The 72089-nt window shown below is 39.9% G+C and overlaps 2 protein-coding genes and 1 pseudogene across 2 annotated transcripts; 2 read left to right on the top strand and 1 right to left on the bottom strand.

Annotated features, from left to right (window-relative positions):
* The first annotated feature begins 6976 nt into the window (after positions 1-6976).
* On the top strand, positions 6977-37714 carry LOC139741327 (transcription intermediary factor 1-alpha-like; annotated as a pseudogene).
* A 13609-nt stretch (positions 37715-51323) lies between these two features.
* On the bottom strand, positions 51324-55891 carry LOC139741328 (hsp70-binding protein 1-like). Its single transcript, XM_071651911.1, has 6 exons — positions 55718-55891; positions 54940-55120; positions 53903-54124; positions 53082-53237; positions 52002-52210; positions 51324-51407 (listed from the first exon to the last, which is right to left on the bottom strand). Exons 1-6 carry the CDS (start codon positions 55889-55891, stop codon positions 51324-51326), a joined length of 1026 nt encoding a protein of 341 aa, XP_071508012.1.
* Positions 55892-63602: 7711 nt separating this feature from the next.
* LOC139741337 (large ribosomal subunit protein uL15-like) lies at positions 63603-66585 on the top strand. Its single transcript, XM_071651918.1, has 4 exons — positions 63603-63611; positions 64835-64977; positions 65373-65544; positions 66267-66585. Exons 1-4 carry the CDS (start codon positions 63609-63611, stop codon positions 66393-66395), a joined length of 447 nt encoding a protein of 148 aa, XP_071508019.1. The 5' UTR covers positions 63603-63608; the 3' UTR covers positions 66396-66585.
* Positions 66586-72089: the final 5504 nt, after the last annotated feature.

Below are 72089 nucleotides of genomic sequence, written 5' to 3' on the forward strand. Positions count from 1 at the left end.
AAAAAATTTGAATAATTCACAAAAGAGTTGAATATTTTATTATCAAAGTGCATATAGGTGCATTGTTTAATCACGTTCCTTTAGTGTATAATCTATAGTTTAATCTATTTAATCTAATGTTTCTTTTACCCGCTCAAGGCAAGCGGGCGGCAGCCACTTCCTTTTCATCAGCGGCCGTTGATCATTTTTTTCCCTTTTATGTCGTATAGGATCATTGGTAAGATAATAGTACGCTATTAAGGCCAAGTTTGATGATGCAAAAAGCCACAATACAAGATAGAAACGAAGATATTGGAACAACAAAGTTGAAATGCTGTAAATAGCTGCCGCCAAGTAGGCCCTATGTTTGTTTGTTTTTTGTTAGTTTTGTTTTAATTCATAGATATATGCTGTAGGCCCTAAATTATGTGATAGCATTTGATCGATTACACGAAAAGAACAGCTCGTATTTTCAGCTTCTTTTGACAGCTATTCATTCAATAATATTGTACTATCATTTGTTTCCAAGTTGTGTATACTAACGCATTACATCCGTACATGTATCAGTGTTTAAAGTGTATATTATGCTTATACTCTCTTTACCTTTGCATATGATGATGAAAAAAAAACCCCAAAAACTTAAATTTACTTTTATATATCGTTACGGGGGGAAAAAACCCTTTATATACGACACTGGACCGACACAGAGCCTTAGTTGACCGACAGGATGAACAGCGCCACCTATAGACCAATATTGCATAGGGTGCCCACATAATGACATAAGGAAGATATAACAGATGGAAAAGGAGAGTTGCTGACAGGATATTACCCCGTCAATATTGCCCTCCCTCACCCTCTGAACAATCAAGATCTTTAATTGTGCTTGTGTATGTGATTGTTTGTGAAAAAAAAAACAGTAAAAGTGCATGAGATGCTTCAACATTTCGAAAATGCCAAAACACCCTTGTTTCCCTTTCCGCAAAGCCCATACCGGTATACACCTACTTAGAAGAAAAAAATGATGTGGACATTCAGATCAGCCAAGTAGAAAAGTATATGATACCCAGGCATGAAATTAAAATCACTATACAACTGTCAACAAGAAAATTTTTCACCAAATTGCCACTGCTGCAGTGCACATGCACCTGCTTTACAATGATGGGGGGGGGGGGCTGATTTAGCATGAATTCACAGATAACGATGAAATTGTCTATCAAAGTAGCGTTAAGAATTCGTTAAAAAGAAGTTGTAAGATGCATCCATGAAAAACTATTATTTTGTTTGATTAAAAATGTAACGTTTTGAGAAGAGTCATTTTACAAACACAAGCCACAAATCGAGTTGAATCGCTGCGATATAAAACGTTGTCATCAGTTGAATTTCATACATTATCACAGAAATTTACCATTTTAACCTCTAAAATCAGACGGATAGGATATCTCATAAGGTCTACTTAACTTGTAAAGCGAGAAAGAAAAGGGCAAAAAAATAATAAACTTAAATCCTGTCCGCCGTCTAGCTAGAAATTAGGAAAGCCTATTAGAAATAGCATTGACTTTAGTAAAATTTAACCGTATACGTCATTCTTGTCCTCTCTTATGTTTTCATACTTTTTTTTTTGGGGGGGGGTCCCATGAGGAGGACAGTTTTATCCACACAAAAAAGAAAAATTGGTAACGATCGGTCGCTCCCCGTAGCGTGGCAGAACAGTCTCCTTAAAGCCACACGTGCAGAAATATATTCTTAATGATAATATGGATATTTTGCTGTTCAATATTAGTGACAATCTCTCCCTAGACAGCGTGACAAAATTGCACCCGCCAGTATGTAATTTCCCCCTTAATGGAACATCCTGTACAGGGACATTATTTGTAATTGACAAGTATCCTAGATGGCACTGTCGGTTCATCCTGTCGGTCTCGTAAGCTTTCTATGCCTAGAGTATAGTGTCGGTCTCGTGGGCTTACTTTGCTATATAGTGCCGGTCTCGTGAGCCTCTTTTGCGTACTGTCGGTCTCGTGAGCCTTTATTGTGTAGTGTCGGTCTCGTGACTTCGCCTTTTGTGCGTAGTGTCGAACTCATGGGCTGTATACAACGACTCATGCAGTCAGTGGCGTATCTAGGGGGGGGGGGGGGGGCAAGGGGGGCACGTGCCCCGGGCGCCACTCCTTGGGGGCGCAAAAAACGGGGAAAAAAACGAAGAAGAAGAAAAAAAGAAAAGAAAAGAAGAAGAAGAAGAAGAAAAAAAAACGTCGCCCGGACGAGGGGGGGGGGGGCAGAAAACCAAATCAAACAAGATAAAAACAAAACATGATGATGACGCGGACAAAATTACTATGTTTATTGTGTTCACACAAGAGTTCCATGTTTTGTAGGCTGAAATACATAAAAATTTCGGCTCGCTCGCAGCGCTCGCTCGCCAAAATTTATATATATAGAAAAAAGAAAATAAAAACAAAACGTGATGATGACGCTGACAAAATGACAACATATATTGTGTTCACACATGCCATCGTTAGAAGGCAAAATGTTACACGGAGCAGCCGCTGCAATTTCTTTCGTTCTGAAGCAATCGCCGATTGGATCAAAGAGGGCGCCAACGGTTTCGAACATACGGAGGGGGGGGGGGGGGGCGCAAAAAACACCACATCAAACAAGATAAGAACAAAACGTAATGATGACGCGGAAATATACAAATTTCGGCTCACTCGCGCTTACTGATTTAGAGTATTTCTTCAAGTCCTCTGTTTGTTGGTTTAAATCGTTATCTATAAGGCCGTCACTATATCTTGATAAGAATATCAATTGTAAGATTTAATAAGCAAAAAATGACAAGAATTCCATGTTTTGTAAGCTGAAATGCAAAAAATTTCGTCTCGCTCTCTGCGCTCGCTCGCCAAAAATTTATCAAAAAAGAAGAAGATAAGAACAAAACGTGATGATGACGCGGAAATATACAAATTTCGGGGCACTCGCGCGTACTAATTTAGAATGTTTTTTCAAGTCCTCATTTTGTTGGTATAAAACTATAGATCTTTATCTATAAGGCCGTCACTATATCTTGACTAGAATTGTAAGACTTAATAAGCAAAAAATGACAAGAATTCCATGTTTTGTAAGCTGAAATACAAAAATTGTCGGCTCGCTCGCCGCGCTCGCTCGCCAAAATTTATCAAAATCTATTACATTTGAATCACCCTCAAAAAGACCCCTTTTAAGTGCTTGAAAAGGCATATCATGTGGACTTTTTTAAAGTCCCTACCGGAATGGGGTTGGGTTGAACACTTTTTCAGAAATTAGGGGCGCAATTTTCGCGCTTGCCCCGGGCGCCGTTTTCCCTAGATACGCCACTGGACTCATGGACCTATTTTTTATGTCGGTCTCGTGGACCGTATATGACTCGGGGGTGTCGGTCTCGTGGGATGACCCGTGAATTCGGGCTAAAAGGTCATAAACCAAGAAAACAAAACAAAAACCTTTACTATCAGGCGAATGCCCAACCTATTTTTTTTTTTTTAAGTAAAATGGCGTGCGTACTCGTCCGTCGCTCCTTATCCCCATCATCCGCACGTTATGATGATAATTATATGCACTCCCCCACACGTACAGACTATTAATAATGAATCTGCAGGCGGGGAATTCAAGCCTGTAGCTTTTCCTCCCATTACCGGCTTCTATCCATGGCACATCAGGCCACCCTGTGGCAATTCATAATCAGTCGATGAGTATGAGATCCTAATGATACTTGCTCGTAAAAGAATGCAAACCATGACAATCATCATCACTGTGCCATCCATGCTTATCATGATATCGCGACAACTTAATATAGATAAACCATGACGCCAGTCATTATAACATTGCACCCATGTTTACGCAAACCACGGCATGCATTATAGTGTTGCTCCTCCACCCATCGAAAATTGATGATGTCATAATGATATTGCGCAATGTGTCGAAATCGATGACGTCATCATAAGATAATGAACTACAAAAAGTAGTAATAATGCGACATGTTTCGAAAGACATGCATGGGTGCGCAATGTCACGGTTAATGTGAGCTATAGCCTAAACTATAGAACAGAAGATCTTTGTAAGATCTCTTCCAATGTCCTGCGAAGGTTGCTTTTATTTAATATGCTGTTTCATTTTATTGAAATATCGAGCTGAGAATAAGTGTGAAGATCAAACATCTTTGAGACTCATCATACGTTTTCTTCATGCAATGGGACCTTCAATTTGCTTTAGTATGATAAAAGTCACTAAATTTCACATTAATGATATCTTCTATGTTTTAATTGATTAAGCGTTAACTTCACCATTACAGATTTTCGAGGTGTTCGTTGACGAACATGACGTGACCATACCCGCAGGCTGATCTGTATTTCTGATTATTAACTTCAGTACTTGCAATATTTGAAGAGTTTATACGGTATTCGTCAACCTGCCAGTAACAACATTGCCACGCAAAAAAAGAGAGATGGAGAGAGAGAGAGAGAGAGAGAGAGGGGGGGGGGGGGGGGAGTGAGAGAGAGAATAATTCATTTAAACCCGACCCCGAAATGACCCTAAATTCCCTATCGAATGGTCGCCGAAGGATGAGCTAGGAAAAAAAAGTCTCTGTTCATTTCGATCTCTGGTCAGCGGGACGCGTTGAGCCCTTACGGGTAGGACAAAACAAAAACAACAACAACACCTTCACCAGGGGCATGTTGCATAAAACTTACTATTGTGGTAACTTTGCCATCCAATGGTAACTACCATGGCAACAATACTCAACAGCCAATCAAAATCAAGAATTCTATGGAAGTTACCATTGGCTGGCAAAGTTACCATAATAGTAACTTTTGTGCAACGGGCCCCAGGACTGGCTCGTGAAAGCCCAACCTATCGCTGAAAACGTGTGGGCATGGGCACTCATTGATCCGTCGCTCTAATGCCCCCATCATCCGCACATAATGCATTCTCCCACATAGACGATTTAAAGAGGAAATCCACACACAAAAAAAAAATAAAAAAATAAAAGAGAAAAATATACAATCTGACCATCCATTTATCCACGACAATTATCAGACTGCTGTTACAATTCATGATCAGTTGATGAGATCCTTTCCACCGCGCTTATGCAAATCATGGCGTGATCACAACATTGCACCATGCATAGGCCAACCATGACGTCATCGCAATATTGCACCATGCAAAGGCCAACCATGACGTCCGTCACCACAATAGGCCTATTGCACCATGCTTGGCACACCGCTTGGGCCAACCATAATGACGTTATCATAATATTGCACTATGCATAATTATGTTAACCATGACGTCATCACAATATTGCACCATGTAGTAAAGGAGAGCCATGACATCATCACAACATTGCACCATAGGCCAACCATGACATCATCAGGGTACTGCATCAATGGAACATAATCAATTGCACCACACGTCGAAACGGATTTTATTCTCAAGTGTCAAATCGATGACGTCATTACGATGGGCTCTAATTTATCATTGCGACATGTTTCGCAAGACGTGGTTGGGCAATGAGTCATGGTTGAGCGAGCTAGAAAAAAGTTGTGAGGACCTGTGATCTCCCATTGTGACTTTCGATGGTTGCTTATGTCGAGGAAAGAATTGATATAACGATCAAATTATCACTTCGGTCTTGAAGAACATATCGATACTTTGATAGACAGCAGTCATAAAGTCAACACATTCGTTTTAACAATGTAATTTTGATGAAGGAAATTGAAAAAAAAAACAATTCGGAGGCCGTGCAAGAAGGACAATCCCATACATTACAAATAAATTGTATGCAAAAATTAATGTCTTTTTGAAAGATGTTCAGTAATCCGGAAAAGAAACAGGATTCATTAAATCGAGAATGGAAAAAATGGTTGGCTTAATTCATTTTCATTCACTCGTTTATTGCATTATCAACTCACCCCCCCCCCCCATAAAAAAAAATTAAAAAACATCAGCTTCTTTTACCAGTAAAAGATTTCAATATTGACCGATTCTGTGACGCGCTATGTGTATTTTTGGCATGGGCGCAGCCATAGTGGGTGTATCAGCCGACCGCCCCCCCCCCCTCCGCACTCCCCCACCCCTCTCCCTACCAGGAGCACGCGCGCAGAATGAAAAACTGCTTTAGCCAATGGGCGTCTCGTACTGAGTGCGCGAACCTTTGTTACAAGTGCGTGATAAACATGTTGCCCCGGGGTGGGGGAGAGCAGGGGGGGGGGGGTCGGCTGATACACCCACTATGGCTGCGCCCTGTGCCGTAAAATGTCTGCTGCCCTCAACGAACCCGAATCGGTCAATACATAGGCCCTAATGACGCAATAAAAAAAAAAAAACAGTTTTGATTGCAACTGTCAACGAACCTTGGAGAAACACACAATTTTCTTAAAGAATTCGTTACGTTCGCAAACGTACTCCCCCTTCAGTGAGATACGTTCTTCATGAAGGAATTAAAACACAGTGAACATGAAATATGTTATAGCCTATATTATGATCAAAGTTGTGACAGTGTGACTTCTCTGCCTAATGTCGGGTTCAGGGGACTTGCCAGTAGTGTCGAGCTCATGGGCTTATTTCTCGTGAGAAGTATGACTTACTGCAAAGGGCAGAGTGACTCGTGGGTGTCAGGCTCGTGGGATGACTCCGGGCGGATCCAGGAATTCCGTAAAGGGAAGGCGCCTTATATAACAAAAAAGTAAAGGAGGCGCACGTGCCCCCCCCCCCCATTTTTTTCCTTTTTATTTCTTCTGTCTTCGCAAAAATAAAAAAAAAATAAACCGGGGACGTGCCCTCTGGATCCGCCACTGGACTCCCTTCAAAGTGCATTTCACGTGAACTCATCATCCTCATAGGCGCTAATAATGAGTTGTCGAGCTTGTTATCACACGAAGAGATTTCACACAATATTTTCTCACGTGTATACTACTGTAACATTGCGCCAAGATTGGTAATTGCACTCGAAATGGCGCCTCATACATACAGTAAGCACTGTAGCTGTGTCCTGAGAACGGTCTCTTGAGTTTCTATGGATTAATGAATGTCGTACTTTTCGGCTACGTTTTGTTCGTCTTTGAGGAAATCAAGTGCATTCGATCCAGGTCGTCAGGATGGAGCCTAGCACAAGTGGACAAGAACCTCAAAATAATTTCGTGGAGACAGTCTGCAGGCCTTGTAACAGACCGTATTCCGCCGAAGTTCAGCCGCGACTGCTGCCCTGTTTGCACACAGTTTGTGCACAGTGCTTGGCTAATGTAGCGACCAACACAGCGATTGCCAGCGGTCAGCAGCTGCAGCAGGGCAGTCAGCCCGGATCAGGTAGGCCTAACTAACAAATCTAACGTTAGAACCTTAACGTGTAACGTTAGACCTTGTCCTAAGCTAAGTAGCCTAGCCTAACGTTAGGTGTACTGTAGCTAGCCTGTAGCCACTTGATATTTAGACGTTAGGAAAACTGAGAGACGAAAAAAAGGTAAATTTAAATTTTACAGATTGTTTAATCTTGTATCATGTGTAACGTGATTATGAGTAAATTTATGACTAAATTAAACACAGTCACACTCGCCAATGGCAATGCTCACAGATTAGAAAACAGAATAACGTTAGAGGGTAGAGTTGTGTCCGGGAGACCCGCTCATCATTATTCAGGGGGGCATTTCATGAAGCATTTAGTCCGACAAAGTTGTCAGACAAATTTGCTCTCAGCCAATCATCAGATGCAAGGTTTTCGGTTGGCCGAAAGATCGGTCTGTATCTGTCCGTTGGGGAATGTTCCGCGGAGACTGCGTCTGGCTTCACGGATCCCCTCCGTATACAGACCGAAGTCAATGATTGCGGCTCCTGTGTGGAGCAGTCGCGCACAGATCAAACGTTACGATAAACCAAATTTCAGACAGCTTTTTTACATTCAAACAAGTTTGACATGACATGACACATTATGCAGCAATATTTGGGATAAATTTCTCAATTGTGCAATCGAAATACTCGGAATACAAACTCGGTTATAACGCAGAAATTTTATCGATATCGCAACATCGCCGTTCGCAAGCTGTAAGTCGCCATTTTGAATCTGTAAGCCAATCACATGCGAGGTACGTGTTTTAGTAAAACAAACACGTACGGGCGTAGAAACTACCTCGCATGTGATTAGCTAATGATTCATAGTGTATGTTTCTGCAGTTTGAACGTGACGACGCGACAAGCTGTGTTTTACGTTGAAAATTCTACTAAAATGTTGGATTATTCATTAATCTGGTGAGTGTACAGTGTAATGTATTCTTAAAAAGCTAATTTCACTATACAAGCTTAAATTTGCCGACCTAGGGCCGTGAATTAGACGCAATCGAGAAGGGTGAGGTACCTCACCCAATTTTCCATAGAGACAGTGGTTAAGAACATCCACACAGCAATGGGTACTGCAACCTTCCGTCTGTCTACGGAGGACAGCGTTAATGGCAAAATGTAAAAAGAGTCCTCCGGACAGACGGATCTTTCTGTCTAGGTTTTCGGTAGCTTGTAACAGTTTTGTCAGAAAAATATCCGACCAAAATGCTTCATGAAATGCCCTCCAGGAGGGGAGGTGGATGGGGTTCATCAACATTAATGTCATTATTAGAATTTAGACTAGAAATGGTCTAAACACATATATTTAAAGCAAGCTCCGTCCAAAATTTGACTGCCTGCTGAATGTAAAAGTAGAACCAATGCGTTTACGGGTGGTTGAATTTTGGCATGGGAGGTCGAACCTTGGCTTTCCCTGGGCTTTGGCACTTTTACTTTACTCTACTGTCTACTGACTAGTCTAGCGTTAGCGTTATATTTGAAGAGCAAGACCTTTGAGTTCTAGTTTAAGTCAGAGGAGAAGGTACGCTCCCCCTCATGAGCACCCCAACCCGGAGCCAAGCTGAGAGATGTGCTCATGTCATGACGCCCGTCACCCCGGGAGTCATGGAGGCCTTCTCTCTTCACTTCTCATCCATCTCACATCTGAGTGACATAAATTGTCGCAAGTTAGCTGGATGATATTTTGATACACACACACGACCACTTGAACCTTGAACCACTCCCCATGATGAAAGGAGAAAAAAAAATTGTGTGTGTACGTTATGAGAACAATCGATCAAGCTCTAACGTGAATTCACTGATGTCATGTCAACAAATACCTAACAATGGTCAAGTGACCCATCGGCATCAAAATTTGAAGCATGGGCACCAGCGACAAGTGTATTCGCTCAAAAGCAAGATGCATCGGTACCTATCGGCCTGTATCGACCCAATTTTTATTTACCGGTAATTTTTTTTTTTTTGGGGGGGGGGGGATTTTTTCTGTCGCTTTCACCTCTCCAGGCGCAAATTAGCCCCATGAGGCATGAAACTAAAGAGTGCATGTCGGACATCTTTTTTTTTTTCAAGTAGGCCCTACTGGGACTGGTAGACTTCTATTCCATTACAAGGAAAATGAAATTATATCAGTACTAAAACTATTCTGATCTTGGCCTTGGGCACCTGGATCTATTCAAAATTTAATATTCCCTAATGATAGAGTACAGGTACATGTACAAAATGATGTAGGTGCACTAGGTGGGCATGGTGGGTACAAATAGATTCTACTAGAATTTGCCAGCAAACTAATTACTTTACAGTACACGTAATGTAGGTATTAAGGGGTTCACTTTCTTCGTGAATTCCGCAGTCCACCAGCCTTTAATATGCCGCCTTTCCTGCAAAGTGCCCCACGGCATCCAGCGCAGACAGCGCACAAGCCATGCAACAGAAATCTCTTCCCGTGCATATGTGTAAGCTCGCTCTGAAAATCCCGCCAACAGCTTGTATTGCTTGCACCCTGTATGCACTGGATGGTGGTGATAAGCACAATCAGGGTATGCAATCATGACTTTCTCACTTTAAAAAATTGTAACTTCTAAAAGAATGCACCAACTGACTTAAAAATTCACATGCAGCATGCTAAGACATCAGTAATCACATGTGGTAAGACAAATTTCTTCTCATTTACTGTTAATTAGTTAAGGTTAATTACCAAAAAGTCCCCCAAAACCCACGTAATGCGTCAAAAAAAAAGCGTTTTACAACTTAAGTAAAATCAAGATTTGAGGTCCATATTTTAAGTCTACCCCTATGTGTTTGGTATCAGATTTTTTCCTGGCATTGCTTGCATGCAATAAAAAACAGTGGTTGTTTCAGCTGGAGAAAGTTATAAGGTCTGAAGTCCCATCCTGGTAGGAGTGTAATGCTAGCTTATTTTTGTGACATTGTGACCTTTTAACCCATGCTGTACAGCTATACATGGAGAAACAGCTTATTTTTCTGCTTTTCCTGAAAGTACTGAAGACACACTACAATATGGTGCGCTGTTTGCCAATAAATGTTCAGCCAGTTTTGAGTTTTGAACCATTTTCAAATGCTGAGTAAAATAAGTGCAGCCGTTTTTCAGTATTTTCAGTGAGGTATATCCTAATTTGACCACTTTAAAGACTCTTTTCCCCTTATTGAATATCCTTGTCTTTTTAACCATGAATTGTACATCTATGTAGAAATCTATTGTGTGAAAATTTGAGCAAATTTGAGCAATAGGAACTTATTTTTTTATATTTTTACAAATTGCTGAGCATAAATAAGTGCGATACACGCCCATGTTATACTGCATGAAGGTCATATGATACAATGTAAGTGTTCAGTGTTCATATTTCAATGCTTGTTCAATTTCTAAAGATATCATAAGCAAAAACATATTATTTTGGCTTAATATGTCATTGTTTGACTGTCACAGCTTGGATATCAACTCAAGTCATCATAAATCTCACATTCATTCTTCTATCTGTGTTTACAAATATGAGAACTGATCCAAAAACACTGTGCGCACATTCAAGGTCAAACTGTACAGATAATTTTTTGATGAAAAATATAATATCTTCCAAAGTACCAGCCCTAATTTCATAAAAATTTGTAATAATGGCCACTATATGTCTGTTACCTATTCCTGAAAGTTATGCCTCTTCACTCTTTGGCAAAAGTGAAATATGATAAAATATGTAAAAGTGGTTTTATTTGAATTCAAAATAATGCCTACAAAATTGATCATCCATTTCGAGAAGTGAAAATATGAAATTCATTCATATTTTGTGATATGTCATGGCTATGTGCTGGTGGTGAATGAAAGAGATATTTATCAGGAATATCTAACAGCATTATCAGATGAAAAAAACATTCTCCTTTTTTTTAATGAATTTTTCCAATATATTAGTCATTTCAATGTAATTCGACACCCCTAATTTAAATGCTAATTTATGCGCAGTTTAATGCAAAATTTTGACTCGTTCTTTACATGAAATGAAAATTTGAACACACAGCTACAACAAACAACAAAAAAAGCATTTTCACCAAGTTTTTTTCATTTTTGCCCTGTTACACAATTGCATACCCTGATTGTGCTATTGACCTGGTACATTTGTAGATGGCCTCTTGTGGGACACTAGATTGTATGTACAGTGTATGTTCTTTTCAGTCACATGAAGCATTCTGTCGTATCATGTAAAAGTCATGATTGATAGTGATAGAAGTCTACAGATGGGGGCCAGGTGTTTACACAAAATATGTTTACCAAGCTTCTTGATCATCATAAATCAATGCTAACCATTGTGGGATGGTCCAGTGGGGAGTATTAAGAATACTTCTCCACCTTCTGTCTTGTTCACACACAGTAGCCAAGTGCCCCATCTGCAAGATTGACATCAGGAATCCAGAAGATGTCTTGGAGGACACGTGGACCGTTACCACGGGGACGGCACAGAGCAGCTCCAGGGGCGAGATGCTGTGCACAAACTGTGATGACGACGTCCCAGCAACAAACTATTGTGTTGACTGTCATGGTGGATTATGCGACCAATGTGTAACTGTAAGTCTGTCTGTTTTCTTGTAACTCTTTTTTTTTTCTTCTTCTCTCTCTCTCTGTCTTAACTCTTTGAGCAAATACCATACTTAAGATTTATGTTATTCATCTTTTCTACACAATCTGAGCAAACAATGAAAACATAATGTGTCTGATCTGCACAGAAACTTATAACCCCGTTTATACTAAGGAAAAAGGGGGTTCTGAAGCCTGCTATAGCCGCCTCGAGCAGGCTTTCACCTCAGTATAAACAGACAGAATTCAGAAAAGGCGATCCAATCAGGTCGGGTTCTGAAACCACCTACAGGGGGAGGTTTCAGAGGCGGCCGAGGAGGTTCGACTGCAGTATAAACGCATAGGGGTTTCGAGAACCCGCTTTTTTGCCGACCTGGAGGTAATTGCTGAAGGTCATCGCCTGCTTACATAAACAACCCAGCCATCTCGACCAATCCCTGCTGCAGAAAGCTTTTCAACTTGCACACTGTCACTCAAAAGCCCGTGCCATATATCAGAGGGGAGGAGAAGGTTGGGCCTGCTAGGGCCTGCTAGGGTCTGCTTTTGGCGAGCAGTATAAACAAACGAGAGGCTGCTTTTTCAGAGTGGGTTTTTGAACCTCTTCGAGGAGGCTCTGAAACCCGCTAGCAGTATGAACGGGGTATGAGTCGCTTATTTATGATGTACAGTTGTAGATGTAGGAGGGAGCTGTGTCTCACAGTGAAGTGTACATGATAGAGGATATCTCTCATGAGGTAATGACCTTTCTAACATTTAGTTTAGGTCAAAGTAATATGAAAGAAGCTGATTTGCTTTAAAAAAATGATCAGTGTTTAGACATACTGTAGATAATCTATCTGAAGGCAAACAGACACTGCATGAAACAGTATGCACCAGTAGGCATCACAATGATGGGAAAGTTACACTCTGCATTTTTGTACATTGGTCGCAATGCCCAAACGTAAGTCGGTATGAAGAATGTGTAGTCTGAATTTAAGTTTTGTAGCCATTGTTCACAAATAGTGCTACTGACGGTTTAGATGTTACAATGTAGGTATGTGGTGATTTTTTTTTTTTTTTTTTTTTTGTCTCAGTTCTGTTGGGTTTAAGGCAAGATTTGACAAGTTACGTCATTTCTTTCTTGATCTCATTCACGACTAATGATAATATTGTACTGTTAATGTCAATCCTTTTCAAGTAATTTTGTCCATCTTTGCATTCATTTCTTCTTGTAACTATATTGATTTATTCAAGTATATTATCTATTCAATAATTCATGTTGTTTAGGGGATGGATACCTCTAAAGTCTGCCCATAATTCACTACCTTGAATGCAGAGTTCTTCTACTGCTAAGTATAGAACAGCCTTGTCAACTTTTAAATTTCTCACTTGTTGACAGCTTCATCGCAAGGTCAAGATCCTGAAGGACCATGTCATTCAGCCCAGAAACGAGGGGGACGGGGCAATGCCCGAGGCCCCACGGATTCAGCCACCCTTCTGCTCGTTGCACCCAAATGAGAGGCTTCAGCTGTACTGCGAGAGGTGCATGAAGCTCACGTGCAGGGACTGTCAGCTTGTTTCACACAAAGAACATCCGTGAGTCCTCTCACCATTATTCCTTATTTTTGCGTTTCTTTTCGAGAGAGTCGTTATGACCAGACATTTTTTCTTCAGTAGATTCTTGTCTTCCCTGCATAGTATGGAAGCAAGACATACAAATGTACTGAATGACCGGAAATGATCCTTTAAGTCTATGGTTATACAATTCCCATTTACTAAATTAGTTGAAGATCAAGACATGAAATTGGAGACAAACATAATACACTATGTTACATCATATTGCATTATTGTCAGTTGTACATTTTTTTTTTTTCCAAAGCACTATCATTTTTGTCATTATGAGAATTGCAAAAAGCAAATTATATTTGATCTTAAAAGCAATTCAGGACAATGTCTTTGTAGAGAAATAGTCCTAGTGAAGATGAATAAGTAACAGGTGCAATGACTACTGTACCTTATCACTTGGCATTGCAACTGGCAGTGTTTGTAACATCTTGTAACATGTTTGTTTGGGAGTGCTCAAGAGAATGTGCATGCTACAGTCTTGTTGGACTTCAAGGGGAAATCCAGTCCAAAAATAAGTTAGTCTCATTAAAAAAAAGAGTAAAATCTTACGAGTTCAGCAGTAAGAACTTGGCTGAAATCGGATGAAAAATAAGGAAGTAAGAAATTTTGAAGTTTTGCTAATTTTTGCAAAACAGTTCTTATACAATGGATATGAATATGCAAATGAGTGAGCTGACTGTGTTGTAACCTCACAATTTTCCATTGATCGTGTACAAAAAATGATGAAACTTCAATAGGACTGTCATTGAAGTCTGAAACATGATGTTATTCCTGGTTTAAAAACTACAGAAAAGTGATCAGTTAGATATACCAGGATTTGAGCCTCAGGCATTTGCATTTTAATGGAAAACTAGAAATTTCAAAATTTTGTACAAACTATATGGTATAAAGTTGTGAGGGAATGACATGCTCACTTTGCCATTTGCATATATTCACATTGATCGTTCAAGAACTGTTTCATGAAAAATTAGGAAAACTTAAAAATGTCATGATCTTCCTTATTTTTTTACCGATTTCGATCAAAATTTTACTGTTGAACTCGTAATATTTTACTCTTTTTTTTATCAGACTAATTTATATTTTGACTGGATCTCCCCTTTAATACCATGTCATCTCCCTTCCATACCTCCCCACTCCCACTCTCATTATGCCCCCTCCCCCCTCCCAGGTACCACTTCCTGTCCGAGGCTGCTGCTTCGCAGCGCGAGATCCTCCGCCAGCTGTTCCAGAAACTGCTAGTGAAGAGGCAGAGCGCTCGCGACATGCGCAAGGAGATCGATGTGCTCTACAAGCGCATGAAGGAGCAGCAGACGTTGGTTCTGTCACAAATAGTTGACCTCTTTGATCGGTAAGTTTGACCCAGCAGTGATAAAGAGGATCCTCTTCTTGCACTCTTGTGTTTCTTGAACTTATTACTGTAAAAGTGGAAATTTTCGTGATGTTGAAATTTTCATGCATTTTGCGCAACCAGAAACTAGCGTGAAAATACATGTAAAAGCATGCGAGTATTTTTACTTGCCATTTGTTCCAATACTGTCTTGATTCTGCGGAATTAAAAACATGCGAAACTCTTCTTACCGGGCCGAGCGCGAATGATTAGTCGCGCGAAAATGTCCACTTTTACAGTATTTTTTTATTTTATTTTTTGTCCTCATTAGCAGAAGACTATTCAATGCAGTGTGGGGAGAATGTATGGATAGATCATGTTGTGAATTTCTTTGCAGTACACTGTGGCATCTTTGAAGACAATATAAATAAGATATTTTGAATAGAATATCAATCTCTGTATTGCAAGATTTTGAAAAAGTGTGACTCATGCAGAGTACAATGAAAGCAAAGAGCGTTGCTACGGTGAATGGAACCGCCATTCTCATTTCATTAATCTATCATAGATAACAGTGTATTAACCGCACCCTCTTCTTTTGGCCGTCGCAGGAAAAAAACAAACAAACAGAAAACAGGCCGCTGATGGATGCTGATACTGTTGACATGTTGGCTGAATTGAGTGAAATGTTCGGGGGAAAAAAACAGGTTGCTTTTTTTTTTTGTGCCCTAAAAAAATAAGAAATGTACAGTAGAATGCTCAACATAAAAGGAAATTATTGTACCAACATTCTGTGTAGGTGTGACCGAGTAAGAGAAAATTAACAAAATAGAGAAGAAGGGTTTGTTCTCCCTTATTTGGTGGTTTTGTTGTTAGTTTGTTTTTTCATTTTCTTGGTATGACTATGGAGGATTCCAATGGCTGTTTTGTGATTTATTTGTTTGCACCTGATGGTAATGCATATAAAGCAATAAACGGTTGATATGTAGAGATTATATCTAGGCTTTACAAAAGTTGTAGTTGTACTGTAGTTTAATAGCGCAGGGAGTACGAACCAACATCGATTCCACCAGCACGATGTTTCTTCCATTAGCTCTGTGTAGGCAGAATTGCTTGCCGTGGATGTATCAAGCTGTATTGCTTCTGTCAATTCCATAATATGTCATTAAATTTTGAACGATTAATAATGTCTCCAATGTGTCTTCAGGTTGAACATTCAATCATCCTAATCATCCATGCTGTAGGCATTAAGGCAAGCTGAGAATGTACAGATTGTACACATTTGTAAACATTGTCAGCACACTACACATACCTTTGTATGTACACACAGAAGGTATTGGCTGTAATTGTGTATTTGTAAACCGCACCTTGATTTTAACCTGTTTCAGTGCAAGGAAAAATGGTGTGGTTAATACACTGTTATTTGCGGCATTTAATTTTCCTCTATTAGTAAGATTAAATTCTATGTAAATTTTCTATTAATTCATACAAGTGTACATGTAAATGTCTGATAAAAAATGTTTTCTCGTGCCTTTGGAGAAAAATTGTATGCCTTAGAAATGTTACTGTTAAATGTATTGTCCCGTAAAAGCAGTGTTCCCTGACACCAAATTCTCCACTTAACAGTGGAAATTGTATTAGCATGCATTACTGTGCATGTGCAATATACATAATTTGTGAAACCATTTTGTGAGAGGATGTATCCACAGTTCAGAACCACATTGGGTGATTTAGATTAAATTATAATTTAGATTAAATGATAGCATTTTCCTCCTTGAATATAATGCACCATACATCTGAGGTGTGTTACGGTCGGCAATATTTTGCAACTTTTCAGTTTTGCGAATAGCATTTAACTTGCATGATTTGTTTTAAAAAATGCGAAATGCTGCATTCTGTACAAATATTGATCTTGCAGTTTCTTTGTGGGTCCATTAAGCATGTTGCCTTTGCTATTTTTTTTTTCTGTGTGTGTGTGTCTTTTATTTCTTTCAGAATAAAGGCCGTTTTGGATGAGCATTGTAACAAGCTAAAAGGAAAAGTTCAAGAGAGCACCTCTGTGAAAAACCGTGCCCTGATTATGCAATCAAGAGAGGTAAGCATGGTGGAAGGATGGCTCCATCAGTGCTGCAAAGTCATCAAAATCATTCTCAATAGTGAAAACGATGTTGCAGCACTTCAGCAAAATCGACTAGTGCGGCAGCGGGCAGACGCCCTCCTCCGCGTACCCCTGACCCGGTCACCGGTGTCGGAGCTGATTCTGAACTTCAAGCAGACCAACGTCCCCTGCGTGGAAGCCCTGCAAACAATCGGAGAGATCCTTGGGTACGAGTCAAAGCTGACCAAAGATAAGACGCAGGCCATGATGGCCATGCAGGGGCAGCAGAGACAAGGGTATGTCATGCAGCCGCCACAGAACGTTGTTGTGCAACCTCAAAATGTTGTTGCCAGTGCCAGAGTGCCACTACAGAGGCCCAACCTAAATCAGGTCATCAGTCAGCAGCAGTTCATAAAGAATGCGCAGATGATGCAGCGGGCCGCAGCTAGGCCGGGGATGCACCCATCGCGCCAGGGGGCCATGCAACAACCTGGACTGCGCCAAGTGCGCCCTAACATGCAGGCCAACATCTTACCAGTGCTGAGCAAGCAGCAGGCCTCAATGGTCCTGCTGCAGGGCAGCCCCCAGCAGAGCCGAGTCATGCAGCCTGCCGCCATGCAACAGCCTCTCTCACAGGCAACTACCACGGCTCCACCCAACGTCACCATCCCAAGCAACTTCATGACGTTTGGGGACCTCACCAACGTCCAAATGTTGCAGGAGAAGGTCGCCAAGCACCAGAATCCACAGCAGGTGGTGCAGTCGAGGCAAAGCCCCCACTCAGGCACCGCCGTCACCAACGCCAGCACCAGTGGTGAAAGTCTGGGCGGTGCGACCACCGGTAGCAGCACGAGTGCGGAAGCCTTGAGCAGGAGACCCAACTCGGCATCGCCCTCATCTGCGTCGGCCCCCTCTGAAGACTCGTCGGTGCCGCGCATCGTGAACGTGAAGAGCGAGCGGGTTCCCAGCAAGGACGAGTCGGAGCGGCCCAGCTGTCGGTTCCAGAACCAGAGCAGTGCAAACGGACTCCAGGATAACCAGCCCTCATCCTCTGGCCTTGAAATGCAACCTGGGAGTGATAAAGCAAGGTGTGAACCATACCTGTAGAATTTCCTGGCCCTTTGTGGTGTACTGTTCAAGTGGGAATTTTTGCAGTGTGGAAATTTCACATGTCATCAAACCAGCACAAAAATAAGAGAGTTTCATTGTTTTTGTTTGATATTTGTAAAAGTTTTAAGGTCTCTGATTCTGCAGCGCCGTTGAAAAGACTGGAATGGATTTACCTGATTGAGCATGAAAACTTGCTCACTCAAAAATGTCCACTTTTACAGCAGCATGCCAGTGAGGAATGTAAAGCACTTGCCATACAATTGACGGAAAGTTTCAATAATACTAAAATTTCACAGGAATATCATTATGCCTTTGGCATGTTTTGTTGGGAGGGTAATTGGATGAATGGACTTGTCAAGACAATTGGAAAAATGTTCAGTGTTATAGCAATCTATGTGAGTAGAGCTCAGTCCAAATCCTCTACAAAATTGTATCAGGTGGTTAATGGTGGTATACTCATATTCCTTTGATATTCTTTCCTTTTTTTCTTGTGGTTTTGCATGATTTGTCCCAAAGCCCGGCCCTTGAGGTGCTGTCTGAAGGCGAGATTGACAAATCAGATCAGCAGGGCCAGCAGATGACCTCTTTGCCGACGGCCGTCATCCCCAGCAGCGCCACGGAGCTCGACATCCCCGCCATTTCGGTCGACGCATCCGCGGAGAGCGACGTTTCCGTCGTCGCTGTGGTGGTGGACACGCCTCCTCTTTCGTCCGTGAGTGCTGCCGGCAGGTCAGAGGAGACTACCTTCAACCAGCGACTGGACAAGATAGGAGAGTTCCTGAGGGATATGGTAAGTGTCCCCCATTGGAGATAACCCCAATTCAGACTTAAGGTGGCAAAACAAACTATGTCGAAAATTCATGAAAATTGACTTTAATACACGTAGCCAAATATATCAATGTGTTTCAGTGTGTAAATCTAACTGTGAAACAAATTTTGAGATCAGAGCGTAGTCCATAACCGAGATATGACGCTCCTTCCCAGTGGGAAATTGTTAAACCAGCGTAATTGGCAATAAACTTGCCCCTTCTTGACACACGTCCTACATGAATCTGGCAAAACGATATATATACAGGTGATCTACGTGAAATACATATTTACACAGTAATAGGCTGCGGGCAGACCACAGAACCGCTCGCAGAATTACATTGTGTTACATGTACGTGCCCCATTGACAAGACTTACATTGTTTTGCTGTAGTAATGGCTTGGTTAAGTTGATTTATGCAAATCATTCTTAAAAAGAAGGGGTCGAGTGAAATCAATTTGTATTCAATATATTGTTAATACTGTTGGTTCCTTTAGGCTAAGATATGAAGCATTAAAAAAAAAACAGAAAAAGAGTTGTAACCTTTGCAAAAACTTTAAACTTGGTTTAATGGAAAAGAGGTTGCATGTAGATACATTGTTTTGCCATCTCACGGCCGAATTGCTGATTCACTTTCCTCTAACAGGTGACCTGCCTCCCAATGTGGCACCTTTCTTTCACTTGACTTGACTTTTAGATGCTCGGCATACTGCATACGTACGGCATAATCTTCTTAGGGTGCTACATAACTTCATTTAACCCCCACTTGCCCAGTCGGGCAAGCAGATTTTCAATTTTGCTGCCAGACACTTACGCAAACATTAATTTTACTTATGCGAGAAGAAAGTCCAAAATATAAGGAAATAATATAGAAAATCATGTGCTAGTCAAGGGCTTAAATTATTGGAATAAACAGCACACATTGATTTGCACGCTTAGATACAACATAGTAACTAACTTGGTCCGATCAAGTGGTGCCATTGCATTGTATTGCATTGCATTGGGGCTACTTCATATAAGTGTTGGAAAGTTGCTGAAATGAAATATAAAGTGTGTTGCATCACTTAACAGCCATTATATTTGGACTTCTGTATGGTTGACTTTGGGCATTTGTTGGGGGGAATAAGTGAAAAATGGTGATTTCAAAACTTTTTGCTTGCCCAATTCGGGCAAGTGTTTGTTCTCATTGTTCAAAAACACTTTCTCAAATTTGATTTTCACTTGCCCTGGGAAATCGGGCAAGTGCTTAGGTATGTAGCACCCTGCCTTCTCCAATCAGTCCTACTCTGGACTTGATATTCAGCGTCGTGAAGGGACAGGGTCCTGGGATGCCCCTGATCTTATCTTTTCATATGAGTGGGGTTGTCCACAAAGTCTTCAAGATGTGTGAATATGTGTGGTACCTACGGGTGTCGGGAGTGAGGCATATTGGCAGTATGTCCAAACTAAAGTCAATTGACTATTTGTTGGTTACCTGGTGAATGGTCCTTTGAATACAAAGTTCTTGTCTGATACTCATTTTCCTAACTCAGTCATTCAGTTTAACTCCTGCAATGCCCCTAAGACATTGCATTTCAAATGATTTCATTGCCGCAGACCTCATAGTCCAATCTTTTGTAGCATTAGAAACAGTATAAGTGACTCACTGCGTCTTTTGGATATATCAGGAAAGGGTGGCACAACTAGTTAATGTAATACATTATTCATGTGCATGTTACACCTTCATCTTTTGGTCAGATTTTAACCTGACTCAGCTGAGAAATCTCTAATGGGGCAGGTTGATAACAAAGTTGGTCACATATAACCCACATAGGACCCAGGAACCAAACTTGACCCATCAGAAATCTTCACCTTTAGAAAGTAATACACAGGAAATTTAAACATGACTTTAACAAAAAAATGATGGTTAATAGATGACTTAAAATGAAATAGACATTCAGGAACAGAACAAAGAACAATCCAGAAGGTGTATTATGAGATGAAGATTTCAGCCACTCATGTATGTTAGTTTGCCTAGTCAATAGTATACAAATAATACACAGGTGAGAGTGCGTTAGTGGATACCACTAACGTCACGAACTCAAACCTGTGTATTATTTGATTTATAAAGTGAGTCAAAAACTAACAGCATTTTTCATGTACCTTTGTGAGTCAATACCAGTCAGCTACAACATATAGCACTCGCTCAAAAGTCAAGATGTCCGAAGATGTTCGTCCCAAACATTTACGCACGTCGCACTCGGAAATCCCGCACATATAAGTACTGTACGTATAAGCGTATACGTACGCCACATGTTATGCACAAGAAAGGTCGGCTGGCAGCCCGAACTAGAAGTTGTTTACAGAATTGACAGCGCGTACAGTAGTGTGCGACGCACTTGTAACAACTGATTGAGTGTGCACTGCTAGTGTAAACATTGTAACATCAGTGACTTTACGCTTTTTTGCACGGCCACGGCCGTGCAATAGTAAGAAATCATGCACGCACACGTGACTCATTTCAGCGCTTCCAATTGGCTACATTCTTCAACCCATTTCATAATGCTAAATATCACTAATTTGTGAGTAGGTTGGAAACTTTCACGTACTCTTTGTCCATTTTTTTTACTACATGGTTGCTGTTCTCATTTGCTGGATCTCACTTGATTCTTTTTCTCCTTTTTTTTTCCCCCCAGTCAGTTTAGAAGATGGAGTAGAGTTACCCTGACAAAAAGAGTGAGTACTAACCTTTGACCTTTGAACTCTTGTTTCTCACAGGATGACATCATACAAGACATTAGCCAGGAGACCATCCTGACCTGTTGGAAGGGTAAAGTGTCTTGGCTGGAGGTGAGTAGGCCAGCTAACACTGTCCGGTCACATGAATGGAAAAGGGCGGGGGGGCTCTCAAAGGTATTGAACACTGAAGGAGGTACACTAGGATTGGTTCATACAGTGCTCCCTAATGTCAAGGATAGCTTATTTTCGATTATAAGCTCTTGATGGTATAGTTTTTGGTTGAGATGGGAATTCTGGTTATAACTTTATTTCGCAAGATAGAAACTATTTAAGCATGCTATTTTAAAAGGAATTAGAAGTTTATTTTATGAACATCGGTTTTGAAATGGTTGAGATGTCCAAAATCAAAGAGACCCTTGAAAAAGGGTGGGTCCCATCTTTTATTAAATGTTTTACTTTGTTTTTGATATCTCAGTCATTTCAAAACCAATTTTCATCAAAACAGCGTTAATTCCTCTTTAGAATTGTCTTCTTTTGAATGCTTTCAGTGAGCGGTTTCCAAATATCTCACAATAAGTTATAACCTCAATTCCCTACTGCAAATTTCATGTGTGCTTTGTTCACAAAAGTTGCCCTTGAGAACTGCAAAGCATGCCAGAGACTTGCCCTACCTAGCAACAGCAAAAAGTTAATTCCCACTTGATGAGCTTGATTGGTGGCAGCTGATGAATGAACCACTTTGTTACTAGGCTATAGGAAACGAAGCATCTACAAATTGTAATACTTCACAGAACGGTTGATTGACTCATTCCTTGTATGAATATACATGTATGAATATAAATTTATAGATATTTAACTTTCTTTCATTCATTCATTCATTTGTTCATTTTCTCTTGCATGATTTGTGTATGCTAATGATGCGTGTATTTGTTCATGGGTATGATGGATTTCTTCAGTTGTGTATTCATTCATTCATTGATGTATTTTATCGATCTTAGTTGATTATCCTCTCATATTCTTTTTCATATTCATCCATGTATCTTCCTCTGTCAGATGTCCGAGTCCAAGAGCCAAGTCTGCGTGTCCATTATCGCCAATCTCTTGCGCATAGCAAGCCAGCCTCAGCCACAAGTGGAATGGCCCACCAGTCTTACCATCAAAATCATGTCGCTAAAAGTACTGGTGAGTCACTTTTTGTTCTGTCTTGGATTGCCTCTTCATTCTCATTCACTTCTGCACTTCCCAAGTCCAACAGCATGCAACATGTTTTCTTGTTATTATAGAAAGTCCGGGGGCCCGTTTCATAAAACTTTTTATGAGTGACAAATGCCACATTTCTATGACAAATTAGCTCTCAGCCAATCAGATGCAAGGATTTCAGTAGCTTGTCACATCTATGACAACTTGTCACTGATGACAAGTTTTACGAAACAGGCTCCAGAAGGGCAAAAGTTGAGGAATTAATGTTCATGTCATACTGAAAAGGCGGAGTTTTTGCGCATTTTCTGTGACATGCAACTAGTACAAAAATATAGCACACAAGTATTTTTGCCTGCTATGAATAGTTCACACTGTAATTCTGCAGTATGCAAAGCAGGCAAAAATCACCTTACCCAGCCGAGCGCGAAAAAGTGCTCTGGGAAAAATGTCCACTTTTACAATATATAAACCCTTAAGGCAGATGCTTGTATCTTAACATTGGAGGATCTCGGTCTTTGCTGCATCCCATCTTTTCTCCCACCTTATGAATAAAATGGAAAAAGAAAATTTTAAAAATCTGCAAATCACCTTATGAATTAAATGGAAAAAGAAAATTTTTAAAAATCTGCAAATTGCATCAACTCTCAAGAGGCCCTTTGTTTTATTGCCTGTTCCACAGTCACCGCTTGTGGAGATTCTTCGTGACCACCACATGTTCCTTCTCGAGGCAGATCCAGCGTGCAAGGAATCATACAAGAAGCTGGTGTCCAGTTTCCGGAAAAATGAAGTGGCAAGTTTCCCCGGACATTCTCCTTCCTTTTCGCAAACGCCGTATGATGTATTTCGTAAGCAAAGTATGATGCGTATGGATACGTGTAAGACAAGTTTGCGAGTGGTAAAAGAAATTTGTAATTGAGAACCACATTGACAGAATAAAAGAATATTATTAAAGATTTGTTGCAAGAGAAAAGTTAGCGATTTCTTACAGTGGAGGTGATGTACCGCACACTTGCGTTACATTAGGCAACATTTTCATTAGTTCTTAATCATGCAAAGACTGATCAACTGTAGTGTGAGGCCTGCTACTATGCTTGTTACTTTCTTGTCTTTTTTTTTAAAGGTCCTGTTCACCTTTGGGAGCAGTGATATTAAAAATGTTCAAGATTTCACATTTGATGCATATGTGTAGGTCAGTTGTATCACAAAACATCCTACCATATAAAATTTTGTACCAATTCAGATTTGTACAGTGGTTGTTTCTATCCCTTACATACATTTTAGAACTATTTTAAAGCACTAATGCTTGGTTTTTGTTTCATCTGCAAATGGTAAATTATGCCTTTAACATTTTACTGACTTTCCTTTTTATATGTTCTGAAATTCCCCCTCCCAACCCAGTTTGGTGCGATTCGATTCCACCTGACACCGGACGTGACAACAGTCTTGATTTATTCTAATAAGCACCGAAAATTCTACCTGCTCTACCCGCGAAAGAGTGAGCGTTTTTTGGCAGAATTCCGGCGTACCATCATTGATTACTTCCCCAAGGATAATCGACAGCCAAAGGTAGGTGTAAAATGAAGGAAAAATAACGGGAATAAGAACAGACCGTGAAATGAAATGTAATGAAATTTTGTATACTGTAGGAGCTGAAATTTCCATGGTATTTTTATTCATGTGAATGTAACAAATCGCCTTTGAACCACGAAAATAACAACTCGCAAAAGCAACAAATGCCATTTCTAAAAATAAAAGAAAAAGAATAAAGCCAGCGCTGGATTGTGTGCAACCAGTTAAAACTACTGTATCGTAGATATATCTCGACGCTGTGTGCGCCATGATGTAGATATCTGAGGCATTGCAAGAAGCTACTAGATTATTTTGAATGCAGAACACACTACATCTTCATGTACAGGAAAGAACTGTATGTAAACATTCAGTACTAAAATTGTTGCTTGTTAATCATGCTCATGTATTTTTCCTATTTCTTGTACAATGGATACAATCTAATGTCGCCTTGGTGATCCTTGAGGCTGAGCTGAAGGCAAGGGCTAATAGACTAGACACCTCGCTCACGGATGACTTCGGCAGTGTTAGATTGTACCATTGCACTTACAGTCAATGATTATTTGCGTAACAGACATCATCGTCATTACCTGATCAGTGTCGATGTTCTCATGGTTGGAAACGCTCACCAGAAACAGCAACAAAAATATTGTCTGTCAGAATAGGGCTTCAGGTGCTGATGTCTGTTTAAACATAAGAGGCACCTGAATGTGTCATTCCGTGTGCCATATTTTCCAGGAATTTATGACTCAATAAATTCCATGAAATGATGCCTGTCATAATGGAAAGAACATTCCTGATTACCAGCTGTTTTCATATGTTCAAAAAAGGAAAAGAAAAAAAGAGAGTGACAATTGTATTATTTAGCTGCACGCTCTTATTTTGTTATGTTTTCTCCATGGTGTAACACAGCTGCAACCACTGAATTTATCTCCTGTTGTGCTTTACACTTCAAAGGCAGAAAATCGTGATCCTAAATGCCAGGCTGCAAACGAATCCGATCCAGACTTGGTGTCCAGTGACGCATCCCTCTCTGGCCGCAAGCGACCGGCCGAGGAGGCAGCCACGACCAGTGGAAGCAGCAGCAGTGGTGGCAGTACCGGTGGTAGCAGCGGCAGCTCCGATCCGCAGTCGCTCGGCTTCCGGCACGGCTACAAGCTGCGCAACCCCACCCAGTGCTCGCGCTCCGACGACCCCAACGACGACTGGTGCGCCGTCTGCAACAACGGCGGGGAGCTCATCTGCTGCGACAACTGCCCCCGCGTGTTTCACCTTGACTGCCACATCCCAGTCCTCAAAGAATTACCAGGGTGAGGCCCATCCCAAGAATTTACTCTGAAGCAAGAAATGTTCGCATGCATTTTAATTTTGCGAATTTCGCGAGAGCTAAGATTCACAAAATTAAAATGCATGCAAAAGTTCTTGCCTACACTACGTATATGCATTGAATGTTAGAGGCAACTTGCGAAAATTTCATGCCTCGAAAAAGGCCTTCGGCTCCAATTCACGAAAATTTCATGCCACAACAATTTTGTGTGTTAAGTAGCCGGGAAGGTCACCACGTAATACTGTGCACTTCTGTTACAACGAATGTGGTTATAAAGAAATCCCCTTTTGTAAACGTTGACCATTGCGATGAATCTTATGATGCTGCGATAAAGATAATCGTTTTTCTCGCGAAGAAATCGTAGGGCAGACATACAACGTTTTGCTTGCTACTGTGGAGCTTTGTGAAGTACGATAAGACATGGTGGTGACTTACGTGCAAGCGCCATTGTGTCTTATTGTACCTGACGAAGGTTAGAAGCAGTAAACAAACCGCCTTATGTCTTATCTAAGATTTCACCTCAAGACAAATGGTTATCATTTCCCAAGCTTCATGAAATGTCGTGATTATGAAAATGTTATTACAATAATGATGATAATACTCAGTAGTGTAGTAGTAGTAGTCATAAGAATAATGATGATAAAGATAATGATAATAATAATTATAATATGAAGAATATTTATGGATATGTAGTGAATGCTACTAACAATAATATTCACAGCACCTACCAAAAAAGGAGTTGACAAAATCAGTAATGTTCAGTCAGAATCATACACAAAAATGCAGCATTACAGAATATATACAAATACAATGCATAGTGATGAAAACTAGAGTACGAGAGTGTTCAGCGCTGTGCTCACAAAGATGGATGCTATTCTTTGTCTCACTCCCTCGTTCTCCTTTTGTTTGGGCAAATTTGCAGCGGAGCGTGGTCCTGCACACTGTGCTTCGACGTGAACGCGGACGAGGAGGAATATGCGCGTGACGTGGAGGCTCCACCGGGTTTCACGTCACGAGAGTACAAGGTGGGTCGCACACAGGAAGAGCCGTGATACGAATAGCCCTTTTTTATGTGCCACGTTTGCACACCCGATTCAGTCGACTGCATGTCAAGCTTGCGTATTCTACTCAAACGCAGAAACCTGCCCCATACCAATCAATGAATCGACTTATGCCGCTGTTCAAATGAAAGTGTTTCTCACGATTTCATTCCTGTCATGGGTAGCTTGCATTTTTATGTGGTTATTGACTATCAAGCTACGTTTCCCACTGGATCTGCAAGTTAGTAAATTCTGAGCTTCTGCTACTGTTTTGTATGCTAGATTCATAGCTCTATAATATGTAGCTACTGGTCTTTTGAAAGAAAAGCAACCATAGATTTGTCACACAATTTACATCTAAGCAAAGCTTTACAGTTTCTCTACAGCTTTCCTCTGTCCACAGTAACAAAAATCTATGAAAGTTAAAGGGACTGTACAGTACTGGTTGAGGTGGGGATTCATGTTTTTTACATTCCAAAGTGAGATAATGAGAAACCTCTTATGAAATATGAAAGAGCATCTAATTTTAAGAAGGATTCAACGTTTATTTGATGAAAATTGGTTTTCAAATGGCTGAGATATCCAAAAAAGTGATAATGATAAAAGACTACAGGCCACAACTTTATTAGGATCTCTTTGTTTCACCTTGGTTTTGGATATCTCGGCCACTTCAAAACAGATTTTCTTCAAATAAACTTTTTATACCCCTTAGAATTGCATGCTTTTTGACATCTCATAGAGTGGTTTCTGAATATCTCGCAAAAAGTTATAAGCTAAATCCTCACCTCAACCAGAACTGTACACACCCTTAAATGCAACGTGAAGATTTGAAAACTGAATGTTTTCCTAAAGCATGACTGCATTGCTGTCTCCAAATAATGTGGCGCATAGGAGGTTTACACCATGGCACATAAAGAGTTAAGTGTTACAATATTGTAAAAGAGGAACCTGAAGGTGATTTCTTTTTTAACGTCTGATCTGTAACAACAATTCTCCCAAGGAGGTGAAACTTTATTTGCGTCAGTGGTTGTAGCAAATATACCTATCTTGAGAGAACATGCGAACATCAAAATCTTATTCCCTTCTCTTTATTTTGTCCAATGTAAGGAAGCCTTCAGGTGCAGTTCCAGACTTTGTTCAGTTTGGCTAATTGCCGCCTGCCCGACAGATGGACCCTAGTGTGAAATTTTTGGTTTATGACATAATTCGACAGAGTTTTGAAAGCTCTTTCATGATGTTACCAGATTTTGGAGTGATTTTTCGAGTGCACAAGCATTAGGGCTCTTAGGGCGAGGCAGTGGACGATCTAATGTAAAAGAGTACAATCAAGGCAGAATCAGACAAATAGAGTGGTAGAAGTTTTATCATAAACGAAAATTAGAAATTTAGAGAATTTTAGAGTCTCTCTTTTTTTCACAAAACTTTGATTGTAAGGTGCAAAATAAGTGCATATTCTCGGTTCTCTGCTTGACTTCCTTATTACTGTAAAACAAGATATTTTTTGCGGCATGAAATTTTCGCGCGCTGCCTGTAACATTCAATGCATATAGTGTAGACAAGAACTTTCATGTGCATTTTAATTTCGCGAATCTTGGCTCTGGCTGAATTTGCAAAATTAAAATGCACACGAACATTCCTCATTTTGCAGTAAAATTTGAGTCAACTTGAAACCTTGGTAATGTGAATCTCCAGTCAAGGTATGAAGCAACCTGTCCTACTCTTAGCCTGGGGTCACACTTTGATGGTATCTTGACATGTGGTGATTTAAAGGGTGTGTACAGTTCTGGTCAAGGTGAGGATTTAGCTTTTGACATTTTGCGAGATATTCACAAACCACTCTATGAGATGTCAATGAGCATGCATTTCTAAGGGGTATCAAAAGTTTATTTGATTAAAAATTGGTTTTGAAATGGCTGAGATATCCCAAAACATGGTGAAACAAAGAGATCCTAATAAAAGGCGTGGCCTGTAGTCTTTTATAGTATTATCACTTTTTATGCCTCCGCCAACGAAGTGGCCAGAGGCATTATGTTTTCGGGTCGTCCGTCCGTCCGTCCTCCGTCTGTACGTGCGTCCGTCCCGTTTTGTTTTTGTCGATATCTCAAGAACCATGAGGTGGTTTGCATCAAACTTGGTATGAGGGTATATCCTGGGGGATAATACTTTGTTTGGATTTTAGGGTCACAGGATCAAAGGTCAAAGGTCACAGGTTATTTTGTGAAAAAAAGGTTGAAATTTTATATCGTAATTTCGTGAGAGATTACGTCGTATATGAGATCCCGCTAGTGCGCGCGCCACTCAATTCGTTAGTCGCCGCCATCTTGCTAACACGCGAATTTCTGTGCTCGGAAAATTCGCCGGAATTGCACTTGAATATTCAAGTTTTCGTTCGAGTTGGATCGACGTAATAGCGAAAGTTACCTCCACGGGAGGTTTTGCCAGGTTTTTTCTGGTTTTAACGATCATTCTTCAGCTGAACAGCAACGGAATTTATGTCTTCGACCAACGTTCCAAACGTGGGCGGCGCAGCCGCACCACCGCTGCTGACAGCAGTCGCGTCCCCGGCAGCCACCGGCGGGGGTCGCGGAGACCAGCACGCACAAGAGTGCAAGCAGAAAACTGCGACAGCCAAAGGTAAAACGCCTACTAGAGCCGGCAAGGCAGGTACTAGTAATAGTACTACTACAACAAGCAGTGCTAACCCTAGCGGTAGTACCGGTGCAAACAAAACAGTGAAACCACCTGCCAAACTGGTCTCTAAAGTTTCAACTTTGGAAGATAGACTCGGCAAGCTTGAAGGCCAATTAGCTGTGGTTGTTCAATTTGTGGAGGCACAGTCGGCAAAGCAGACACCAGCCCGTGAAGGCGGTGGCAATGGAAAGAGTATCAGGACTCGTTCTGAATACTCCCCTTCAGACTCGGCAGATACTGACTGCCATTATGATGATGAATATGCGGCACCATTTCTGGGCCGAGATATGGATGAAAACTCTGTGATTATCCAACCAGGTCAAGGGGATAGTCGTCAGGATGACAAATTTGATATTGAAGAAGGCGAAGTTCCCCCTTCTGTAGTGGAGAAAGTTCCAAACATTGCAGCCAAATTTGCTGTGGCTGAGGAAGTTGGTCCCCCCATTGACCCAGAAATTGCTAAGTCTACAGCCTACCTTCTGACCCACCAGCTCGAGCCCAAAGTGGTAGATGAAACGATCACTAAATACCCCATTCCCAGCAACTGTGAGCTGGTGGATGTGCCGAAAGTCAACCAAAGAATCTGGAATGGGCTACCTGCCTTTTCAAAGACACGAGACCTCAAATTTCAGAGACTCCAAAAGAATCTCACGAGAGGCATCAATGCCTACATACATACAGTGTCGGCACAGGATATCACTGAACAGCAACAAGATGCACTAGCACTTCTGTGCAGTGCGAATTTCGAGCTAAATTCCTTGCGCAAGGAATTCATGAAACCAGACATTGGTTATCAATTCCAGCATCTCTGCAAGCCCTCTACCCCGGTCTCCAAATTCCTTTTTGGTGACGACCTGGGAAAGCAAATGAAAGACATAAGAGATGAACAAAAAGCAACTGAGGGTGTCCTCAGGAGTGAGCATAGCAGACAATACAAAAAGCAGCGTTTCAGCCCATATGACTATGGCAGGAGTGCATATGGCAAGGGCAGGAGCAAGATTACATCAAAAAGCTCAAATTTGCCCCAACAGTACCGCGACGCGGGCTGGACTACTTCTCGTGCAAGTACAAGTGATGTCACTAGGCCTACAGGTACAAAAGGACCGTGGACTGGAGCTACCAGCCATGCTTTTTTAGGCCAGCGCCCCAAGGGGAGGGGGAAGCCGTCGGCTCCCCACACCTTCACACATCCCAGCCAGCACCAACCGCACTGCGGCAGCAAGCAGGGCTCAGGGATGAAGAGAGCACGATAACCTCCAGTTCAACTGACGAGGTAAACATGACATCTGATTCTAGTGATTATGCAAAGCTATGTCATAATAATGTAGAACCTATGGTAGGAGTTCGACTGAAGCAATTCTTCCCAAAGTGGCGCAAAATTACTTCAGACCCACATGTGCTAAATGCTGTAAGTGGTTACAGGCTTGAATTCAGTAAAGAGATGGGTGCACCATCTAGAACTAAACCCCCTTACCTTTTTCGGTGTGATAAAGCCGAAGAGGCTGATATTGATCTTGAAATTTCTAAACTCCATGACAAGGGAGTAATTGAACCGTGCCAGAGGGAAACTGGAGAATTCGTGTCTAATATTTTTACACGGCCTAAAAAAGACGGGGGTATACACGCGTTATCCTAGACCTGTCTGATCTCAACAAATATCTCCAGTACCAGCATTTTAAGATGGAAAATATCCATACTGCTATTGAACTCATTTCAGAAAATAGCTTCTTGGCTTCAGTCGACCTTTGGGACGCGTACTATACAGTACCTGTGCACCCAACACACAGGAAGTTCTTAAAGTTCTCCTGGAAAAATCAACTTTGGCAATTCAAAGTACTGCCTAATGGCCTGAGCATGGCGCCAAGGTTATTCACTAAACTACTGAAACCTGTATTCACATTACTGAGAGAGCAAGGGCATGTAGTAATTGGATACCTTGACGATGTACCGTACTCATTATTGGAGAAAGTGAGAATCAAACATTGCACACGGTTTTTGAAACCACTAGCATCCTTGCACAACTTGGGTTCTTGGTACACCCAGAAAAATCAGTACTATGCTCCACTCAAGAAATACAATTTCTTGGTTTCATTCTCAATACTCAGACCATGACAATTCGACTGCCTGATAACAAATCAGAGGAAATACAGTCCTTGTGCACTGAACTTATGCAAATAGCAAACCCCAGTATCAGGCAGGTGGCTAGAATTATCGGGAAAATGGTAGCATCATTTCCCGCAGTCCAGTATGGACAGCTCTATTACAGGGCTTTAGAAAGGGACAAAATCAAAGCACTCAAAATGAATAAGGGGCATTTTGACAGAAAAATGAGCCTATCTTTGGAAGCAAAACAAGAGCTGCAATGGTGGACAGACAATGTGCAGTCTGCTTTCTCACCATTACGACACCCTAAACCTATGCTCGAATTGTGCACGGATGCCAGTGGCAAAGGCTGGGGGGCATCTGATCATACCACCCATACAGGGGGTAGATGGAATGAAGACGAGCTGCAAAAAGCCAGGGAGAATAAGATTAATTATCTGGAGACCCTGGCTGCTGGCATGGGACTCAAGTCCTTCTGTTCTAATTCACAAAACATTCATGTTTTGTTACGGGTAGATAACAGTACTGCTGTTGCGTACATTAACAACATGGGAGGCATTAAATCCCTTGACTGTGATCGGGCAGCCCGAGAGATTTGGCAGTGGTGCGAAACTAGTAAAATTTGGGTCACAGCAGCACACTTGCCAGGAAAGCTGAATGTGGAGGCAGACCGAATGTCTAGAATTTTCAATGACAGCACAGAATGGATGCTTGACCGCACAATTTTCCAAGAAATAACTTCACGTTTTGGGACACCAGAAATAGACCTATTTGCCTCCAGACTTAACAAGCAGGTAGAGAGCTATGTCTCATGGTTGCCCGACCCACATGCCAAGGCTATTGATGCCTTTACTCTCGATTGGGGAAAGTGGTACTTCTACGCATTTCCTCCTTTCTGCTTAGTTGCTAAGTGCATTCAAAAAATCAAATCTGATAATGCAACTGGGATACTAGTAGTCCCAAAATGGCCAAGCCAGCCATGGTTTCCTCTCCTAAACAGGATAATGAATGAGGAACCACTTGTTATTCATAGGAGTGAATCCTTACTAACATTGCCAGTTTCTAACACTCCTCACCCACTTAACACTCAGATTGATCTTTTTGCTTGCAGGTTCTGTGCAAGCCCTTCAGAGATGCGGGATTGAATGCACGGATAACTGCTGTAATGGCCTCCTCTTGGAGAAAAGGGACTAAAAAACAGTATGCAGTGTACATAAACAAATGGAAAGCATTTTGTGACAAAAAATGCAGCAACTACTTGTACTCAGATGTTCAAGCTATCCTGGAATTCCTGAGTGACATTTTCTTCGATAAAGGGGCAGGTTACAGTGTCATAAACTTAGCACGGAGTGCTCTATCTTCATTTGTGATTCTTCGAGATACTATGTTTACAGTTGGAAACCATCCCTTTATCCAGAGGTTTATGAAGGGAGTCTTTCAGCTACGCCCACCCAAGCCTAGATACATGGAAATGTGGGACGTTAACCTTGTTTTCAATTTTCTTCGTTCTTGGTCCCCAGCGCACATTTTGGACCTGAAAAAATTGACGCTTAAATTGTGTGTGATTATTGCATTAATCTCAGCACAAAGGATTCAATCATTACACTATCTAAGCTTGGATGGTATGGTGTTAAGAGATAATGCAGTCACCTTTCACCTTCATGATCTCCTAAAACAGAGCAAGCCTGGAAATTACTCACACAGTGTCAAGCTCCAGGCATACCCGCCAGACAGGAGACTTTGTGTAGTCAGGTACTTGCAGGAATACATCAGCAGGACCCGCAGAATCAGAGCTAGTGAACGGTACCTTTTTGTTAGCTACAAGAAACCGTATCACAGGGTTTCATCTCAAACAATCGCTCGCTGGATTAAGGAGGTTTTGGAGGCTGCGGGTATTGATACAGGGATCTACAAGGCGCACTCTACTCGGGCAGCGTCTACCTCCGCAGCCAATAAGGAAAATTCCCAGTATCTAAGATACTTGCGCAAGCCGGTTGGGCCAACGAAAGAATCTTTCGCAAGTACTACAACAAGCCCTGTCCTGCTGAGAAAACCTTTGTAGAAACAATTTAAGATTTGGGCAGACATGTCTTGAACTGCCTGAAACTTGTGAACTCTTGGAGACACAATATCTCTGCAGCATTCAACCTGAATGAGATTTGCAATGGAACCTCTTGTAAGGTATGCTTCCTACCCCTTTTTGGGGGGGTTGCCTCGAGAATGTAACCACTGGCTTTGAAATCTCATATATGACGTAATCTCTCACGAAATTACGATATAAAAATGGAAGATTAAACGAGAACTTACCGTTTGAAGTTTAATATTAATTTTATGAGTAATTGGAGGGTGAGATTACGTCACCTCACCCTCCCCCAAATTTTCAAACGGTAACTTAATCTCTCGTTATCTTCCTACATCAGTGGTCACATTCTTGCTTCTAATATTGAGTGGCGCGCGCACTAGCGGGATCTCATATATGACGTAATCTCACCCTCCAATTACTCATAAAATTAATATTAAACTTCAAACGGTAAGTTCTCGTTTAATCTTCCCATTTCATGTTTTTTCTCCATATCTCGCAAATGGTTCAAGGTATCTTCATGGAACTTAGTATATATGCATATACCAATGGGCAGTGATTATCTAGGGAAGTTGGGGGTCATGGGTCAAAGGTCAAGGTCAAACTCCTCAAAATATCAGTACTTTCCTTTATATTTATGCAATGCCTGAAGGATTTTTTTTTAACTTGATGTATGCATGTATAACCCAATATATATTTCTGTGGGAAGTTTCTTACCAAAAGGTCAAAGGTCAAAAGGTCAAAGGTCAAGTGAAAGTGCTAAATTGCACTTCTTCCTCCATATCTCAAAAGTAACTCAAGGTGTATTATCATGAAACTTACATATTTATGTATGTTTCTACCTAACAGTGATTCTCTTTGGAATTGTGAGGTCAAAGGTCAAAGGCCAGGTTTAGATAATACTATTTTACCATTTGATACTGAAATTTTACTTTTTCTCAATACCTTGAAAATTACTCAATGCATAAACTTGTAAAAGGGTCAAAAGTCGAGTAAAAATCATCAATTCCCCCAAATACCTGCACTCTGACGTTTTAATTATTCATCCAATTGAACCTAGTTCTAGGAAAGTGAACATTCAGCACATTTGTGGCAAACCTGTCATTTTGATATTTTTGCCATTTGTGTGAAACTGCCATCGCACATTGTCAAGACATTGTACTATAGACCTATTATGAGAACCATGCATTATGACGGAGGCATACACATACATACATTTTTTATATCTCAGCCATTTGAAAACCAATTTTTCATCAAATAAATGTTGAATCCTTAAAATTACATGCTCTTTCATATTTCATAAAAGGTTTTCTCATTATCTCACTTAGGAATGTAAAAAAACATGAATCCCCCACCTCAACCAGTACTGTACAGCCCCTTTAATAGAGTGCAGTAGAAAAAATGAGACAGTGGTCCCAAAGTGCAGGTGTAGAGTTTTAACCCTTTTCTGTACCAGGGACATAGGACAGTGTACAATGCTATGGGGTTTTTCTGTGCCAATCACCACTCACAGCACGCAAGGAGTTAAAAGGGCCCGGTCTGTCTCTGTCTTGTTCTCTTTCAGCTCTGTCAGCGTCTGCTGCTGGAGATGTACTGTCTGGAGGACTCGGACCCCTTCCTGGAGCCTGTAGGACCAGACGTACGTCACCTTCCCACATTTCTCTGAAAGCTGTTACCGTAAATGTCGATATTTTCGCGTGAATAATTTTTCCGCTCTGAGCGGCCTAAAAAACAAATTCATGGGTTGTTGAAATTCGCGCTGGGCAATTGTCCAAACAGTTCGCAATGTGCTGAGAAAATTGTGAAGATATTTTCACTGGTTTTAGAAGTCGCTCTAGTCAGAAGTGGTGCAAAAATACTCGAAAATTAATGTACCGCGAAAAATTTCTGCGGTTTACAGTGTTATTTTTTTGCGAAGGTTTAAAGGGATGGCTGAGATATCCAAAGATAAAGTACAAAGCAATCCTGCTTTGGATATCTCATCCATTTCGAAAACCGATGTTTCCATAGACACATGCTTAAGTATACTCAGGACTCGTCCTCAGTGGGTTAAAGTAGATAGGGTTTTGCCCATGTACTTTTATGTATTCACACACACACACACACATCTATACATGTTTTTTAACAAATGTCTGTGCTCGTTAAAAGCTCTGACCTGTCCAGTTGATCCCACCAACTATTTTCTCCCCCTCTCTCCTGGGCAGGTGGAGGGCTACCATGAGCTGATCACCAACCCCATGGACCTCTCTACCATCAAGGTCAAGTTGAGCTACCTGCCCCCACTGTCAGTATGGCACCCCTTCCCAGGTCATGGAGGACCTGCGCGTCATGTTCACCAACTGCTACCTCTACAACGGGGTGAGTAGTCCTGTCCTCTGTGGGGTGAAGTGGGGAAGGGGGGGGGGGGGGAGTGATGGACTGTTGGGGCGATGATGATGATGATGAATGATGATGATGATGGCAGATGATAATGATGATGATGATGATGATGATGATGATGATGGATAATGATGGCATATGAGAATGATGTTGATGATGATGATGGGGATGATAATGATGATGACGATGGTGATGATGATGATGGCAGATGATAATGATGTTGATGATGATGGTGATGATGATGTTGTTTATGATGATGATGGATGATGAGGATGGATGATGATGGATGATAATGATGATGGATGATGATAGACAATGACAATGATGATGGTGATGATGATGACGACGACGATGACGATGATTGATGATGATGATGATAGATAGTTGTGGGGATTGGTTTGGGTCAGATATGGCGATGGTAGTGTTTGAAGCTAAAGACTGTTAACCGTATGTAAGTCACATTGATTTTCCTGTCCATAGGTTTTGTGTGTAAAAATTTGTGCACATTTGACTCCCTGGGATAAAAAAGAGTTAATTGTAGTGGTACATGTAGCTTGAGAGGCAAGGATAAAACATATTCATAGTAGTAATCAGAGCCATGGAGTGGGTGGGGGATGGTGCCCCCATATTACAGTTCGCCCTCGATTATCCTGCCATGTCGGGGACCGGCGCTCATCCGGATAAGCGAATTGGCCGGCTATGGGAGACACAAATGTTAATGTATATAGCTACCGTCCAAGCTGCTGTCCCAGTGCACTGGCAGCTAGGCAGGTAGCATACCCCGCAACGGTGGTGTAATCTATGGTAGCCTACGCAAAATTGTAGTCCCCTTCTTCACAAAAAGAAAAGTATATCTTTATGTGAAAAATCATACATGTTTTACCCTCATTAGATATTGAGAAATATATCATGCACATCTTATGAAAATTAGTGAAGTAGATCCATGAAAAAGATGTTAAAGTCACTGTTTTTTCTCAATTTTTGGATGGAAAAAAAAAGTCCTTCACTGCGTGAAACGCGTCCGGATAATAGAGCCTTTCCGGATAAAAGGAGGCCGGATAATCGAGGTCAAACCTGTACTGGCTCTTGAAAAAAAAAAAAAAAGAATAACAATTTTTGACAATTAACAATCATTTTGTTAGTCTGTGATTTCTAATGGAAACTTGAAATGAAATTAACAGTTGAATACCTGTCGTATGATAAAAACATATGCAGAGAGTAAGACTCTCTGCATATGTTTTTATCTTATTTCTTAATTTGCCCACTGAATTTCATCAAAGAAGTTCAAGGAATAATTACACAAAAAATCACCCTTTACACTTTCATGAATGTGCAAGTCAGCTAATGAAAAATTGATTGCAATATTAAGCAAATGTTTCTCAGACTAAAAATGTGGTTATGACATCGGGAAGCTAAATGTACGTATATCCACGCAGGAAAAAGCAAAAACCAATGAAACCCATCTTTACAGACTAACAGGTATTTGCCTATTATGAACCTTCTTCAGAATAGTCAGTTGTAAGGAAGCCATCACTGAAATTACTCTGGCCTGTTTTGTATTTCCAGGAATCATCCACCCTGGGTCAGGTGGCCCAGCACTTGCAGCGTTACGCTTCCCGCTTCACCAGGCGGTTCCTCCCAGAGTACCTCGATGCTCAGGCCCACGCCACTGCAGCAGGGTCGGGGCAGGACCGGCCCGCCAAGCGGCGAAAACAGGAGTTCCCCACCCCCATCATACACATCAAGTAGCGACCTCCCCAGCCCAGCGCCCACTCCCCACCTTCAGACTTTAAAACCAGCGATGAAGCATTCTTGCCAGCCATTGAGATTACTGTCTACGCCGAATATTTCGCGAGGTTTTTTATTTTCGCGAATTTCGCGAGTCAGGTGCTGTTCGCGAAATTAAAGACACATGAAAATATTGACTCTGATCCCGATGTGAATGTGACGTACACGTGTACTCTTCTCCATTCAGTACAGGACTTCACGATCGCGAATTTAACCACTCGCGAAATCGTCAGGAATTTCGCGATTCGCGAAAATTTAGACTCGCGATAGTGTATGGCGTATACAGTACCCCCCTTCCCCATTCGACGAGGCTGAAGTCCTGTCACAAGTGCACCTTGCTCCCAATGTATGACGTTTCTGCGTGTATATAGGATGGATGAACGTTTTTGTAGGGATACCAATAGCGGCAGAGATTTTCCTACAGTCTCGACGTCTTCGTCTCGTTCGTGAGCGGACATTTTGCCAGAAACCCTGGTGGGCCATACGTCGTGGTGTATTCATCTTTGCTCCAAAATCACAGGGTCGCAGGCTCAAATCCTCCCTGGGCATTATCATTCATGTTGGGAGAGATCGTATGTTGCCACGCCCTGACTCGAACTTCTCGTGGTTGACAAAGACCTTTGGAGAAAGTAACTGTTATGAATACAGTGGCCCATGGAGCAGCTCAGCCTGGACCAAATACAGTAATGTAAAGAGCAAGCCTGGATGTTTTTTTTCAGGTATAAATTGTCTCGTATATAATGATTGCATTCATCAACTCGAGTCTCGCTGAGTATGTCTGTGATATTGCCTTGCAATATTTTCCTTTCATGTCCTGCAAGTAGCCCAAGTTTTGCCAATCATCTCACGCAGCCGTAGTATTTTTTCACAAGCGCTCGTCAGGAATGCAAGCAACTTTGAGTGGATTGTTGAAAATCATGTTTGCCAAATTGACCAGGAGCTATCTGGACGCTGCATGTGAATGTTTTTTATGCCTCCGCCACGAAGTGGTGCCGGAGGCATTATGTTTTTCGGGTTGTCCGTCCGTCCATCCGTCCGTCCATCCGTCCTTCTGTCCGTCCTTCCGTCCGTCCGTAATGAATTTTGTGGACAAGGTAACTATCAAAACCTGTTAAGGTATCCTAATGAAACTTGGCATGTATGTGTATTAGGGGGTGAAGTTGTGCCTATCAACTTTTGGGTGCACATGCTCAAGGTCAAAGGTCAAAAGGTCAAGGTCAAATACATGAAATTTCACTATTTCCACCATATCTATGCAATGCCCAAAGATATTTTCTTGAAACTTAGTGTATACATGTATTACCCAATTAAGATTCTCTGGTGAAAGTTTGGGTCATGAGGTCAAAGGTCAAAGGTCATAAGGTCAAGTAAAAACATTAAAACTTCCTTTTTTTCTCCATTCCTTGGAAAATTGTTCAAGGTATCTTCATGGAACATAGTATATACATGTACTGACTGGCAGTGATTATCTAGAGAATGTAGGGTGCATGGGGGTCAAAGATCAAGGGTCAAAGGTCAAGTGCAACACTTCAAAATTTTACTATTTCTCTTATGTTTATGCAATGCCAGCAGGATTATTATTTTTTTTTACACTTGGTGTATGCATGTGTAACCTAATAGAAATTCTCTGGAAAGTTTTTCTTTTTCTTTTTTCTTTTTTTTGCCTCAAAGGTCAAAAGGTCAAAGATCAAGTGAAAGTGCTGAACTAACCTTTTCCTCCATATCTTGGAAGTGGCTCAAGTTATCTTGAAACTTACTACATATTTATGCATGTTCTACCTGAAAGTGATTATCTTATGAATTTTAGGGTCAAAGGCTAGATGAAAATGGTAACAATTTACTATTCAATACAGAAATTGTACTTTTTCTCCATACCGGTACCTTGAAAATTACTCAATGCATAAACTTATGAATGGGTCAAAGTCAAGTTAAAGTCCTTAAATCCCCAAATACATGCTCTCCTATTCATCCAATTAAACCTAGGTCAAGGAAGGTGAACATTCAACACATTTGTGACAAACTTGTCTTTTTAATATTTTGCCAATTTTGTGAAAATGTAATCACACATTGTCTACATGTACTATCTAGACCTATTAGGAGAATCATGCATTATGGCGGAGGCATACCAGTCGCCATAGCGACATTTCTAGTTATTTGTATATTTCTTCTATTCTATTTTTTTTTTTTTTGCCAAGGGGAATAGGATTATGAATTTCATAAGCTCGTGGGATTTTATGGACTTTTTAACCTTAGTCTCAGATGAATCTGTAGTGGGGCTAACTACTTCCCTTATTGCACCCACACTGTGTGGGGGAGGGACCTTTCCACAAACCAAGAGATGAGGTTAACCTGTTGAGGATTAACTGATTTTGCCACAACACACATTTCCCGTAGACACCTGCCCCGAGTATACTTCGGACTCATCCTCAGCGGGTTAAGGAACAAAGTCTCAAATGCACCCCAAGAATGGCAATCTAGATTAATTCTCAAAGGTACATGTATACAGGCATACTTCAGTGTACTAATGACCGTTTCCTGATTCGCCGGGTTCCTGCTGTGCACTCTACAATAACATGTAAAGTACTCCTTCCCCTTTTAGCTGAATCACATTGTGAGTGGGGGAAGTCGCATGTTTTGCAAGGGCAGTGATTGAGTGCGATTTCCTGGCGTCAGACATGAGAATCTTGAAATTGTCACATTTGGCGTATGATCCCAGAAAGGCATTTCAATTTCTCCCCAGCGGTTATCATTTCTGGCAAGTCCAGTGCCTAATTAAATCACAAACAGCACAACCTACTGTACGAGCGAACAAACCAAATCAGGATGGCATGCGTTTTTTGTGAAGGTGTAAATGCACAGTTGCTTGAAGGCAATATCATCATGCCTCAGCAGATGTATTATGAGCTACATCCTGAAAGTCCTCACTACAGATTCTTGGGTGGTTCCCACTTTTACTTTAATAACGTCATCGCTGGGGATAAATTGAAATTGAAATGCCTTTCTGGGATCATACGCCAAATGTGACAATGTGAAGTTATTCTTATTCAAATGCTTGATATGTTCGAATAAATCACTGCAAGTTTGAACCTTATAGGGCAAGGAATATTTAACCCTAAAAGGGCCAGACAATTTGGACCGACAAACTTGTCTTACAAATTTCCTCTCATCCAATCAGAAGCAATAATTTCAGTAGCATATAACAGTTTGTGAGAAAAAAAAAATATCTGACAAAAGGCTTCACGAAATGCCCTCTAGATATCAAGACCTGAGAATTTTTCAACAGTGGAGGAATTTCGGGTGCAATTTTGTTCACCGCTCGTATTAAACCAATTTTCTTGATCACTCTCTCTTATTGAAGTATTCTTCAAAAAGCTGAAACTGCCCCATCACTTTGCCTAAATATTTCGCACACTCTCACTCAGTAATGTTAACTTCCACAATGTCACCATGAGAGTAATTCAGACCGTGAATTTTCATTTTGCTTTAAGTTAGTGGGCAATGTTACTCTTTGCTTTATGCAAGATTGGAAAGCAAAGTTTAGTGCAAAACTTGTGCTAGGTAGTGAATGCAGATCAAATGCACATTAAGAGAGAGAGATAGCACTCTATGCAATATAACAATCTTGTTTGTGAATTGACTGAATTTGCTTGTACTAGCATTAACGCCAAAAAAAAGAAGAAAGAAATAGGATGAACTGAAGCAGACTGAGAGAAAAAGTTGTAGTACATGTATTAAAGTAGTAGATGCCTAAGGTTATGCTATTGCGACATGCCTGTTTCAATTTAGATTTCTCATTGCCAATATCAATGTGAATTACAGTTGTAGCAATCATTGCAAATTTCAGAAAGAGTTGTCAGAACTAAAATAAACTTTATGAAGAGGTAGAACAAAGACTTTTTTTACACAGCAGCAACCTCTCCTTGATTCTAGTGAAGGGTCCTGTGTTAAAAAAAAAAATTAAATTAAAAATAAAAAAATAGCTAGAAAAGCACTCAGAGAACTCGTACCTCCGCCAAGCAACTCATGTCCACCCATACACTCATGCTGAAAATCGCCCAATTTCCCAATGTACAAGCCTTTTATTTACATCATCAGTTTCACAATTCCTGCTGCGCAGCACGGCCTTGAGCAGAATGTGTGCTTTAGTGCATGTACGAATACCTAAAATATGCGCTGCTTGAACTCCCACATTCATTGACCCTATATGTCAAAAGATAGAAAATCAGTTAAAAATTCATAAAAATTCTCAGATAACTACCAATTTTTAATCCTCTTTTCCCTGTGACATTATTTACTTTTCCTGCAAGTTTCATCCAAATCCGACCACAACTTCTCGAGTTATTTTGCAAACAGACAAACAAACAAACCAATGTCTGATTAGGGTTAAACCAGTTGTACGTAACATTTGTAACTTAGAAATTGGTCACTTTGCAAAGTGCTTAGTAACAAACACTGATGAGATAAACAAATCCTATACCAAAGGAATTTTTTCCTGTTACATACCATTTTGATGAGCTTACTCACAAGAGTAAAAAATAGCATAGAATACATGTACATTGTACTGTAAGCATGTTATAGATTCACAAGAATACATGTAATACACTGTATTTTGTGAATGGGTATTGACTTGAAAGACAATATCTCCTGTGGTTGAAATTGCAATTGAGAACCACAATAATGGAATATAAAAAACAGCAAATACAATGTGCTATCCCCTTTAGAAACAAAACCAAATTTGGTTTGCATGGTGATGTAAATGAGGAAGAGAGGTTTGGTGAAAAAAAGATGATGTTGCCACAAACCTCTCTTCCTCAAGCAAAATAAACTTCTTCCCACCTTTGAGACTGTATGCATCAAATTTTTATGTTGGGAAGTAATAATTGATTATGAGGATAATTTTGCTAAAATGACACCAAGTCACAGAACAAAATTCATCTCAAAGAAAAAGCCATTGTGAAATGCATGGCATATACAGCAGATCATACCGATTTTATCAGATGCACCGAGGTATCATTATTAGGTCTCTTTGATGGTGGTATTAAAAGCATTATATGTCCTCATAATATATGCATCTAGGTATTTTTATTCAAGACCTATTCAGGATTTTATATAGAAGTTGGTGCAAAGATCTACTGTATTTATGACCGAACAGTTAATTCTGATTTCTTTACTTGTCCAGAGAGCAGACATTCAATCAATTTTTGACAATTTTAAAACCAGCTCAAGTGAAAAGGCTAAACTTAACTTTTTTCTCCATTCCTTCAGAAGTGGCTCAAGGTATCTTCATAAAAAGTTGGTATGCATACCACAAATACCTGGTACATGTATTTCCTAGCAATGATTCTCTCAAAAAGTTTTGGGTCACGGGTTAAATGTCTGGAGTGAGAGGTCGGGTATGAATGCTAAAATTCTACTATTTCCTGCTGAAATAACGCTACTTTATCCACATCTTGGATATAACTCAATGTACATGTATGCGCTTAATTAAACTTGATACAATGTATACTCATGCATTTAATACTGCACACTGTTTCTGTATTGCAAGATTTGAGCCATGTGGTCAAAATTTGACTTGTGCCATATCTTGAACTATTGCTGAAAGTATTGTCATGAAAATTGGTTTTTATTGTATATATATGTTTGTTTGAAAGTTGTGATCCATGGGGTCAAAATTCAAATGAAATTTGGTTCAAAGAATGTATGTCCACTGTATAACCACCCAATACATTGTGGGGTTTTGCCATCAAACTTTCAAGCATATAATTTCAATTTCTTTCTGATCCTGTGATCGATGTTTCTAGTTATAAACTTTGCTTTTGAGTGTTTCACATGGTGCTAGTAGATTGCTTCTGTTGCTAAATTTTCAAAAAGGCTCTTAAAGGGGATGGCTAGTAACCGATCAGTGAGAATCAGAGGGAATGCTGGAGGATGATTGTTCCAATCCTTGTGGGATTCATTTAAGAGTACATTATATATCTATTGCTGTGTGAAAATACTATCTGCTTCAGAATGGTCTCATATTCAGTTTAATGTTTTCAGGTTAGTGTGCCTGGTCAGTGACGGGCCATTAATCTGCACATTACTTGAATATGAGACCGTTCTGAAGCTAATAATTTTCACACAACAGTAGATATATAATGTACTCTTAAATGAATCCCAAAGGATTGGAACAATCATCCCTCAGCATTCCCACTGATTCCCACTGATCAGATACTAGCCATCCCCTTTAATGGCTCAGTTTCAATTTCAATTTCAATTTTCAATTATAAGTTATTAAGATAATCTTTCTACGTTTATAAATGTTCAAAAATGGCAAGTTTTTTTAAAGAAGATTGAAGTCCTTTCTTCCTCAATGGGATTTTTTAAATGTTATAAACATCTCCCTTATGTTTGTGCAATTCTAGTTAATTTTATCAGTTCCATCTCTTCTCTATTCAGTGTGAAGTCTGCCAAGAGTTTAGAGGTCAGCTTAACCATTTGTGCACCACATTTCATTAGCCCATAGGCATGTACTGTATAAGCTGTTGTTTTCGCAAGGGTTTTATTTTCACGTATTCACGAATCACGGTTGGACCATGAATTTAACAACACACGAAAATGTCACCATGTGCTGAGCTAATAATGTGCTTATGAAGGCCTCTGTGTCAATTCACGAAAAACATCTCGCGAATATGTCCGTGACCTCCTCATTCGCGAAAATATCTGTACGTGAAAGTAACAGCATATAGAGTATGTGAAATGTGTGCACATTTGCCTCATTAGTGCAGAGAAGGTTAATTACAGATGACAAGATGATGTCTGCTACAAAATTTCTCCAGGGCTTGAATGGGTTTAAAGCAGTAGAGTGGACTCCCATCAAAACAAAGTCCTTGTGACCAGCAGTTTTCTTTTGTATCAAAATTTCATTATAACCAAACAAATTAACAATAAGAAAACAGAGCGGATAATGTTGGGGCCTAAATTTTTACTTTGTTGTCACTAGTATTTTGTTTTATAAAATGGGTTCAAGAATGTAGCCAATTGGAAGCGCTGAAATGAGTCACGTGTGCGTGCATTAATTTCTCACTAACATGTACGGCCTGACGTCACAATGTTTACACTAGCAGTGCGCACTCAATCAGTTGTTACAAGTGCGTCACACGCTGCTATTACGCGCTGTCAATCCTGTAAAAAACTTCTAGTTCAGGCTGCCTGCCGGCCTTTCTTGTGTGCATAACGTGTGTGGCATACGTATACTCTTATACGTACAGTACTTATATGTGGGGGATTTCCGAGTGCGACGTGTGTAAATGTTTGGGACGAACATCTTCGGACATCTTGACTCTTGAGCGAGTGCTACATGTAGCTGACTGGTATTGACCCACAAAGGTACGTGAAAAATGCTGTTAGTTTTCGACCCATTTTATAAAACAAATGATGCACAGGATTATTTCGTGGCGTTAGTGGAGATGTAGCGCACTCGAGGGTATTTGCAATTGTGAAACATGCACGAGTCGAACATCATTTGTATAACAGTTATATTCGTTATAGCGGGAGTGCACTGTACATGTCTTGCAGTAGTCCAACGTTATACAATGTACAGGCGACTCCCTTTGTAACAATGTTCAGGGAACTGGCAGTTTTCTTTTGTTGTATTGAAATATCACTATAGGGAAACAGTAATGTACGTGTATAAAAAGATGTAAAACATAATTTTGGGACCTGAATTTCTACTTTGTTGTAACGAGAGTTTCGTAGTACAAACAGTGTTTGTTGTAAAGGGAGTGTATTGGAGGGGTAATGATATGCATAAGAAGTGTGCGGAAGATACTTCACGTTTTACTTAAGGTCACAAGCATTGTACCTTTAGACAGACAGTTGCCCTGATTATACAAGTCAACCTTGCCCAAGTTGAATCTATTTGGACTGAAGAAAAAGCTTCGTCTTAGAAAAATTCAAGTTGTGAGGGATTAAAATCAATAGAATATCGAGAGAAGAGAACTTCAAAACTTCAACTTAGGCGATTATTTGACTTATGCAAGGTTGTCTTAAGCAAGGTTAATTGTGTGAAAATTGTCTCTTTGTATCTGTTTGCATTCCTTGTAGGAAAAAATACAATTGTACCAAAATGTGTAAATATCTTGGAATTCTAAACTTTCCAGAGTGGGGACTGAGAGTCCTTGTCGTGTACAGTAAAAGATTTGTTGTTGACTGTGTACATAGGCATCGCAAATTGATCAATATTCTGTCTGTAAATGTGGCATTATGTAGGGCATAAGAAAGTATTCTATCTCGATAAGAACATCGTGAATTTTTCCTGTAGGCTTGTGTAGGTAGAGCAGGAATTGGCATGCATTTCCTAGACAATATGTGCTCCTGTGAATGGATAATACTTCAGTGATTCATTTTTAAAACTTCTTTTAAATTTTCACTCAACTTTGTAAAATATTGTAAAGTATCTATGTGTTATCGTCCATTCAGTAAACGAAGAATAAACCTTAAACCATACATACTGCAGATTATTGTGTGTTGTGCCTGTGTACATGTACTTGAATGGTTCATTCAGCCGATCCATGAGAGATTCTGCTGTCTTTGCTTCCATCACTATGTACAGTGTATGCAGTGTTTATGTGTTCATTATGTATCAAATCTAAAGAAAATAATACACTGGGTGATTTCAAATTCTGGTGGTAGTGCTAACTCAATACAAGCACCAGCAATAATCCCAAACTTCACAACAAGGTGACAGAAATCTATACATGTATTCTGGAGATGTTAAAATATCAAAAAAAAAATCCTTCATAAATTCCAAAAAAAATTCTCAGACCACTACCAAAATTTAATCGTTTGTTACTTGTGTCATTCTCAACCTTTCCCGAAAGTTTCATCCAAATCCGTTAACTACTTTTTGAGTTATTTTGCACACGGACAAACAAACAAACAAACAAACAAACAAACAGCAACGAAAACATAACCTCCTCCCTTGGTGGAGGTAACAAAGGTCTGGTGACCACAAGCAATCTCGGGCACACTCAAGTCCACCCCTCTTCACCGGCTCTCTGTTTTGGCACACATCACTCCCCCCTCCCTAGGTAGGAAGGATAGGATGGTAAGGGTCGCCAGTGCCATCAATGCAGACCCTGACCTTCCAATCCACGACGACTTGAACAACCTACCATCAATGCGCCTGAAATCCTGCAAGCCAGTCTGCATGTCCCTTTCATCGCTGGAACACTTTGACTCCAAAACTGAATGGCACAGATGCTGGTCTGATGTTGTCTCCAACACAACTCAAGTCACGTGGAATACCATCACTGACCCGACAGCAAAGCCAGAGGGCTTCAACCTCCCTGGGAAACACGTGACTCATCCTGAACCGCATTCAAACCCTCCATGCAAGGACAGGCCACTGTCTACACAAATCGGGGTTCTCAGCTACCCCAGCGTGTGACTGACCAAACCCTGCATCACATTGTCGAAGACTGCCACTTGCGGAGGTTCCCAGGTGGGCTTGAAGAACTTGTTCAAGCAAGTGATGCTGCCCTGAACTGGATCCGCAGCTTACATATCAACCTGTAAGTCTATAACCCCTCACCCATCCAATAGTATTGCATCATACGACAGAAGAAGAAGACCGTAACATCAACACTAAGTTACTGCATTTGGGCAAGAATATAAATCCACAAACAAAAATGAAAAGAAGTACATCACACACACTTTAAGGGGTGCGTCCAAAATGGCATTCATTTTAATTATATGTTTTGCTCGATATGACATGAATAAGATCAACATTCGCTTATTCTTCCATTCCAGTGCATGAATTAATTCAAAGGCCTTGGTAACACATAGCATAATAGATAGGCCTATTCCATATCTAGCGGAAAGCCACAACTGTTGGGGTGGGGACTTGAACCCTACACCTGCCTGGTGGTCAAACATTCAAACCACTAGACCTGGACAACAGATAGTGACTACATTACAGGTGAGGGTAACTAGGCCCTCACAGAACAATGTGCAGTTAGGGTGGGATTTCACGGAGCACGCGAACGATTTGCGAAGGACGCGAATGACAAAATCCAACATTCGGAAAAGTTTTTCTCCGAATGTGTTCCGACAATGAAGCCGAAAACTATTCTTGCGCAATTTGCGCGAAGTTTCCACGACGTATGTGCGAATGTCGTGTGTATCATTGCTAAAGTACAGCATGTTACGTACACGAAGAACACGCGACGGAAATGCAAACAACGAAAAATGTTCAATAATCATGGGAGAAAATGTACCCAAGGAGAGGTGGAAGCTGTCTTATGTTGATTTTTTTTTTCGTTCCTCTATTCTCCTTTCTTTTTCTCTCATTTCTCTATCGTGTGCTTGCCTACATTTTTTTTCCCTAGAACCTATCTCCACTAGTAAAGCATTTCATTTTTTTTTTGCAGTTCCTCCAACACATAATCTCTATATACAGTTCATATGAAATTTTGCATACTTTAGATTAATATTAAGTGTATTCTGCGATTTTTTTTTTTGTATATCAAACATGTCTTTTTCTTTGGTAGTCTTTAATTTCTTTTGTTACTGTAGTTGTTAATGATTGTTTGATGTTTAGATGTATGGTACGATTTTTATTTGTAGAAAACGTATAGGTCATACATCCCCAAACGTGCGCCAAACGTTCGCGAGAATGTCTCAAAAGGTACGCGAACAGTTTGCGATTGCGTCGTAAAATGATCGGAAAAACTTCGCAGATTTCGCGTAACATACGCGAGACATTCTCCAAAGTTTCAGAGTCTGTTTGGGGTTTCACAAACATTTTGCGAACATCGCGCGTGTCTTGCGAAGGTCTTGCGCATATGACGAGGCTTTAAAGACACTTTCGAGAACAATTCACGAGCAAATCACGACCAAGTGTGCGGAAAAGGTTCGCAAAAAATGTCAAACTTTTTTGAAATCATCGCCGAAGTAAAAACGACATTCGCGAACAATTGACGACGCTTCCGAACCCTCACGTTCGTTTGGCGATCTTTTGCCGATTAAAATACGAATGCTGAATTTTGCCATTCGCATCCTTCGCAAATCGTTCGCGTGCTCCGTGAAATCCCACCCTAATTCTCCTACAGGCTTATGAAAGAGCACCAAGTTCAGAAAATGCTTAATATCATCGCCTTTATGAAGGTCATTAACTCTTTACTTCCCAGGCACCAGACTTAAATTGCCAAACTTTTTCACTGGCATTTAGAACTCAGTCCAAACTTGACCCAGCTGCAAAGTTAACTAGCCCTCTCACGTGTCTTTATAGCAATGTGCCTTAGTCCCAACAGGAAGGCCATGGTGACTCAAGAGGGATTAGGGGGATTAGGGGGATTAGCTAATCTCTATCTGTTGACAATTTAGTTTCCACACACCTGTGCCAATGGACAAACAAAGCACAGTAAGGGTTTGGGAGCATTATTACTTTACAAATTGCATTATGTTGTGCTCTGTGGCTTTTCAATACCAGTGTGAGTATTGCCTCTTTAGCTTGTGTATGACGTACAAGTGTGGAGATAACATTGTCTAAAAGCGCTGATTTAACAACACAGTTTTTCCCAGGGACCATTACCAATTTCAGCATCCAAAACACAAGCGTACATTTTGTATCATCTTGCGTCCTCTGAGGTATGTTGTACACATGTGTGCACAGAAATACTGATGTTGTATGTTGGGATGGTCATTTCTCAGCTGCCCTTTCCAAACTGGGGGATTTTCACAAATAGTTCAGGATTTATATAAATAAAAATAGTCATAATAGAGTCAATCTTGCCTATGTCAACCTAGCACCAGTCAAAAGAATTGGCCCGAGTCGAAGAAGAATTCTTCCGGGATAGATGTGAACTTCTGTTAATTCTATTGTGTATTTCAAAATTCAAGTAAGTCGAAGGATTTGGTGCCGTTGGCACCCGACTTGGGCAAGGTCGACTATTTTTGCTAGAGGTGTATCTGTCATACAAAACAAAGTCCTTGCTTCTGGTGCATTTATAGTGCAGAATAAAGACATTTAGGTTACAGCTCTATTCTTCTAGGTTCTAGGTCTATTTTCTGTTGTTGTTGATGCTTTTTTTTTCTTTATCAGTTGTGATTTCTTTGCATGATTACGGGTACAGAGGTTGCATTCATACATCTCTCTGTAAACAAAACATTTTCATGCAAAGAGTACAGAGAAGCAAGTCAAATGATGTAAAACAGGTTTTAGTAAATACCCTGTTCACAGCATCTATGCATATGAATATAGATTACAGCTTTTCAATGACTAAATCACACATTAGACAGAATCTCATATACAACCTGCCAGACAAGTGGAAAACACCATTTCACAGAACTTGAAAATAATAAAAAATAACAATTATCATGATTTTTTTTAAGTCAAACTTGATTAGTATAAAAGCACATAATTACTTGACAACTGCCATTATTTTCTGAAAGTATTCACACTTCTGTTCTTGACATTGAATAATAATTTTGCATCATTGTCACTTGATAACTTGCATAAAAAACAAAACAAAACAAATACAGTGGACTCTTAGAATTTCGCTATCACTACTGATGGCTAAAAAGGCATACATTTGTATTTTTCATGCAAAAACACCGTTTCTGCTTTTCTTCCAATAGATAGCACCAAGCTGCCTAATCCTCTAGTGTCCAATATATTTGGAGATAATGTTGTAAATTATTACACATTTTAGCACTAGCAGTTTAACACTACAATAGCAGTTTACTCCAGCAAAGGCTTCTTTAGGTAAACATGCAAGCAAAACACATTGAGAGTCCCTGTGATTACTCAAACAAGAAGTCACTCATCAATGTAATGCAAGCTGTCAAGATCAATGAGCATACACAATGACTGAAGTGCCGACAGCAACAGAAGAGCACTCCGTCAGCAGCAAGCATACGTGAGTATGACACATTAGGGACTAAGCATAATATACTCCTATAATACTGAGTGACCCTTCATAACAAAGTCCACAGAAAATCAACAGAGAGCACTTATTTTGTTGAGTTCAAACTCTGAAAGTAAAGATCTTGTTCAGGACTTAACATGCTTTATAACACGAATTTTTATGAACTTCTGTCAGATTTTCCTGTGCATTTTCACACACCTAATAGCAGGAAAACGGAAAATCAGATACAGAAAAAAAAAGTTCTGAAAAACTACTCAAAACATAACTTACAATTAATTTTTGTGCTTCTGAAGTTAAACTTCAAATAGAAAATGGGTAACTCTGTCAGATATCACCAAAAAGTCCCAAACAGCTGTGCTACCAGAGGGCTACTTTTACATCAATTGCAAAATCAAACCAGACAACTTTTTGTGAGTTTTGTTATCCAGGGTCACACATCATGTGCATGCATGGGCTTCATGTGCGCAGTCGCGAGCTTCTTGCAGTGGCACAGGCAGATGCAGGGCGTTTCCCTCTCGCAATGGCGAGCTCCGACTGGTTCTGCCTTCGGCTTCTTGCCCATCTTCGAGAGCTCCCGAGAGAGAAACCACAAAGCAAAGCCTCGAGGGATTGGAGCCATTAAAGGGGGGTGAGGGGTAGAGGGTGGCACTGCAAGTGGGTCACCTGTCCGCCGATGTGGCACCATCCTGAGGCGCAAACTTTCTGAAGAGTGCCAGCAGCTTCTGGCTGTAATCCAGTTCCTCCTACAAACAGACATTTACATAATTAAAAAAAAAAAGACATGCTAATAGTCAGATTTGTTAAGTACCTCTAAACTGAAAACAACAACAATGACTTCCAAGCTCATTTCTACCATTCCAAAATGAGCTGTAGCTCAAAGCACCTATTCGAATTCTGTGAAAATGATATATATTTGGTGCAAAGTCTCTCATCACTTTAAATGTAAGTAATTTCAAAAAGTCAAGTACTCTTGTATTATGCTAGAAAAAAAAGACAAATTATGCAAGAAAAGCCATATCATCGCCCTTGCCTCCAAAGTAGCTGGAATACAGGCACATGCCACAACGCCCAGCCATATACAAAGTGATTTTATATACGAAAGAGTAAAGCTAGAGTCTTCTGTACTTCTCAAATATATCCCAGGCTTTAATGATGACATAGGGAAAATGAAATTGTCACATATTTCACTGTTTCATCAGATTCAGCTAATACCAGGTATCTTTCATAATATATTTGTTTTGCTCTAACTAGCCACTAGTTTATTCCAAATCACTGCTCACTTTGATGGGATGCCCTTGACAAATAAAATAATGATGCACAGCATCCGATCCACATACCATGAACTCTTCCTTGCCGGTCAGCTCTTTGACACGGTTCTCCAAGAAGGTCCGGAAGCCGAGTTGGGGATTCAGCGCGTCGTCACAGCAACCGTCGTGCCCGGAGACCAGGTGGAGAACGGCCGACATGACGTGCTCGTGGAACATACGATGCTCGCCCTGCAGGATGTGAATGAGCTGCTGCACCATCCCCATGTTGTGGAGGGTGTCTGGGGGAAAGGAAGGGAAAGGGTGGAACATTTGGGAAGGGGAGGAAGTAAGAAGAATAATCATCACATTGAAAACACCTGACCATAATTATGTCAATAGAAGTACAATCAACTTCGCCTCAGTCGAATCCACAAGGAAGCAGAGAAAGCCTTCCAATTTATGTGAATTTGATGTGCACAACAGAATTTAAACACATTTATATCCATCCAAGGTAGAATTTTTCTTGGATTTTTTAGCAAACTTTTTTCATTTGTGCACGATTACTTTGGGTGAGGCTGACTGTGTTCCATTAAGTTCCTTAATTCCTGGGGCCTGTTTCATAATACATTTACTATGGTAAGAACTGAAAACTTGGATTTGTACGATTCTGATATTGACTTCAACACAGGAAAAATCTTGTCGAAAAATCAACCTGAAGTTTCTCAGGTAGAAAGTTTATAAGCAACTGGTCCCTGGTGTGTGTCGTTCAGCAACTAAAATGCCCACCGCTTTCTTTGCCAATGGGCACAGATTGTCTGGAAACCCACTGTCAATAAACAATGATTCAAAACATAACATTTATTTCAATGTTAACACAAAAATTGTTCCAATGGTCAATTGGGACAAAAAAAAAAAAAAAACCGAGGAGAAAATGGTTTCTCCTCTTTCTTTTTCTCTACTGTAAAACGAGGAATGTTCGCATGCATTTTAATTTCACGAGCGCCAAGATTCGCGGATTTAAAATGCATGTGAAAGTTCTTGTCTACACTTTCTGCACTGAATGCCAGTGGTAATTCATGAAAACTTCATGTCACGTAAAAGGCTCTTGGCTCCAATTTGCGAAAAATTTCCTGCCACAAATATATCATGTTTTACAGTACCTCTCCTCACCATTAAACTTGGGCTGTTCCCACAAGAGGGCGCTAAGCAGAAATGCTGCCTTTATCTGGAGTTTCTCTACGTCAGACTGCATGGCCCTCATCAGGGAGGAGAATCCATCCGCCTCCACCAGCGCCTCTTGAGCGGCGTCATGCTCCCGCACAAGACCTGTCGCAGGGTCAAAGGTCACATTTCCATGTGTGGACGATGTAATGGAAAGATTGAACCGACAACACCCATTTCCCATAGACACCTGCCCGAGTATACTCGGGACTCGTCCTCAACGGGTTAATAATTCTCACATAACTGTCACATAGCATATTGATTTGAACTGATGTGGCAATGCTTTCAGCCCTTGATGTGCTCAGGGAGCCGCTTAAGTTGCCAGCCATCTACCATCCAACACTAGTAATAGCAAATGTTCACAAAAATAGCAATATGAGGTTCACCAAGGCTTCTTTCCTGCAAGACAGGAATAATTCCATGAAAAAGGAATCATTGGCAGGTATGCTGTGCCCATATCATGCAGCACTGGGCAATATTCCTTAATCAAAATCACAGAAAAACCCCAAATGGTGTATAATTATTACATCTTGAGAAAAGCAAAAAAACAAACAACAAAACAAAAATATCATGCCTCTGGCAACACTTTGTGGCAGAGGTGTAGCAATCCCAAAAGCAGGCTTGCAATTTCTTCATGCTAGAACACAAAAGGGTATTTTATCTTTCAGAGAGCCTAGTGTAGAACTGAGGAGATGTGGCGTCTCTGATCACAGGATATGGCAAAATGTACAAGAAAAGTAAAAAGCGCATACAATTTGTATGCAACTCACATGATACTGCGTAGAGCGCCTTCACCCGGACCTGGTATGACTGATCTTCATCGAGCACTTGCAGACACATCTTCAGGCCTCCACGGTCCAGCATGGCCCCCTGATTCGTGGGGTTGTTCTGGACCGTCGTGGCAAGTAGGTCGAGGGCACGCCACCGGACCTCTGCGCTGGGGTCCTTGCACAGCGACATGGCGACGTCGGTTCCACCGAGTTTCAGAAAATCTTTGGTTTAGAAAGGAATTTAAAAGAGTTATCATAAAGCAAGAAGTCTTGATTGGGTCACTTTACATTCTATTCAATTTTAAAGAAGAATCATTACTCACAAAGAATGTGACAAATGATACATATGTACCTGCCATCCCTGAAAATACACAAACCGGAAAAAATGGGAAGAACAGCGGCAGAATTGGCACTTTTACCAATCTTGCCTCCTCAACTATTTGATAAGTAAATGCTCATAAGAATACGAATACATTGTTACATGCAATTTCTTTCCTGAAAAAGCAGGAATATTCTGACTAACTAGGACCAGCTGTCATGTATGCTAACATGATGATATCTTGTAGCTGCAATACTATTCTGTAAGAATTTGGCATCCCCTTCATGCTAAACCAAGTATCGTCTTTTCCTTATTTCATCAGGACTATAATACCTACCAATCCCAAGTTTCAATGAATAGCAGTAAATGGGTAAATCACTGGCAGAATTTCCTATGTCAAAATGTTTATCTATATTCCATACAGCACCGTGAGTAGGTATTTACAATAGCAACAAAAAGCTGAATAAAGCTTTTTCTTTCCGAAGTATGAATCTAAAAAAAGTAGCAATGTTCCTATTAACCCGTTCAGGATGGACTGATTTTGCAACAACACGCATTTCCCATAGACACTTGCCCAAGTATACTTGGGACTCGTCCTCAACATGTTAAACTGGGGCAATTTTCAGAAACTCAATACATATAGAAACAGCATTGAAAAATAGGCACAGGGAACATAAAACAAGGCACAGAAACTGAAATGTGGGAGGACCGGCCCTACCTTGGGCATTGTCGATTGATTCGCAGAGATCGAGCAGCAACTCAAGGCGTTCTTCCTTCATCTCTTGGTCTTCCTCCGTCTCCGAATTGAGGATTCCCTTGAGTGTGTCGATGTGCTCTTTCATTTCCTTCACCTCATCACGCAGCATTTCTGCAAAGACCTTCTCCATGAATTCCTTTTTCTGCCACATAGAATACATGCCACAACAAAGAGGAGATGAAACAGAAAATCACCCACATTTTCGTCTATCTGATTGATGATTGCTGTTGAATTAGGATCTTTGTGAGATGACAGTAACATTTTTTAGAAGTCCACGCACCACAATTCAAAGTCTTTGTATTATTTTCATCAGACATAGATGATAAACTTGTATGAAACTGCATCTACATCTTGCCAAAAGAAATCATGGTGAATATAACTTTTTTTCTCTCAGTTTACAATCTGCATGATATTCTACATAATTGCATGTGTGTGAGTGTAGTTATACATAAAAGATGTAATGTCTCATTTTGCATTTTTCTCATCTCTAACACTAACCCATTAAGGACAAGCTAGTTTTGCTATAGCGCGCATTTCCCATAAACACCTGCTCGAGTATACTTGGGACTAGTCTGCAACTGGTTAAATGAAAGCTATATCTATCCCATACATTTTTTTTTTCACAATCAAACCCTAATGCCATGGTACTACACAAACTGTGTTTGATTGTGGTCCCTGTCATAGAAGAAGAAACAGAAGAATAGGAGTGACAAAAACCTGAAACTTTCTTGAAACTAACCTCTGCTGTGAGTGCCTCTCTCTGCTCCTGTTCACGTGGCTGTGACGGCGAGTCTGTCGACGTATTCGCGATGGCGTACTGCAAGACTTGATTGAGACTTCCCTGGATACTGTCTCCCGCCCCTCCTCCGCCCCTTCTCCGCCCCGATCCATCTCCCTCTCTTCCTGTAGCCATGGTTACCACTTCAGTGCATGAAACAGAAGAACAATTACATGATGTACTAGGAAATAATGCTCTCATAAAGTCTCATGTAGGAGAAAAGAAAAGTGTGAAGGCAGGTAATCATGTAAGAGCACAAACAACAAGAGGACAAATCTAGATTGAATTTGTCCGCAAGTAGCCTTCGAGTTGTTAAAGATAATAAAAAGTTTTGGTACCTCAAAAGTTTCCCTGAATTTCCTTGTCTTAGTTTGTGTTTCAGGTTAAAGTACCTTTCATATTATTAACACTGTGAGACTTACTCGCCCCAAAGTGCTCTCATGTCTTAGTAATCATGCAATTAACTGCGACCAGCAGCCCCATACGCATAGCGTAATCAGGCTTCGCATTGTAGCATTCAGGATCATGACAGATTAAGTATCGGGGGTAAATGTCAACTTAAAATCCAAAAATTTCTTCAATTTGAAGACTTACCAATTAAGTTGAAGTATTGAAAACAGGCTTTGGGCAACGTTTGGTTCTGCCAATAGTCCCCTTCTGTTCGAATTGATGACTGAATGTGACTCGGTCGAGAGGACCTTGGGAGAGCTACATACACTGAATACTACAGCCAGTGCATGCGAACACATCACATGCGCACAAATTTAAAATCCATGAACGGATAAGATGTTTGTGTGCGCATGCGCTGGCCGTAGTATTCAGCGTATGTAGCTCTCCCAAGGTCCTCTCGACCGAGTCACATTCAGTCATCAATTCGAACAGAAAGGGATTATTGGCAGAACCAGACGTTGTCCGAAGCCTGTTTTCAATACTTCAACTTAATTGGTAAGTCTTCAAATTGAAGAAATTTTTGGATTTCAAGTTGACATTTTCCCGCGATACTAATTCTGTCATGATCCTGAATGCTACAATGCGAAGCCCCATTACGCTATGCGTATGGGGCTGCTGGTCGCAGTTAGCTATGCGTATGGGGCTGCATGCTGCTGGTCGCAGTCATTGGTTTCGTACAATACTATACCTCGCTGCCGTATGGCGGTGGCTATGGTACGATACCATTATTGCATGATTACTAAGACATGAGAGCACTTTGGGGCGAGTAATTCTCACAGACAACGTACTTTAACCTGAAACACAAACTAAGACAAGGAAATTCAGGGAAACTTTTGAGGTACCAAAACTTTTTATTATCTTTAATGTTAGTTGAATTAATTCTAATTTATATGAAATAAACAAATCCATAATAATCAGAGACAAATTTGGCTCATTGTGGTTGTGAGTGTTGGGACAAAAGGGGCCAAAACAAGACTGATAGTGACACGTTTCTATCCAAACTCATCTGACTGGTAGGCACTTGGTACTTGGTGCTTTGGTAGATCTACATGTCCTGTAAAAGTGGAAATTTTCGCGGTGTCAATTTTTTTTTTATATTTTTGCCTGCCATATGTTCCAGTATGGTAGTTGATGTCTTGATTCCGCGGAATTAAAAACATGCCAAACTCTTCTTACCCAGCTGACCGCGAAAAATTAGTCGCGCAAAAATATCCACTTTTACAGTAGTTTCCCCTCTAAAACACAATGTATTCCTCATGGAGTTTTAACTGGAGGTGCATCACCAAGAGCGGTCTACATTCTCAGCATACTTGAAGGAAATCAAAACCAAAATATCAATTTGGATTGAGTGAAAGTAGCATTATTAGTAGAATGTATCATTTGAAGCTTGGGGGAAATCGGACAGTTGATTCAAAAGTTATGAATTTTAAGGGTTCAAGTACAGTCACTGCTGGATAAGGAGATTACTGCAGTCCATGACTTAATTGTGGACAACAATATAAAGAAAATATATAGAGAATACCACAAAATTTGATTTTTCACGGAAAGTAAACACACATTCCATTGACATGCTACTGCACATGTTAAGGGTAATATTAATCCCTCTGCTTTTTGAAAGAGGTTTAACCTATATGCTTTTACGCACAGTTGAACCTTGGTAAGGGAGGTCTCACCTTGGTTCGTGTGCCGGAAAGAGTTCCTTATGTACCCCCCCCCCCCCCCCCCACTAAATTTGCTATAGACTCTACTTAATGTTAGCTTTTACAATATGCACTGATGCATGCATTCACACATACAAAGTTGTACTTGGCAAATGGTCATGGTTGGGACATTGCCAGCATATGCATACATTCTATCCGTGCAGCTGCACGGGACAAGGGTGGCCGGTGGAGTACTCTACTAGTACTAGTTACAATAGACCTAAGTACTAGTATAGAGTGGCAAGACAAAATATTCCTTAGCGGGGATACAAGACGAACCTTTGCCTAGGTACCGATAAATTGTAAACTTAAAGGGATGGTTTAGTAATGGTGGAAATGAGAATTGAGCTTTAAACTTTTTGCACGACACCAAGAAACCAATCGCTGACTTATGAAATAGTACATACCATTCACAATGATTCAGGCATTCCAGAATTCAAAGTTTATTTGATGAAAATTGCTTTTGCTTGGAATTGCTGAGACATCCAAAAACAAAGTAAAACAAAACGATTGCAATGAAAGGTGGGTCCAAACTTTCATTTAGGATCGCTTTGTTTTTGATATCTCGGCCATTTAAAAACCAATTTTCATCAAATAAATGTTGAATTTCTCTTCTTGGAACCACATGCTCTTTCATCTTCCAGAACCAGAAGTTTTCTCATTTATTACCTCACCAAAAAATGTTAGAAACCTAAAGTCAGGACACAACCACAACTATTGAGTGTTAGCGTTACACAGCACAGGTCAGACACAGAGATATCTTTCGCCATGTGACGGTTAGTTGGTTAGAGAGCAGTATTGCAGTAAATTATTGGATTTATATTCACTGCCTAGCAATAACAAGAAATTACTAACACCGACATAGACCTATGGGACTAGGCCATGAGAGCAAGTTCGTTTTTATACCGTTTTACTTTTAGCAATGAGATCCATAAAATGTTTTGCCATGAGCTATCTCCCCTGTATATCCTACCTTATAAAATGTTCTGTCGCGTACAGTACGCGTAGATTGAGATCAGCAATACAAGAAAGTCCCCGGCTCCTTGGAATTTTCAGATCGCCAAAATTGCAAAGCAGCCGCAAATAAACGAACAAGGTGCATTTTTATACCCGCAAGTCGTGTGTGTTGTTTATGGGCCTTCGTATGCATATGTACGGAGGGCCTAGGGCATTACAGCATACCTGCACGCGGTTGCCAAACACACCCTGTACGTGTTCACACGTGGTCGTGTCATCATCCTTGAGTAAACACATGCGTGGTTTGTCGTCTGGAAGTTTCGAGGAAGATTAGGAATAGTCTAGTCCTGGATATTTATATCGATAGAGAACGTACACTGTACTATCTGTGGATTATTAATCAGTGAGAGAAAACAAGTCAACGACATTATTTCATCATGGGTCGTCAGTTTTGTTTGATAAACGACAATAACAGCCAATTGAGTATCAATTGCAGCTCGGCCGGCCCATAGCTTTATACTAATTATCTGTATTTAAAAAAAGAAAAAATAAATAATCCCCTTCATCTCGTATGCATGTATGTTGATTGATGATGTGCAAATACAGTTAGCAGTGGCGGATCAAGGGAATGACGGCACCAGGCGCAAGCCCCCCCCCCCCTTCATTTTTTTTTTTGTTGAAACCAGTGGTTAATTAATGAAACAAAAGAAATAAAAAGAAAAAATGGGGGAGAGGTACCGGTGCGTGCGCCCCTTTAATTTTGTGAACGCGCCCCTGCTTGTTAGGGCCTAGGCCTATTTCTTATTGAGCTGATCATACGTATGATTGCTGTGTAGCTTTTCAATATTACAATGCCAATTAAACTTGAACTGTCATATTTGTATTCGTCCTCCTAAATATCCGAATTCGCAACTCGTTTGTTGTTGGTTTTTTTTTCCTTCCCACTTTCCTCTTGGTTTCTCATCTCAGCCATTCACCTTAATTCTGAAATATGACTTTCACTTGTCTGAACATAATATGAAGTATACGGGTAGGCCCTATCTGTGTTTGGGGAACTTTTATCTTTCTTTTTTTTTCAACAAGCTGTGCTTTATAGGTCACACGCAATATTTGATGTGTATAGGCCTCCATAAACCTACTTTAATTTTTGATGTACCGGTAAGCCTACATTTTACGGCGGGCTACATGATGTTGAAATGACGGGTATGAAATGCTGATAGTTTCAAGTTCACTTCAGTGACATTTATTTCCAACAAATAAGTAGGCCCAACAGATAACGGTATGTGATCAATTTGAAAATGCTGAGGGCACACTAGTCTCTTTATAGAAGAAATAACAAACAAAATAAAATTTGTGACTATGATACAGCCTCAGTAACTTATTTAGGCCTATACCATGAATTTTTGTGAAGATTGAATTGAATTGAATTCAATTCAATTCAATTCAATTGAATTGAATACAATTCAATTCAATTCAATTCAATTCAATTCAATTCAATTCAATTCAATTCAATTCACTATCAATTCAGTTGAAGCCAACTGAAATTATACTGCAAAACATTAGAGCCTCGCCTACGCTGCTTTAATTATCGATACAGCACGCCTAATTTCTTTGATGTATGGGTGGTAGCCTATGATAATTAATGAAAGTATCATGTTATTCTTCCTTTCCTTTTACTTGTCTAAAGTATTTCTCGTTATTTTCTTTCGCTCCTCTTCCTCATTCTTCATCTCAATTTTTTCTACCCGTGCTTGTATAATTCAATCATAACAGCTAAATCATACACCCATTTCAACCTCATCTTTTGTCATCATTTTATATTCTTATGTCATAAAGAAATGATTATTAGGCATAGGCCTATATAATTACTAATATGTTTTCTGCGGGTGAATGCATACGAAGTCAGAAGAATGTCATATGGGCCTACGTTCTGAATATATATTTTTTGCAGTTTTCTTTTCTTTCTTTTTTTTTTGGTGGGGGTGGGGTTATGACAAAATAGGCCTGTTACATAATCAAAGCCTCTAGGCCCTATTCATGAATGCCGCAATGGCACGTAATTTTGATAAATTATAATCGATTAATTGCTTTACATAGGTCTTTTTGCTTTTTCCAAAACATTTTTTTTTCCTGAGGAAAAAGGTCCTACATCAATTATCATTATCTGAATGTTGCAATTCTGCACCATTACGTGAAGAATTAACATTTCAGGCCTGCAGAATGACGTTTCCATCTATAAGTATAGGTCTTACACGATTTACATGTAGTACTAAGATTTTTATGGAGCGACTGGGGTTCAAAATTTGAATCATGAACCTTCTCTTACACGATTTACTTGTAGTACTATAGATTAGGATTTTTATAGGGCGACTGGGATTCAAAATTTTAATCATGAACCTTCTCTATAGTTCTGAGGTCCGAGCGAAGAGACCGAGCAACTGGGAGCTATCTCCGGGTCGACAAGACCCCTATCCAGGGGTTGGGGTATACATGCAATGTTTACTCTTGGGGAAACACTAAATATTCTGTATTGTTGTGTGATTTTTTTTTTCATTTGCTGCATGCTGAACTTATGTCAAAATCTAATTGATCTATATGGATAATGGATAATCTCGAGTCGAATCCCCCCCCCCCCCCCATCAATGGGCATGATCGTGATGACGCACGTATAACTCACTTGTTCGAAGTTAATTCAGAAAAAAAAAAAACACCGCATTACAAAAACAGTAGAAAAGATCCTTCGAAGTTCATACTGATGTTCTGTGTGAAAGTAAAAGTTTTAATAGTTATGTCTTTAAATCTTTTGTCTCATACTTATTTTCTATGACTAGAACATTATTCCCGCTGATTCCAATACGTTCTCACACTATTAGGTATGAACATATTTACAAGCCATCAATGTTTTCTTATACATTCCATTTTCACCATTTTTATCGTCAGCTATCTTTTTGTGTAATTTGTGCACTGATTTGTAAAGGTGGTATCGTGTCAGCGTTGTTTGGATTTGCATGTTAGCCCTCTATATGCTTCTTTCGTCTTTCTCGATAGATACGATAGAAATGAATCAAATGAAACGAAATTTGGGTACCAGATTTTTGTACTCATAATAGACATAGTGATATTCCTCGTATAGAGACTCGAGGGAGAGAGAGAGAGAGAGAGGGAGAGTAATATCCACGGCTTGATCATGTCTGCTAAACACGTAGTGTGAAAAGTGGCAACTTGTATGTATCATAATATAAACCAACATAATCATAATATATATTTTTCTGTCATAATATATCTGCCTGACCTTTTCTGATAATATCACGCATGTACTTTCAATTTTTCTTTCTTTCTTCCTCTTTTTCGTCAGCCCTTTTTGGACGGATTCATTTTCTTATCTCAAATTTCACCTCGATTATATGTGTCAGTTTTCGTATTCTGTCGTTCACTTCGATTAAATTCAAATCAAATTTTATTCCAATAGTCACAAATTCTTCAAAATACAATGACTACACATGGCCGGCGGAACGGGGGGGGGGGGGGGGGGGAAGGGTGCTCACCTTCCCCCACCTTTTTTTTTTTTTTGCACCAGTCAAAGGAATAATTATGGGGTCACCACTTTGAGCCCCCCCCCCCCACGCACACACACACACACACACACACACACACACACACACATTTTTTTTCTTTTTCTTTTTTTTAACCCTGGGTTGAAGTGCGTAAGTGGCACTAGAAAGCTAGAAAAAAATAAATAGAAACGTTTATTTTTATTCATTTATTTATTTTTTATTTATTTATTTATTTATTTTTTGGCTGAAGACCTTTTTTTTTTGCGTTTGTCAGGCGAAGAAACCCGGAAGTGGCACTGCGTCGCGCAGAAGGCCTTTTTTTTTTTCTTCTTCTTCTTCTTCTTCTTGTCAGCTAAAACGTGGCGCCGGCGGTGCTACAACAAATCAATGTAATACAAAAGATTAGGAACATAGGACTACATTAAAAAAAAACAAACAAACAAACTGAAAATGAGAACGATGCACACATATATGAAACTTTTCGAACAGTTTTATCGGAAAGAGGGGCCCACTCATGTTTATCAAAGAGAATGAACTCAAAAGTGTGATGTTGGAACAAATCAGTGAATTTGAGGATTTTTTTTTTAAGTCATGGATTCTAAAGTGTCGATGCTCCTGCCGTCATGGATGAGAAAACTGCAGCAAATATCCTATAAGGAATCAAACAATATTTTCATAAAAATCTGGGGGAATTATAATACTCTCCATGTATGTCAGAAACAAGTGAAGAATTTGTTCGCAAAAACTGATAAGTCCATTTTTAAAGATTTTGAAATACGGACTCTGTCATGAAGTACAAAATAATACCTTTCAAATGATACATTGGTCACAATATCTAAGGTACATTTGTGAAGTTATGGTCAAAAGAAGCAAAAATTTTCTTATTATTCTCTTTATTTTTCTTGACCTTTAATCTCAAATATCTCCATTTGGCAAATATGGACTTATCGGTTTTTGCGAACAAACTCTTTAAGTCGAGATAGGCCTAATATGAATAATAGATTATTTTCACTAAAGATGGACTTACAGGGCGGCGACCACTGAACTCTTGAGTTCAGTAGTTCAGTGGCCGCGACACTCGAACACAGAACTCTTACACAAAGAGTTCTGTGCACTCGAAAAGCAGTCCTGGCAAATTTAGTCCACAGAGGGCGTTCCTCTCGCTATCTCTTTTTCTCGTACGTCTCAAGAATGGTAGGCAGACAACTGTGATTGAAACACTAAATCCACTTTCATCCATGATAATAATGGTCAAAATGATCAAATATGATCAAGCAGTTATATTTTCGATGACACTTTATTCAAAATTTGTTATCTTGTCATGTTTTGGGGACAAAGTGGGGCAATTCTGTGCGATTTTAGACTCGTACTTTGTGTTATCCTCGGGCTTTCATCTGTTCTTGGATCTCGAGTATGATCTTGACAACAGTGGTGTTTCTTTTGATTGTTGAGACATGTGTAGGTTCTAATTACTGCTAGCTGATCAGTTAACGCCAAGATGTATTATTTCAGGAAGAACTAGCCACGAAGAATCACCTACTGTACTCGTAATTTACGTTTTGTCTTGAAACAATGTGCAGTGTTACGCCGTTCTCTGCAGATGGGACTACACTAGATTTTGTCACATTTCAGTACGCGTACAATGTCAATGAGCCGGCGAACGAACTGATCTCGTTGTTCAAGTTCAGTTCCACACTGTGGTTTGTCCAGCAACCAGAAACCTCAATCCAATTACCAAACCCAGGGCTGTCAACATTGGAAACTAGTTGAGAGTGAGACTCCCTTAGGCCAATGCTATAATTTAGGAGTCAAAATGCATGAGATCAATAGAAATGCATGCAAATGAAATAAAGTTTAAAATAGAGTGAGAAAGGACCAAAATGCGTGAGTCGGCAGAGTTGGCAGCCCTGCAAACCATCATTTACACAAACTATAGTCAGTAGAAATGCAGATCATCTCAATGTTTATCCTCTGGCACTGCATTTATGATTTTTCTGTAGCGTAGGCGGCCTAAGTCAAACGTTAGTTTAGTTTGATCTTTTTCTGTTTCTTTTTTGGCAGCCACCTTTTGAATTTTGTGGGGGGAAGGGGGTGGAGGGTTAGTGGGTTGTGCATTGTGTGGGGATAGTGAAGGGTGGGGACTTGAATATGTACGCCTACATGTACCAGGTAATGGAAATTTAGAGACACACGTACACATTTTTACAAAAGAAGATAGATTATTATGTGAGACCATTCCTCTGTAGAGTAAATGTCAATATTAAAGAAAATAGATTACATTTGTATGTGAGACCATTCCTTTGAAAGTACTTTAGTGTATTGAAATGTCAACATTTTCGCATGATTAATTTTTCGTGCTGAGCAAAAGTCTCGGCTAATAACCCTTATCTTGCTTTGCTTGACCCTCTCATTGCCAGGCTCCCCGCAAGCAAAAGAAGACCCGTAAGCTGCGTGGTCACGTGAGCCACGGGCACGGCCGCATCGGCAAACACCGCAAGCATCCCGGAGGACGTGGTCTGGCTGGTGGACAGCACCACCATCGAATCAACTTTGACAAATAGTGAGTATAAAACACAAAGTACCCCTTCGAGGGAGCATCGGGGGGGGGGGGGGGGGGGGGGGGGGGGGAGTTGATGAGTGGTAGTTATTGTTGGAAAATGCATTTAATGGATTAACAGATGGAGCTTCACTATTCAGTGTGTAGCTGTTGTAGGAAGTTTATGAATACAGCATTAGTAAGTTTTGATGAAAAAATATGCATTTTGAAATTGTTTAAGATTTCCCAAAGACTTTGATTTGGAAAATGCTAAGAACAAGCAAAGAAGCAAATTTAATTTAACATCATTATGTTGGGCCATGGTATGATTTTACAATACAGTGACAAAACACTGTTGGAGAATGTTTCGTTTTCCAAACCTTAATGCATTTTTCTTTCGTGTTGTTGTCGTCCCGAAGCCATCCCGGTTACTTCGGCAAAGTCGGCATGAGGCATTTCCATCTGACCAAGCAGAGATACTACAAGCCTGCCATCAACTGTGACAAGCTATGGAGCCTGGTCAGTGAGCAGACACGACTGCAGTACGCTGACAAGAAAGACAAGGCCCCTGTCATCGACGCTGTCCGAGCGGTAAGTTGAAACCACTAATTCACAGCCATGTCTCTCATCCAGTTCATGTTGTGCTTATCTTAGACTCCAAGTTTCCCGCTTTGAATGGGAGATCTCCCGCTGTGAGACCATTTTTCTAAAAAAATCTCCCACTCTTCAGCATGAGTTTATATTCCTCCCACCCGAGCTGTGTGTCTCCTGCTTAGAATTCAGCTTTCTCCTTCCCAACATAAGTTTTGTCTCATATGCTCTTGAAAAATAATGGCTTAGATAGCACCAGAGAACATCCATAACCTTAGAGCTCCCAGGTCTGGCTTCACTGTTGTTGCCTGTACATTATTTCACATGATGAAATAGTCTGTCAGGAGATGCACATTTTTACGTTTACATTTTCTCCTGTCTTCACAAGAAAAAAAAAAAACACATGAAAAACATTGAAATTAAATGAAAAACATACCATCACAGGGCAAACTTAAATATATTTTTACTACAGGTATTCATGTTTTTTCTTACAAGTTAGTGATCATTTACATTGTAACTTTGTTTATGCTTTCTAGATGTAGTTGATTGTGCAGGTCTACCGGTATTCTACCATGCCCCACCAAAGTGTTTAATGTGTGATTGCAATGTGTGCCCAACTATCCATTAATCTTGTTGAACGAATATCGCCAAGATAAGTCTTGTAGCACTTTGTCATACATCTCTCTGACATCTGTCCAATGGCATTGCCGTTTCCTGCACAGGGCTACTACAAGGTTCTCGGCAAGGGTGTCCTTCCCAAGCAGCCGGTCATCGTCAAGGCCAAGTTCTTCAGCCGACTGGCCGAGGAGAAGATCAAGAAGGCGGGAGGATGCTGCGTGCTGGTGGCTTGATCGCATCTTTGTTGTCATGGGAACTCGTACATGGAGCACTCCATGTGATTAACTCTCCACTGTGTTGCACTTCATATGTCACTTTCTTGGAATTCCATAAGCGACAGGCTGTGGCTTTTATCACCAGTTTGGAATGTGGGAAGAGGAATTTGTGGGACGACACATAATAAAGAAGCTTTCATCGCCAGCATTCCATTTGAGTGAAAACTTTGTTTTATTTTGTCACATTTGTTCATATTATTTATGCTGGTTGTTCGGATGAAATGAGACCAGTGAGGGCAAACTCTGTGGGGATTAAATAACCAGAAGTGTGATTGCAGTGTGTGTATTATCAAATAAACTGAAGCGATTAATGCACTCGAATCGTCCTTGCTGTGTGTGTGTGTGTGTGTGTGTGTGTGTGTGTGTGTGTGTGTGTAAGTAACACAGACATACCAACTGTAATGTTTTTGTGTCAGATTGATGAGCCACTTCACTGGGCTTACAACCTGCTCTCTCTACATGTAACTGTGAGAGATACAAGTGAATCTCTGCAGTATGAATGCAATCTATGGGGCCCATAACATTTAAAGATGCACTGGTCATTATTGTTACTGTGGCGACAGAAAGGAACAACCAATCAATCGTGAGCTATCAGATTTTTGGGGTGTGGCAACAACTGTTGCAAATTAGTCTTTTGAAACTTCTCTATCAATTAACCTGTTGAGGACGGTTTGATTTTGCTACAACACACATTTCCCAATTCCCATAGACCCCTGCCCGAGTATATTCGGGACTTGTCCTCAATCCAATGGGTTAAATCCGTGCAATTACCCCCAGAGGGCAATTAACCCCCAGCTAAATACTGGTTAGTGGTAAAGTTAGAGTAAAGAGTAGGGTTAGGGTTAGGATTAGGATTAGGATTAGGGCCAGGGGTAATTGCCCAGGGGGTAATTGCCCTAGACCAGGTTAATCATGTGCAACTGTAGTGTTATTATACACACTTTTGACACAAGCTTTGATAGAAGAGAAGGATCAAAGTTTTATGATGATTTCTCAAGAGATGAGAAAGGTCCAAGGACCCCATTTCTTAAAAGATGTTGGGATAGGCTATAGCAACCTTGCTGGGATGGCAAATTCTCATAGCAACAGCCAATCAGGAAGCTGCATGCTTGTTGTTACCATGACAATTTCCATTCCAGCAAAAGTTGCTATCATGTCAAGCTTTTTTGAAATGGGGCCCAGACTTCTAAAGTTTTGCATATTTTTACCAGAAAGTGATATTGGTTGCAACAATATGAAATACAAAATAAGATGATCCGAGTTGATTTCAACTTACAACTCTCCTATGGTATCACATGCTAAAAGACCAAAAAAAATCAAAAAAAAAAAAAAGAATCAATGAAAATCGTACATATTTCTGTGCAATCAATACAAGTCTTTACCCCTTGAAGTCTTTGCTACGATATTGCCACACACCAACAAATTGATTTGATGGACTAAGTTTTAAATGTGTGTGTGCGTGTGTGTGATTTTGTGTCAGAAATTAGAAATCTAGTGAAGATTGGTGTGTTGTCTACAATTGCAATTGTGAGTAAAGTTTGATAATGTTGATATTGTTTAAATTCCAAATTATTTTGGATGTTATGTAAGTCAGAAATCAAGCAGATAGGAGTTTCTTATCACAGCACATACGTAGAGTATGTAAATAGCAGCTGTGCTATAGAAATGCCTTTCATCATTATTATTATTATTATCATCATCATTATTAACGAACTTATTTTGCCATGACTTTATCACCTCATCTAATTTTCATAGTACATTGTATATGTTTGCTACAAATGATATCACTAGTGCACAAAAAACATAAAAATTTTAAATTTCATACTTCACACCATTTCTGTGACACTTCTGCCTTCTTATCATCAATGAACTATTTTTGTTATCCATGTATATATATGATATATATATATATATATATATATATATATATATATATATTATAATTATATATATATATATATATATATATATGAAGAGTTTGTTTGCAAAAACCGATAAGTCCATATTTGCCAAATGGAGATATGTGCGATTAACTGAAATGGTGTCAGACGGTTTCTCAAACCTTTACCAAAACTTAGTTTTCACTTTAAAGGTCAAGAAAAATAAAGAGAATAATAAATTTGTTGCTTCTTTTGACCATAACTTCAAAAATATACCTTTATAATCGGGACCAATATATCATTTGAAAGGTATTATTTTGTACTTTTATGACAGAGACCATACTTCAAAATTTTCAAAAATGGACTTATCGGCTTTTGCAAACAAACTCTTCATATATACCCTGTATATAACAAATGTAATATACACACACACATATATATATATACATATATATATACCCTGTATATAACAAATGTAATATATATATATATATATATATATATATATATATATATATATTTACACTTGTATATATATGGATATAGATATTGCCACCATGAACACGGCGTGATATTAAACTCCAGTCCCCCCCCCCCCCCCCCCCCCGTCGTTAATCCCTTTCCCTCAAGGACACGGACCTCAATGCATACTTGCAAACATTGTATACACGCTCAGATTCGTTCTGCAGGTAGGTGAATTGACATGGATGATAAGACAACAATTCGTTCATTTCATTTTTGTTATTTGATTGACCCAGTTACTTGCGTGACTGATACATTATATGATAATGACGCTAAGTCATTTACAGTATATGCCATAGGGGACCACTTTGATTAGCCTACTTGGGAATTCCCTTTAAAAAAATGGCACAATTCATAATCGGTACAGTTTTTCTACACAGACATAAAGAGGAATGGATAGACAGTAACTGTTCGTTGTTGAGAAATGGTGCTGAACGTCCATACCTATGCAATGTACAGTGTAATATATAATATATGATAATAATATATATGATTATTTCTTTAGAGAATTGAATTCGAAAGTCAGAATCACCATTGTTTCGTTATTGTTACCATTTTGATTATTATCATTATCATCACCACCAGCACCGCCATCATCATCATTACCAATACTTATTCTATTTTCAGTTTCAAGAAGCCTAGTGTTTTGAGGCACATTGTTATACAAAGATCGAACTGTCGGCTTTACGCAGCCTTATAACCACCTTCGAGTGTAAACATACAAGTATGTATTTCTCGTTTTATACGTCTTTTGTTTACTGTACTTTTAAAGAGATGGTTTATAGTTTTGGTTGAGATGGGGATTCAGGTTTTATATACCTTCTTGATAGATCATCAGAAACCACTTATATGAAACAATAATTCTAAGAGGAATTAGGCGTTTATTTGATTTAAATTAGTTTTGAAATGGCTGAGATATCAAAAAAAAAAAGTAAAACAAAGTGGTCCTCATAAAAGATTGGACCCACCATTTATTGCTGTATTAGGACCTCTTTGTTGTTGGATATCTCAGCCATTTCAAATCCGATTTTCATCCATCTAAACTTTTAAGTCCTCTTAGAATAAAAAGTGGTTTTCAATTATAGCTCCCAAAAAGTTAACGAGTAACCTTGTCTCGCGTAAGTATAGGAATTTCTTTGGGAAGCATTTCTCTTTTTTCATGTTTCCTCCTAGCCTACTCTAGAATATTTATATTCAAAATCTCAACTCAATTTCGTATTTCAATATATATAACAGTGCACTTTTTGAGGAGGTATACTGGCAAAACCACAATTACAACTCATTTCTAATATGAAAAGGAGAGCACTTAAAAAAACAACAAACAAACAAACAAACAAACAAACAAAAACAAAAACAAACGCTTGTATAGGGCCTGCGGTATACATTTTTGTTCGAGCTTAATTGTCATGAACCCATAATGTTGTTTGATTATTGCTATTCCAGGTGATTAACTCATTTCCTCTTTCAGAAATTGCTTTTTGCTGCCTGATATATAAATCTGAATGCGAGTTGTAAAAGTGCGTTATATATGGGCCTATAGGGATACAAACATGCCAACTTTAATACGAAGTTATATAGGTGCATTTCTGACATACAAACTGCCACAAATTCCACGTTTCTCATAAACGCAGTATAGGCCTATTGGTTCTGTTTGTATATATAAGTAATTAACATTATCAAATGACCCACTATCTTTAATCAGAGTGAATGTTATGAAATAAATACCCGTAAATACCTCCTTTTTTCTTTTCTTTCCAGGTCCAGTATCCCTATATTGGTCTTCCGTCTTTTGACCCTGTGTATTCCACATTGATTTCCTTTCCACAGGTTTATACATGATATTTGCACACATTTGACTCAGTGCCATAGAAAGGGTTAAAGGGGATGGCTAGTAACTGATCAGTGGGAATCAGTGGGAATGCTGGGGGATGATTGTTCCAATCATTGTGAGATTCATTTAAGAGTACATTATATATCTATTGTTGTGTGAAAATCATTTGCTTCAGAATGGTCTCATATTCAAGAAATGTGCAGTTTAATGTAGGTTAGCATGCCTGTACAGTGACGGGGCGATCATTAGCGGCCCGTTAACGATCGCCCCGTCACTGTACCATTATACCATACAGGCATGCTAACCTGGAAACATTAAACTGCACATTACTTGAATATGAGACCATTCTGAAGCAAATAATATTCACACAACAATAGATATATCTAATATACTCTTGAATGAATCCCACAAGGATTGGAACAACAATCCACCAGCATTCCCACTTTGATTCCCATTGATCAGTTACTAGCCATCCCCTTTAAATTGACTCAGGTTGGTTAATCTACAACGGAATTGAAAAAAAAAACAAGTCCACAGCCTATAGGGCCAAACTAAAAGAATTTTCATGCAAGGGTATATGTTTTCTCATGTAAAGCACTATTGCATTGATAAAAAAGAAATCATATCATTAACTTCCCACATGAACACCAACACATTGCATCGACCAACACAACCACATGCGCAAGAAAGTTCAAGTGCTCTGGTTCTGATAAAACAAAAGTAGGTTCAATTGCATGGATTGTATCTACAGATAAATACCCCATATCTTAATGCTGTGTCATCATCATCGTCGTCGTCGTCGTCGTCATCATCATCATCATCGAGTATCGGACGTGAAATATGAAGTGATAAAATCTTCAAGTTTTGTTCAGCATCAAAGAGGAAATCCATTCCAAATATAAGTTAGTCTGATAAGAAAGATTGAATATTACGAGTTCAACGGTAAAATTTTGATTGAAATCGGGTGAAAAATAAGGAAGTTGACATTTCAAAGCTTCGCTATTTTTTCAGGAAACAGTTCTTGAACGGTCAATATGAATATGCAAATGGCAAAGAGAGCATGTCATCCCCTCACAACTTGCCATGTAGTTTGTACATAAAATTTTCATTTAAACGCAGTTATACGCCCTAGGCTCAAATCATGGTAAATCTAACTGATCAGTATTCTGAAGTTATTCAACCAGGAATAACATCATGTTTCAGACTTCAATGACAGAAACATTGAATTTTCGCCGTCATTTTTTTTTTGACACGATCAAAGGAAAATTGTGATTGTATGACATGGTTAGCTCACTCATTTGCATATTCATATCCACTGTACAAGAACTGTTTTTGCAGAAATTAGAAAAACTTCAAATGTCATAAATTTCTTATTTTTTAACTGTAGTAATAATTTCTCACCCGCCAATGGCAACACCG

This window comes from Diadema antillarum, unplaced genomic scaffold, assembly GCF_040938485.1.
Source record: "Diadema antillarum isolate AM-2024a unplaced genomic scaffold, OU_Dant_1.0 seq00000920_RagTag, whole genome shotgun sequence".
Lineage (NCBI taxonomy): Eukaryota > Metazoa > Echinodermata > Echinoidea > Diadematoida > Diadematidae > Diadema > Diadema antillarum.

Bases quoted from the DNA above. Each gene is read 5' to 3' on its own strand.
- LOC139741328 (XM_071651911.1), bottom strand. From the start codon at position 55,891: ATGGCTACAGGAAGAGAGGGAGATGGATCGGGGCGGAGAAGGGGCGGA. The intron at 55,121-55,717 runs GTTAGTTTCAAG...TCTATGTGGCAG, and splicing joins GAGAGGCACTCACAGCAGAG to AAAAAGGAATTCATGGAGAA. The intron at 53,238-53,902 runs GTGAGTTGCATA...ACCCTGCGACAG, and splicing joins GGCGCTCTACGCAGTATCAT to GTCTTGTGCGGGAGCATGAC.
- LOC139741337 (XM_071651918.1), top strand. The intron at 64,978-65,372 runs GTGAGTATAAAA...GTCGTCCCGAAG, and splicing joins CGAATCAACTTTGACAAATA to CCATCCCGGTTACTTCGGCA. The intron at 65,545-66,266 runs GTAAGTTGAAAC...TTTCCTGCACAG, and splicing joins TCATCGACGCTGTCCGAGCG to GGCTACTACAAGGTTCTCGG.